Source organism: Carettochelys insculpta, chromosome 1 (genome assembly GCF_033958435.1).
Source record: "Carettochelys insculpta isolate YL-2023 chromosome 1, ASM3395843v1, whole genome shotgun sequence".
Lineage (NCBI taxonomy): Eukaryota > Metazoa > Chordata > Testudines > Carettochelyidae > Carettochelys > Carettochelys insculpta.
The window spans coordinates 3076798-3148497 of record NC_134137.1 but is presented as its reverse complement, the minus strand read 5'-3'; the positions used below and the strand labels follow the sequence as shown (position 1 = coordinate 3148497).

Here is a 71700-nt window from a genome sequence, read left to right as displayed (position 1 = left end):
CCAGAGAAGGAGAACAGAAGACAATGATCAAGTGATTTATCTCCTGCCATCCATCTCCTGCCCTTGTTATGAAGGCTAGGGCACCATACTTTATCCCTGGCTAATAGCCATTTATGGACCTAACCTGCAAAAATGTATCAAGCTCTTTTTTAAACCCTAATAGAGTCCTGGCCTTCACAGCCTCCTCGGGCAAGGAGTTCCACAGGTTGACTGTGCGCTGTGTGAAGAAAAATTTCCTTTTATTAGTTTTGAACCTACTACCCATCAATTTCATTTGGTGTCCCCTAGTTCTTGTATTATGGGAAAAGGTAAATAATTTTTCTATATTCACTTTCTCCACACCATTCATGATTTTATATACCTCTATCATATCGCCCCTCAATCGCCTTTTTTCCAAACTGAAAAGTCCCAGTCTCTCTAGCCTCTCCCCATATGGGACCCTTTCCAAGCCCCTAATCATCTTAGTCGCCCTTTTCTGAACCTTTTCTAATGCCAATATATCTTTTTTGAGGTGAGGAGACCACATCTGCACGCAGTACTCAAGATGTGGGCGTACCATAGTTTTATATAGGGGAAGTATGATATCTTTTGTCTTATTATCGATCCCTTTTTTAATAATTCCTAACATCCTATTTGCCTTACTAACTGCCGCTGCACACTGCGTGGATGTCTTCAGAGAACTATCCACTATAACTCCAAGATCCCTTTCCTGATCTGTCGTAGCTAAATTTGACCCCATCATGTAGTACGTGTAATTTGGGTTATTTTTTCCAACATGCATTACCTTACACTTACCCACATTAAATTTCATTTGCCATTTTGCTGCCCAATCACTCAGTTTGCTGAGATCTTTTTGTAGTTCTTCACAATCCCTTTTGCTTTTGACTGTCCTGAACAACTTGGTGTCATCTGCAAACTTTGCCACCTCACTGCTTACCTCATTTTCTAGATCATTGATGAACAAGTTGAACAGGATCGGTCCCAGGACTGAGCCCTGGGGAACACCACTAGTTACCCCCCTCCATTGTGAAAATTTACCATTTATTCCAACCCTTTGTTTTCTGTCTTTTAACCAATTCCCGATCCATGAAAGGACCTTTCCTCCTATCCCATGACCACCTAATTTACATAAAAGCCTTTGGTGTGGGACCGTGTCAAAGGCTTTCTGGAAATCTAGGTATATTATGTCCACTGGGTGCCCCTTGTCCGCATGTTTATTAACCCCTTCAAAGAATTCTAATAGATTGGACAGACACGACTTCCCTCTGCAGAAACCATGCTGACTTTTGCCCAACAATTCGTGCTCTTCTATGTGCCTTGCAATTTTACTCTTTACTAGTGTTTCTACTAATTTGCCTGGTACTGATGTTAAACTTATCGGTCTATAATTGCCAGGATCTCCTCTAGAGCCTTTTTTAAATATTGGTGTTATATTGGCCGTCTTCCAGTCATTTGGTACCAAAGTGGATTTAAAGGATAGGTTACAAACCACTGTTAATAACTCCGCAATTTCACATTTGAGTTCTTTCAGAACCCTTGGGTGAATGTCGTCTGGTCCTGGCGACTTGTTACTATTCAGCTTATCAATTAATTCCAAAACCTCCTCTAATGTCACTTCAATCTGAGTGAGTTCCTCAGATTTGTTGCCTAAAAAGGCTGGCTCAGATTTAGGAACCTCTGTAACATCTTCAGCCGTGAAGACTGAAGCAAAGAAATCATTTAATCGCTCCGCAATGGCACTGTCTTCCTTGATCGCTCCTTTTATATCTTTATCATCCAAGGGCCCCACTGCTTTTTTAGCAGGCTTCCTGCTTCTAATGTATTTAAAAAACATTTTACTATTTTTTTTTGAATTTTTGGCTAGCTGTTCCTCAAACTCTTTTTTGGCTTTTCTTACTACATTATGACAGTTAATTTGGGAGTGTTTATGTTCCTTTCTATTTTCCTCACTAGGATTTGACTTCCACTTTTTAAAAGCTGCCCTTTTCTCTCTCACTGCCTTTTTAACATGGCTGTTTAGCCATGGTGGTTCTTTGTTAGGTCTCTTACTGTGTTTTTTTATTTGGGGTATACATTTAAGTTGGGCCTCTAGTATGGTGTCTCTAAACAGTTTCCATGCAGCTTCCAGGGATTTTAGTTTAATTACTCTACCTTTTAGTTTCTGTTTAACTAGCTTCCTCATTTTAGTGTAATTCCCCTTTTTGAAATTAAATGCCAGAGAGTTTGACCGCTGCGGTGTTCTTCCCAACACAGGAATATTAAAAGTTATTATATTGTGGTCACTATTTCCAAGCGGTCCAGTAACAGTTACCTCTTGGACCAGATCCTGCGTTCCAGTCAAGACTAGATCGAGAATGGACTCTCCCCTTGTGGGTTCCTGTACTAGCTGCTCCAAGAAGCAGTCATTTAAGGCATCAAGAAATTTAATCTCTGAATCCCGTCCTGAGGTGACATGCACCCAATCAATATGGGGATAATTGAAATCTCCTATTATTACTCTGTTTTTTATTTTGATATCCTCTCTAATCTCCCTCATCATTTCAGCACCACTATCACTGTCCTGGTTAGGTGGTCGGTAATATATTCCTAATGCCATATTCATATTAGAGGAATGAATTGTTATCCATAATGATTCTATGGAACATTTTGATTCCTTTAGGATTTTTACTTCATTTGATTCTATATTATCCTTCACATATAGTACCACTCCGCCACCCGCACGACCTGTTTTGTCTTTCCGATATAATTTATATCCCGGTATGATAGTGTCCCACTGATTTTCCTCATTCCACCATGTTTCTGAGATGCCTATTATGTCAACTTCCTCCTTTGATATGAGGTACTCCAGTTCACCCATCTTATTAGACAGACTCCTAGCATTAGTGTAAAAGCATGTTAGAAAACTACCACTATTTATATGTCCTCCTTTCACAGACGCGTTGGATTTTTTTATGCACGATTGTTTCACATCTGATCTTGCCCATATATTATTTCCCACGTTCCCTATCTGACTAACTTCTAGGGAATCCCTGTCTATGGAGCCTCGTGTAAGAGAAGTCTCCGTCCGATCCAGGTGCTCCCCCGCACCAATCGGCTTTCCCCCACCTCTTAGTTTAAAAACTGCTCTATGACCTTTTTAATGTTTAATGCCAGCAGTCTGGATCCACCTTGATTTAGGTGGAGCCCATCATTCCTGTATAGGCTCCCCCTACCCCAAAAGTGTCCCCAGTTCCTAATAAATCTAAACCCCTCTTCCCTACACCATCGTCTCATCCACGCATTGAGACTCTGAAGTTATGCCTGTCTATCTGGCCCTGCGCGTGGAACTGGAAGCATTTCAGAGAATGCCACCAAAGATGTTCTGGATTTCAGTCTCTTTCCTAGTAACCTAAATTTGGCCTCCAGAACATCTCTTCTACCCTTCCCTATGTCATTGGTACCAACATGTACCACGACGACCGGCTCCTCCCCAGCACTGCCCATAAGTCTGTCTAGATGCCTCGAGAGATCCGCAACCTTCGCACCAGGCAGGCAAGTCACCATACGGTTCTCCCGGTCATCACAAACCCAACTATCTATATTTCTAATGATCGAATCCCCCACTACTAAAACCTGCTTCTTCCTAACAGCTGGCGCTCCCTCCCCCGGAGAAGTATTGTCTACTTCTTATATGCTAGCAGGGTACAGGTTTTAACAGGTTACGTTGCAGTTCAATACCACGATGTCTTAATGCAACAGCATCTATCTATAGAGCTCTATTTCTTTAACTGTGCGCACAAAAAGGAGCCCTTAATGTGGGTACATCTTACTCTCCTTAATATGGGTATATCTTACTCTCCTTGCGTCTCTCGATACCAGCGTAGCCAAACCAGGATCGGTCACTCAATTCCGCGGAAAGACGAATATGAGGTTGGGCGTCCCCAGTTGCGGACCTCGGGAGGCAATCGCCTGACCTGACCAGCAGCTAGTTGGTGAAGATGCACTCAGAGTCAGAGTGCTGCTGGGCCCATCTTTATACCTCTTAGGTCACGTATCCTCTTTCTTATCTGTGGTGCCAGATCATACTGGTCTGTCTTTTGTGACGCCAGTTTTTACAAGGGCAATTCTTACTTAATTTGCACTTGTAAGACAGGAGATAAAGAATTTGGGAGTACAGGACATTCTTCTGCAAGGGCGGAGATTTCTCTTCTGTGATGGCTGTGTGGGCACATCACTCCATTAATGCCAGCCAAGGGCAGTTCTCTGAGGCCCTTCATTAACAGTTAGCCTGCTAGCCCTCTATCTGTGTTTTCAGTTCCTCAGGGTCACGATGAGCCAGCACATCTGGGCCCCTTAGGAAGGCATCAAAGACTGTGCTGTTTAACTGCTGTTCAGTGCCCTGTGTGCTCTGAGGCACCTTAGAGGGGAGGCAAAAGCTGGTCTGTAGTGGGGAGATTTTGTCTGGCTACAGTAATTAAAGAAATTATCTGCAAGCACTTGGAAGGTGGTAAGGTAATAGGAAACAGCCAGCATGGATTTGTGAAGAATAAATCTTGCCAAACTAATCCGATAGCTTTCTTTGATAGGATAATGAGCCTTGTGGATAGGGGAGAAGCAGCAGATGTGGTCTGCCTTGACTTTAGTAAAGCATTTGACACGGTCTCTCATGATATTCTTATCAAAAACCTAGGCAAATACAATTTAGATGAGGCTACTGTAAGGTGGGTGCATAACTGGCTGGATAACCGTACCCAGAGAGTAGTTCTTAATGGTTCTCAATCCTGCTGGAAAAGTATAAAAAATGTCATTCCACAGGGGTCTATGTTAGGACCAGTTCTGTTCAATGTCTTCATCAATGATTTAGATATTGGCATAGAAAGTACGCTTATTAAGTTTGCAGATGATACCAAGTTTCTCTTCTCTGGGTGTTAAGATCTCCCCATTAGACCCTGATAATGGCTCATATCCCCCATCTGATCTGACTTGTTTTTTCTCTTTTGATACCCACTATTTATAATGGGTCATTTCCACCTTGCTGAATAGACCTTGTCAGCTCCGGCCCTCCCTTTTCCTGGGACCCCACTCTTTAAATACCCCTCTGAAACTCACCCCCCACTCATGCATCTGATGATGTGGGTCTTTGCCCACAAAAGCTCATGCTCCAAATTATCTGTTTGTCTATAAGGTGCTACAAGACTTCTTGTTGTTCTCGAAGCTGCAGATTAACCCAGCTCCCTCTCTGGTATTTTTAGTTATTGTTTACTCCCAAAGCTGAATAAAGTGCACAGAAACATGGACAAGCTCGTCTCCAACTTGTTCCATTCAAATGCTGCTTCTCCCCTAAAGGCTGTACAAACCCCACTGGGACCGCACAGAGCTCTATTATAAAGAGCACACTGCCCTGTCTCAGCTTTTGCTGCAGTGAGTTCCTGAAGATGCTGGGATGCAAGAGAGGTGTGGGACACAGCAGCCTGCCTGGGATTCCCAGAGAAGACACTTGCCTCGGGATTCACAGGTACCCATCTCTTGCTGAGCATCTCGCTGGCCTCACAAACCCAGAGCAGTGTGGGCATGATAGGCTAGACAATAAGTCTCTTGTGCTTTCTGTTTGTCATAATGATTAAACGTCCAGGGCCCTTCCCACAGGCCGTGAGTTTAGTTTTCTCCAGTACCACAAAAATGCCTCTCTTTTCTGTTCCTCCCTGCCTGGCTGCAACTGAGCACTCCAGCCCCGAGGTGCTGCTTTTCAGTGGCAAGGCCAGCTTCTAAGGCTCTGCTGCATATCATGCTCAGTCCCTCTGCAGCAAAACTCGCCTTGGAGGAAGAAGTGAACAAAGAGCAGCTGTATGTGTGCCCAGAGACTGCCACCTCCTCCCGCAGCATCTCGGGGTTCTCGCCACAAAGCAGGAGTGAGGAGGTGGCTGTTGACTGGATTTAGGGTGCGAAATATAAGTGTCTGGGCTACGTTTTATCAGGAGGCTCAGATGGTTAATGTGAGAAGTTTGGAATCTCCACTTTGACCCTGAAATCCTCTTCAGGCTCCCTGCACCCCATAGCAGAGGGCCCTAGTCTGTAGGTTTTCCCACATTCTCTGTCCCTAGCAGGTAGCTTTCTATTTCTCTTTATTAAAACATTTTTCCCTTTTGCCCTGGTAAACCATGGGTTTTCCAGCCCTGGCCGGCTCACTGGCACCCCTCTGCCAGTCTATGGGTCAGCCACTAATTTTATCTGTGGTGAATGTCTATTTCTTTCCAGATTCTTGATGCAAATAATGAATAGCATGAGGCTTAGAACTGAACCCTGAAAAACCGTACTGAAATATCCCTTTGGCTGACGATTGCTCATTGACAATGGCTTTCTGGCCAGTTTTTAATCCGTTTTACATGTACTCTGTTGGAATTGTACAGTGCTTATTTTTATCTGAGTATTTTCCCCTCAAAGACAAATGCACCCATGAAATGGAAGTCTTATGCCTCTGACAAACATAGAGTGCCATTAAAAGACAAAATCAAGTTATTTTTCCATAAATCATGTTGTTGACTGGAAAGAAATATATTTCAACGCATTTTTTAGCTACTCCTTTACCAGATTTTCCATTCTTTCCTAACCCTCTCATATGTTTTCAAGTTTCACCTATTTTTTCACCTTTTACATTTAACCCCCTACTACCCTGAATTTACCTTTTCTGTGCACTTGTTTGTTTTGCCTCTTCTCCTGAGCGACTGATTGCATCTGGTTCTGAGTTGATATGCATCTGTTCCGTCCATTCAAAACTCTTGGTTCTTACGATTTTAAACATCTACTGTGGATGCTCTTAAGCATCCCTCTAGAGTGCTACTTGATTGGAAAACATGCCAATGCCTCAGATGATATCTGTAAATCATCCTGCTTCTTTCCAGATACAGCAAAATATTCCTTAAAAACATTTTACTTTCTCACGCTAGAAATTTGCCTAAATCTTCTCTAGGATTTTGTTGTTGCTGCTGTTCTCTATGTAATTGATAATCTCTATTGTTTGTCATTCTTAACACTGACAAGAATAGAAATTTCCGTGATGACTTTAATATTATTTAGCAGTTTTCATTATTTCTAATTTATGTGATTTTTTATCCGTGATTTTTCCTTCTCTTCGTTTGCTTTATATTGTTTTTCTTCCTAATAGCTGCCTGCACTTTGCCACTTAACTGTGTTTTTGCTCAAAATTTTCCCTGATCTTACATGTGGACTTTTGGCTCTTTAGTTATCTAATAATCTCTTCTCAGGAAACTCCCAGTTTTCATTCCCATTTTAAAGTCTCTGTATTTTTCCTTCCCATCATTTTTTCTGATACTCCACCTCAACTTTGGGTAATTAGCCATTTTGAAGCATCTAATTACAGTTCTAGCTGGGAACTGCTCTCTGTTTATTTAATATTATAGAGTCATAGACTCATAGAATCTAAGGAGTAAAAGGGAACCTCAGGAAGTCATGGAGTCCAACCCCATGCCTAAAGCAGGACTAACCCCAACTAAATCATCCAGGCCAGGATTTTGTCAAGACAGGACTTAAAAACCTCTAGGGATAGAGATTCTGCCACCAATATGTTCAATCCCATTTCATATTTTACTGTACTCTGCCACATGCCCCCTTCCTTGTATCTAATACCTTTCAATGATTTGTTGGGTAATCTGTGCCCTGTTTCATTATTGTTTCCAACAGATGTCAAAATAGTTGAAGTCTCCCATGGTCACCAAGCCTGTGCCTTGCATGATTTTGTTAGTTGTTGAAGAAAAGACTCATCCACTGCTTTTTGGTAAGTTGGGTTTAATATACCCCACCACAACATCTTCCTTGTTCTTTACCCATTTTAACCTTACCAGAGACTCTCCTATTGTCCATCTCAATATCAGTGCAACCCTATATCTACACTACAAGGCTTTTTCAACAAAGCAGGGCTTTTGTCAATAAAATGTGCAGCACGTCCACGCTAAAAATGAGTTCTGTTGATGTATTTTTGACAGATCTTGGCATTTTTGTGAACAGCCTTCCGTCTCTTCCCCACAAGGCAGAATGCCTTCCTCTACAGAGTTGGTTGACAAAAGGGCCATGTAGTTGGCTGTGCTTCTGGTCAGCTGTTCTGTGGAGAGAGGGCTCGGCAATCCAGCCACTCCCTGTCTGCAGAGTGTATCACTTTTTAATTTCCGCTTTTGTGTGTGGATATGATCTGTCAAAAGAGCTTTTGTCAGAAGATTTCTCCCAACAATAACTTCTGCTGACAGATCACAGTAGTGTATCTGTAGCCCAAGTGTATATCTTTTAATATATAAGGCAACAGCTCCTCCCTTTTTCCCTGCCTAATCTTTCCAAGCAAGTTGTACTCTTTTATGCCAGTATCTCAATCATGTGTATTAGCCACCAACTCTGTGTAATAAAACAATGTCACAGTTGTATTTGTTTACTAGCATGTCAATCAGTTCCTGTATATGCCCCCCTCCCCTCAGTTTTCCATTGTTTCTCCTTCATAACTTTTATTGGAACCCACGATCCCATCCCCACCTCCACCCCACAAGTTTCCCGTTCATTGTTCTCTCTTAGATTTGGACACTTTCTCCTGCACTTCATGTCAGATTACAATACAACTGATTTCACCAACCCCTCCACCTTCCTCTTGCTGGGCATTCCTGGCCTGGAAGCAGAACAAGTCTGGATCTCCATCCCCTTCTGCACCATGTACACCCTAACCATCTTGGGAAACATCACCCTGCTGTTCATTGTGAAGACAGAGCCAAGTCTTCATGAGCCCATGTACTATTTCCTTTGCATGCTGGCTGCCAGTGACCTGGCACTGTCCACATCTATCCTGCCCAAACTGCTCAGCATCTTTTGGTTCAAATTCCAGGGAGATTGGTTTCAGTGCCTGCCTCACCCAGCTGTACTTCGTTCTCTCCTTCTCAGTGGTGGAGTCTGGGATCTTTGTGGCCATGGCTTTTGATCGCTATGTGGCCATCTGCCATCCCCTGAGACATTCCACCACCCTGACAAACCCCATTGTGGTCAGGATTGCCCTCGCTGTGGTGCTGCGTGCCGGCATACTCATACTGCCCTTTCCCTCCCTGTTGAGTCAATGGCCATATTGCAGAGGTAATGTTATCCCTGAGCCATTTTGCTCTAACATAGCCCTGGTGAAGCTGGCCTGTGCTGACACTCGTGCAAGTAATTTCTATGGCCTTTTTATGCTATTCTGTGTAAATGGTCTGGATGTGATTTTTATTGCCTTTTCCTATACCCAGATCCTAAGGGTCATCTTCAGACTGCCCACAAAGGATGCCCAGCTCAAGACTTTTGGGACTTGCATCTCCCATCTCTGTTCTATCTTGGCCTTTTATAGCCCAGGCCTCTTCTCCTCCCTCATGAACCGTTTTGGCCAGAATGTACCTCTGTATTTCCACGTTCTCTTTTCCAACATGTGCCTTTTGACACCACCCATTTTGAACCCCATTATCTTTGGGGTGAGGACCAAACAGATCCGGGAAAGGCTCCTCTGGTTTCTTAATCATAAAGGGACTTAAATTTGGTCCTTATGCTCTGAGGTGACGTGGGTCGTAAGTGTTGGTCTGGACAATCAAAAAACACAAAGAATTGATAGAGATGTTGTAGAGGTAGCTAGAGATACCATGTTTGGCCTTCTGACTTCAATCTCTTTTTTGGAGAATCAAAGTGGACCCATTCCTGTACAGTATCTGCATGACAGCCTGGGGAATCAGTTTGCATACAACTCACAAGTGCACAACTTTCCAATGGCTTTCATCTAGACCTGGACGCCCCACCTTTTGCCCTCCCTATTCCCCCCAGCCTCTTCCCTGTAGCCCCTATCGTCCACTGTCACTCAACCCCCTTCTCCAGTTTTTCCATCTTTGCCCTGCCCTTGTGTGATATTACTAGGGTGTGATATGACCATATAGCTCATTGTTGCAAACACAATTCTACTTTTCCACAAACCTTGTATCAATGCTGTCACAAGAGCTATCATTAGCAAAGGTGTGAGTTCCTGGTTATGTTTATGCCACTTGTGTGCAGGGATGATCCTCATACTTAAAGGTTTGAACAGGAGCTGTGTTTCTGAGTTTCCAACAGCAGCTTCTGGAGTAACGCCTACAGAGTAGCTAGCCATCATGTCTGGGAGAGGCTGTTCAGGTTGATGAGCTCATCAAGAAACATTGAAAAGACAGTAAGGCATGGGAGCACCAACTACACTGAACAGTTTTTTGCAGTCATTGGCTGCGTCTACACGTGCACGCTACTTCGAAGTAGCGGCACCAACTTCGAAATAGCGCCCGTCACGTCTACACGCGTCGGGCGCTGTTTCGAAGTTAACTTCGACGTTAGGCGGCGAGACGTTGAAGTCGCTAACCTCATGAGGAGATAGGAATAGCGCCCTACTTCGACGTTCAACGTCGAAGTAGGGACAGTGTAGACGATCCGCGTCCCGCAACGTCGAAATTGCCGGGTCCTCCATGGCAGCCATCAGCTGGGGGGTTGAGAGATGCTCTCTCTCCAGCCCCTGTGGGGCTCTATGGTCACTGTGGGCAGGAGCCCTTACCCCAGGGCTTCTGGCTGCTTCTGCGGCAGCTGGGGATCCATGCTGCAGGCACAGGGTCTGCAACCAGTTGTCAGCTCTGTGTATCTTGTGTTGTTTAGTGCAACTGTGTCTGGGAGGGGCCCTTTAAGGGAGCGGCTTGCTGTTGAGTCCGCCCTGTGACCCTGTCTGCAGCTGTGCCTGGCACCCTTATTTCGATGTGTGCTACTTTGGCGTGTAGACGTATCCTCGCAGCACCTATTTCGATGTGGTGCCGCGCAACGTCGAAGTTGAACATCGACGTTGCCAGCCCTGGAGGACGTGTAGACGTTATTCATCGAAATAGTCTATTTCGATGTTGCTACATCGAAATAAGCTATTTCTATGTTGGCTTCACGTGTAGACGTAGCCATTCAGTCTGGTCTGTGGGCCGTGACATTCACCTGCAAAGAGCTAAGACTTGCAGAGACAGCTGACCTACCCATGAGACAAACTCCATCTTACAGCTTTAATTTCCTACAGCAAGAATAGTGAAATTCCCTCCAACTGACCAAAGAAATAAAGAGTCCTGGGAACTCCATTTTGTTTTCGATCCTGCTGCTTATCTCTGAACTGAAGCTCTAAACAAATGACTGAAAAAACCATCCCAGCTGTGGATGTGCTCAGAGATTCTGAATTTGTTACAAACCTGCACCAAGAAATTGACTATTGTTCTACGCATTTGATTTTGTTAATCATTTAAAATTCTTCCTTCCTTTCTTTGTTCCCTAATAAAGGCTGCTATTTCGAAATAATTTTGCCCATCCACTTGCGACATCCAGAACCCCTACCTGTGGATAGCTCTGTGAGCCACCTGACTGCATGGAGCACTATGGAAAGGAATGGCTATGCACGGTCCTCATGCCACCCATGAGGGGACACCCTGTGTCTGGGCAAATCCCCCACTCACCAAGTCATCCCCTGGAGTAGATAGGGGCATCGGCCTGACTGATGCACTGTCTCCCCCTACCTGACCATCCATACCACCCGAGGGCTTGGGGGGATGCACCCACCACACCACTGGAGGGATCACTGCCCTCCCAACCCCGTGAAAGCCCAGGGTGCCTCCTGTGAAAGGTCCCCCCATTTGCCCCCTTCTCCATCCCCGTCCCACACTGCCCCTGTGCATAGGTGGGAGAGAATGTCTCAGCCCGACCATGGTGCACCTGCTTCAGAAACTTTGTTCATTTCATACCACAGCCATCTAAGCCACCTACAGTACTCAGTGCCCCAAAAGGGCCATCACAGCAATATAAGTAAACCCGGCTGAAGGAGCCAGCATCCTCATGGCCCCCATGCCTGGGAGGGGCTGGCTGAGGGGAGAATGGGCTGGGAGGCAGGGTGGGGCCAAAGTACTGCCGCACCTGGTGGCCATAAGGATCTGGCCCCATGTGCCCAGGGACCACTCTTGGGACCTTGTGAATGAACTTCAGCCAGTGGGTATCTTGAATGTGGAGTGCCGTGAAGTTATCCTTGGTCCCAGGGGCCACCTCGGGCTCCTTATAGCTGGGTACAGCCTCATCCAACCAGGCCTGGGGGAAGGGCTGTCCCTGACTTCAGTGAGGGTGCGCAGGATGCAGCAGGCCAACAGGGCCTCCCCTCACACCCGCAGTGCAGCCACAAAGGGTCGTCCTGCTGGGCCAGTCCCTGGGAAAGAAACAGACTCTGCGTTGAAAAGCCAAATACGAAAGCAGGCCTTGCCCCTGGAAGTAGGGGACTGTCACTGTCACAGCCACCAGCTCAGTCTATCTGTGTGGCCCTCACCCCTGCATACACACAGGACACTGCATCTTCTCCAGCGTTTCCTGTCACTGCCCAGCGCACAGCATGGCCCCTCCCTGTGTCCCTCATCCTGGGACCAGCACAGCTATAGATGCCGTGCAAACAACCCTGACCTGGCTGAAAGTTAACACAAGGTAAGGGGAGAGATATGTGGCCGCGAGCAGCCCGTGGTGGGGCTGCCCCAGGACTGGGCTCAGCTCAGCGGGGCAGGAAGAGACACGACAGCTCGGGACACCAGGGGGCTGTGAGGTGGTTTGCCGAAGGTAGGGGAGGGGCAGCAGTGTGACCCAGGGGTGCTCAGAACAAGACCTGGGGCTTTCTCCGCCTGCGGCGGGGGGGTGTGAACCTCCGAGGGCCGGAGCAGAGGTCTGTCAATTCCATGGGAGGATGGTCAGCGCTTCCCCCGCAGTGAGGCTCCCATAACGGCCACAGCCCAGGCGCAGCAGCAGGACCAGGTGGGCTGGTGACACCAGCTTTGTCTCCCTGTTGTCTGGAGGAGATTTGATTTCCTGCAGGAGTCCCAGGGCCTGTGCGCCTCCGCTGACAGGTACAGAGATACCCTCTGGGCCAGGGAGATGCAGCCCTGCAGCTGGGACTGTGAGCAAGGCCCTGCCAGCAAAGTTCCTCCTTTGACCTTGGGGAAGTGTGCCCAGCTGCACAGTCAGTGCCTGGAGCCTGGGCCAGCTGCCAGCCTCGGGCGAGACTTCCTCCCGTCCAGGAGAAGGGGCAGGAGACTCACAGGCATGACGGGAGCTCAGCAGCCAGTGCAGTGACTTAGTGGAACCCCTGGCAGAGGGGCTGAGTGACCTTCTCCCTTGGGTGCCCCACTCCCTTACAGTCCCCTCCCCAGCTCCACCCTCTGGGGCTTGAGGGCCACACATGTGGATGGACCCAGCTCCTGCCAGGCTGTGTCTCCTTAACAAGAGCTGTTCAGTGTGGACGGTTGGCCAGTTGTCCCACTCACCGCACTGATAGGGACGGGTTGTGTCATCTCCATCGGCTGTCCCCTAGCCAGGGGCTGCAGGACTCTCGCTGGGTCATTCTGTGGGTGTGTCTCAGGAAAAGGGTGGGAGGTGCTTCTGCCCACCCAGGCCTCCTCACGTTGGGGTGTCTCTCTCTCTCCCGTTCACAGCTCTGTCCCATTCCACCAGATCTGGCATGAATCGTAGACTTGACAGCAGTGTCCTAAGCCAATGAGATGCCAGAGAGAAGCTCCTCAATATTCACCCCGTGATGTCAATGGCTGAGCAGGCCCTGAAGGCAGGGCAATACTCCCAGGACATGTGGGGAGGAAGACTAGCAGTATGGGGCATCTCCACATGAACTCTTCCACGGCGTCATGGGCAGCTCACTGCTCTGTGGGGGCTGCACCTCTGTCAGCCTGACATCCCCCGCAGAAAGCCCCCCAACCCTCCCCTTTGCGAAACAAGGAAATGCCACAGACTGAGTTTATTAGCAGAGACAGAGCGCACAAGGCAGTGCCCCTTTTCTCAGTGCTGGTTAAGCCTCAGATGAAGTATCATGTCTGCTTTTGTTCACCAGAAGATGTGGAGATACTGAAAATGATCCAGAGGTGAGAGATGGGGATGATGAAGGGATGGAATGTACGGTGGAAGGATCTGGGTGTGTTTTACCGGAAAAGAGGAGATTAACAAGGGACAGGAGAGATGTCTTCTAACACTAGAAAAGCTACCATAAAAATGGGCTGGAGTCTTCCAAAGGAGGCAGGAGAGTCACTTGTGTTGAATGGGTTCGACACAGCAAATCCTGCATCTTTTCAGGGGGTTAGGCTTTCAGACTCTTGTAACCACTTCTAACTATGTTGCTCTGTGACTCTGTCTGCTTCTCATGACCATCACCTTCCCTCAGTCAAAAGACACCTTCCTTTGTAGGCTCCCCTTTTCCTAAACCTTTGCCTAGTTTCTAATAACTCTAAACCCTTTCTCGCTACTCAATTGATTCAACCAAAAACTGAAACCCCGTATCTCTGTCTAACTGGCTCTACACATAAAACGAGAAGCATTTCAAAGAACGCATGGACTGGAACAAACAGGTTCTCCCTAGCATGGCACATACGTCCACCTAGTCTAATAAATTATTTTTCTGAGTCTTTAAAGTGACACATGACTGCTTTTTTGTTTTGATGGAATACATTCTAACACAGCTATCTCCCTGTCACAAGCCAGCCTAGATGTCTCTTTAGATTTCCTGCTGTCATACCCAGCAGTCAATTCACCATGCGTTACTCCAAGTCAGGACAAACTCAGCTATCACTATTTCCCATGATCTACTTCCCCGTACAATAACTGTTTAATAAGTTTTGTCAAAGCAGAACCTGTCTGCCACACTGAGGAGTGGCATGTCTGCAATCTTGCTTGCTGTTTTCCTTCTGCAAGCACTTGGAAGGTAGTAAAGTGATAGGGAACAGCCAGCATGGTTTTGTAAAAAACAAATCACGTCAAACCAACCTGATAGCTTTTTTTGACACAATAATGAGACTTGTAGATAAGGGAGAAGCAGTGGATGTGGTATACCTAGACTTTAGTAAAGCATTTGATACTGTCTCGCATAATATTCTTATCGACAAACTAGGCAAGTCCAACTTAAATGGGGCTGCAATAATGTGGGTGCATAACTGGCTGGCTAATCGTACCCAGAGAGGGGTTGTTAATGGTGCTCAATCCATCTGGAAAAGCATAACAAATGGGGTTCCGCAGGGGCCTGTTTTGGGACCAGTTCTGTTCAATATCTTCATTAATGATTTGGATATTGGCATAGAAAGTACGCTTATTAAGTTTGCAGATGATACCAAGCTGGGAGGGGTTGCAACTACCTTGGAGGATAGGGTCATAATTCAGAATGATCTAGATAAACTGGAGAAATGGTCTGAAGTAAACAGGATGAAGTTTAATAAAGATAAATGTAAGGTGCTGCACTTAGGAAGGAATAGTCTGTTTCACACATACAAAATGGGAAAAGACTGTCTAGGAAGGAGTACAGCAGAAAGGGACCTAGGGGTTCTAGTAGATCACAAGTTAAATATGAGTCAACAGTGTGATGCTGTTGCAAAACAAGCAAACATGATTCTGGGATGCATTAGCAGGTGTGTTGTGAACAAGACACGAGAAATCATTCTTCCGCTCTACTCTGCGCTGGTTAGGCCTCAGCTGGAATATTGTGTCCAGTTCTGGGCACCCCAATTCAAGAAAGATGTGGAGAAATTAGAGAAGGTCCAGAGAAGAGCAACTAGAATGATAAAAGGTCTGGAGAACATGACTTATGAAGAAAGGCTGAAAGAATTGGGCTTGTTTAGCTTGGAAAAAAGAAGATTGAGTGGGGACATGATAGCGGTTTTCAGATATCTTAAAGGGCGTCATAAGGAGGAGGGAGAAAACTTGTTCTTCTTGGCCTCTGAGGAGAGAACAAGAGGCAATGGACTTAAGCGGCAGCAAGGGAAGTTTAGGTTGGACATTAGGAAAAAGTTTCTAACTGTCAGGGTGGTCAAGTACTGGAATAAGTTGCCAAGGGAGGTTGTGGAATCTCCCTCGCTGGAGATATTTAAGAACAGATTAGATAGATGTCTATCAGGGATGGTGTAGATAGTGGTTGGTCCTGCCATCGAGGCAGGGGACTGGACTCGATGTCCTCTCAAGGCCCCTTCCGGTCCTAGTGTTCTATGATTCTATGATTCTGATTTTGGCTTTAGTTTCTTCTCGTGCGTTCCTGTACCATGCATGGACCGGCTACTGACATTGTTAGCATTGCATCTGATGGTCCCTCGAGGTCCCTTCCAGTTCTAGTGTTTGATGAGGAATGTACAGAACAAGGGATCTCTACTCCATATCCCACTCAGGCTTCCCTTTTCTAAGCTAAGCAAGCCCAATTCTTTCAGTCTCCTCTCATAGCTCATGTTCTCTAGACTTTTAATCGTTTTAGTTGCTCTTCTCTGGACTCTCTCAAATTTCTTCACAACTTTCTTGAAATTTGGTGGCCAGAACTGGACACATTGCTCCACTTGTGCAATGAATAGTGGAATATATGTAAGAGATATGGTTGTGTGGGACCTACTGTGTCCATGTAATTTCTTCATATTGCTTTTGTCTTACAACAAATTGTTGGAGTGATGGATGTCGGAGATGCACAGAGAAGAACACCAATGAGCCATCCACCAGTGAAGATGTGGGCACTGTGAGATCTAAAGGAAGTGGTTTACATCTCACATTAGTTCTTAGACACCAAAGTTATCTGGCCAGATGCCTTCTTTGGGAATGAAGGGAAGACGGAGCCCACCTGGAGTCCATTGTGATATGCTTAACATCACATAAAACTGACGATCCTGAATGGATCAGAAACCATGGTGAAGAGTGTTTTATATCCCTACATTAAACTAGACATTGCTCAGATTCATTTCTTCTGGAAGAAATGGAATATTCTCTCACGGATCTGTTTGGTTTTCACCCCATACACAATAGGGTTTAACATAGGGGGAACCACCAGATAGAGATTGGCCACTATGATGTGGACATGTTGAGGGACACTGTGGCCAAAGCGGTGGTTTAGGAAGGTGAAGAGGGCGGGGATGTAAAATGCCAGGATGATGCACAAGTGACATGCACAGGTGCTGAAGGCCTTGAGACGGGCGTCTGTGGACGGGAGCCTCAGTACAGCTTGCAGGATCATAGCGTAGGACACAGAAATGATAAGCACATCAAACCCCACCACCATAAAAGCCACAAACAGGCCATAAATGACACTGACTGTAGTGTCCCCACACACCAGCTTCACCATGGCCATGTGCTCGCAGTATGAGTGGGAGATGGCACAGTGTTGGCAGAAGGGCAGCCTGTGCACAATAATGGAGAAGGGGCTCATCATAAGCACCCCACGCGCCAGCACCAGGCTGCCCATGGTCACTATGGCTGGGACAGACAGGATGCTGGAGTGTCGGAGGGGGTAGCAGATGGCCACGTAGCGATCCAAGGCCATGGCCATGAGCACACCTGACTCCACCGAGGAGAAGGCATGGACGAAGAACATCTGGGTAAGGCAGGCATGGAACCCGATCTCCCTGGAGCCCAGCCAGAAGATACTCAACATTTTGGGAATGGTGGACGTGCACAGGACCAGGTCGGTGATGGCCAGCATGGCCAGGAAAAAGTACATGGGCTCATGCAGGCTTGGCTCTGTCTTTATAATGAAGAGAACAATGGCATTTCCCACCACGGCAATGACATACATGATGAAGAAAGGGAAGGCGATCCAAAACTGGGCCTCCTCCAGTCCTGGGATGCCAATCAGCAGGAAGGCAGCAGGCTGGTAGTGGGTGCTGGAGTTTTTACATGACATGACTTGCTGTTTTTCTCTGACCTGCGCAGGGAGAGCTGCCTCCCTGAAAACAAGTAGCAAAGAACCCATGAGGGATATTCATTTTCCGGAAAACCCAGTTGAGAATCATTAAATAGTGGACCAAAGGTCTGTATTGCAAGCTCAGCCCCAGTCCTAGGTCAGGCAAATACACAGAGTCACTGGGGTTAGATACCGTAGCAGTACGGTCTGTCTCTTTCCCCTTTGAGATTCGATTCCCTGTCCAGGTCTGGGTTTGTCTGTTCAGCATGAGTGAGAAGAATGTGGTGTGGTGGGGAGTTGTATATCCTTCTTTGAGAATCAGCACAGCCTTCGTCCTCTCCCTTTTGGCCTGTCCCTAAAAACAGGTAAAGGAAACAAGAAATAGGCAAATGCATAAACAGGGCTGCATTAACAGGAGTATCATGCGCAAGACACGAGAGGTCTTTCTTCTGCTCTGCTCTGTGCTGGTTAGTCCTCAGTTGGAGTACGGTGTCCATTTCTGCGCACCACATTTCAAGAAAGATGTGGAGTAATTGCAGAGGGTCCAGAAAAGAGCAACAAGAATGATCAAAGGTCTCGAGAATATGAGCTATAAGGGAAGACTGAAAGAACTGGGCTTGTTTAGTTTAGATAAGAGAAGACTTAGAGGGGACCTGATAGTGGTTTTCAAGTACCTTAAAGAGGGTTACAAGGAGGAAGGGGGAAAAAATGTTCTCCTTGGCCTCTGAGGATAGCGCAAGAGGCAATGGGCTCAAAGTGCAGCAAGGGAGGTTTAGGTTGGATATTAGGAAAAATTTGCTAACTGTCAAGCAGGTCAAACACTGGAATACGTTACCGGGGAAGGTTGTGGATTCTCCATCATGGGAGAGATTTAAGAGCAAGTTAGATGGACACCTATCGGGGGGTGGTCTAGACCATGCTTGGTCCTGCTGAGAGAGCAGGGAGTTGGACTCAATGACATCTTGAGGTCCCTTCCAGTTCTAGTGTTCTATGATTCTACAGAGAGGGGGATAATGTTATTACAGCTGCTGGGCTAATGGCTGAATTAACCCATTAGCCAAACCCTCCTGGAGACAAACATGCAGCTAAAGGAAAAAAAGGATGACAGCCCAAGTAGCCTTGGGAGAAGAAGGCTAATTAGAAAATGCTGGTGAGTCTCACATCAGTGTGGGCCACGGTCTTTGTGCTGTGGTTTATTATAACAGCAGCAGGTGCATTTTTCTCTACAAGATGACTCATATTTTTGCGCTGTTATGCCTACATGCCAACCCTGGCACTGGGAGCCCATTGTGCTGAGGCAATGTCAAGGTGCAGATTGAGAATCAGTCCCAGACCCAGAGATTTCTATTTAAATAGCAGACACAAGGGAGGAGAAGAAACAGAGGCACCGAGAGCTGAGTTTCCCAAGGTCACAGAAAAGGTCAACTAAAGAGCTAGGAACCGAGCGTGGCTCTCTAGCCCCCTGCCCTAATCACAATACCATGCTGCATCTCAGCCCTTGAACTTCTTTGCTGTGACAACAAGCTCTGCATTCAAAGAGGCTATTAGCACAAGTAGCAGCAGCAGCAAATGTTGCATTCTGATCAAGGAGAGAGCCAGGCACAGACTAAAGAATAACATTGGACATGCCTGGAAAAGCACAGTGCAAAGTCTGGTACAAGCCAGAGTAAAAGAGGTCAAGACAATGGGTTTGAGGAAGTCAGTTATACAGAGATGAATCATCAATATGCTGCAAAAAATAGGCAGGTTAAATGTTCACCAGCCTGTTGGAAATGGAGTTCAGGGACAGATTTCACTCAAATACCAACAACACAAAATTTGTCTTTTAAAAACCCTCCTCCAGAGCTGAGCTACCTTAGATAACCAAGTCAGCTACCCATGTTAATACCTCCGAAGGGAAATAAAACATGTACCTAGGGAAGCATTAGGACTTTCATGCATCTTTTAGACTCAGGTTCTTGTCAAACTATAAAAACCTACAGAACAAAAGATGATAATCGCTGCTTGAGACGTTATGAGCATTCGCTTTGACTCCTCACTTAGTATGTTTTGACAATTTGTATTTTCATGGTTATAAAACTTCAGCTTCTTTAATCTCAGCCTCTGCCATCATTGCATATTTATTGTCGGACACACACAGTGATTTCCTGCAACTTGTAATCTTTGGACAAAATTAAAGAAATCATCCCATAATTGTGAAAAATGCAGAAATCTAGTTTAATAAAGAAATTGCAAATGCTTAAAAATGGAGAGAGTCTCCTTCAAAATAATATTACAAATGCACATTGCTTTCTGCCAGCGCTGCCCACAGACCCTTTGACACCTCCTGTTCTGTAATGCCTAAGCCGGTCAAAGTGTGGGAGACTTCGGAGTGGGGGACAGAGTTATGGGAAGAGCACAAGCTTCCCCAACACGTGCATATTAACACCCTGCATAGCCAGGAAAGTGGTGTGACCAGCACCCAACAGAGAGGCTATGTCTAGACTAGAAGGTTCTGTTGACAAAATCTGGGGAGCGTCTGGATTACCATGGTGTTTTGCTGACAGCATATGGGTGGAATGCAGCACTTTTGTCTTCAGCCTTATCCCACTCCCCATGAGGAATAACACCTCTGTCGACAGAAAGAGAGGCCTGTCTGGAAGTTCCAGGGGACCTTCTGCTGACAGACAGTGTTTCCAGGACCTTAGACAGCCATCTGCTGTGCTCCTGGTTGGACATTTTGTCAGGAGAGTGGCCGGACTGCCTTGTCAACAGAGCATACACCTGTGAGCCAGCTGAGTCCAATGCGTAAGGGCTGAAGAGACTCAGCCATAAGGAACTCAGTTTCCCCAAGACTCACCGGCAATCCTCCTTGCAGTGAGACAATGCAAAGTCCAATCCTCCACTCATGAGGATGAATCTGGCTCCAAGAGCAGGAGACCTCCTTCTGCTGGCACTAAATAATGGGAATAGCTTTATCCACGGCTGACGGGTGTCCCCATGGAGGTTTCTCGACAGCTGTGGACTGGTCTCTATGGGCCACTGCTGCAGCTGAGGAAGTCTGAAAATACACACAGAAGTGAATGGTGTCAGGAGAATGTGATCATTTCTTGTCTGATAATGAGACACCACCTCAGCTGCTTCCAAGTACCTGCTATACAAATAATATTTGTTAATATTGGTCTTAGCCATTGACACAGAAAGTATCCCAGAAGCACAGGAATCCCCTGATAAGGTTTTGGACTCTGCTCTGTTCTGGTGAAAGCTCTGTGAAAACGAGTTTCTGGATTCATAGATTCCCAGGTCAGAAAGGACTGTGGTAGTCATCTAGTCCAACAAAGTTCTCCCAAAAATGTTTTTGGCAGCAGATCTTTAAGGGAAACCTCCAAACTGGAATTGAAGAAAAAAAAAAAAAAGTTGATGGCGAATCCAACACAGCCTTCCGGCGATAGTTGCCGTGTTTAATGAGCCTCTCGTTAAAAAGGTGTACTTTATTTCCTGCCTAAATTTGTCTGACCCAAACTTCCAGCCCTAATCATTTTTTATCAAGTCACACCTTATCTTCCTGTGTTTTCAGCTAAGAAGATAGAGCTCCTTGAGTCTGTCACAGCAGGGCCAACAGCCACCGCGGACCCCGGGGTAAGTTGGAGTTGGGCACTTGGTTCTGCATCCCCAGAAAGGGTGAGGTCAACAGTAGAAGGGGTGGAACTTAGGCCAATCAGCCCTTATCACTTCTCAGATCGTAGTGCTGCAACCCCTTTATACCCAGAGCCACACAGAGGAGCAGAGCAACGCTGCTCCGTCATTTGAAGGGCCCTGGAATTCTGGCAGCCACCATTGCCACAGGAGCAGCTCCACTGCCCGGAGGTCTGAGCCTCATTGAAAGGCCAGGCCCAGAGCAAATGCTCCCTTTACCCAATCCTGTTGGTGGGCCTGTGTCCAAGTCATCTCCAATCCAGAGCCATAGTGGAGAGCTCAGCATAAACCATTGACAACGACAGTTTGTTTCTCAGAAGGCAGCAAAGCAAATTCTGCAGATGGCAGCTGGAGAACCAGAAGAAGAAGAGGCAGAGATTGCAAACTGAGCAGAGAAAGTCATTGCAACTCATGAACACCCAGACAACCAAGTGCTTATACGTTAAAGTCATGTGCTTCAGAGACACGTACCAGAGAGGTACATATCGAACATTAATGATAGAAGAGACAGAACATCGGAGCTGGGTTGTCCTTTCCAGCTGATGTTATGATATCCTCCTGCACCAAGGCCCTGAATAGAATCATAGAATCATAGAACACTAGGACTGGAAGGGACCTCGAGAGGCCATCGAGTCCAGCCCCCTGCCCCAATGGCAGGACCAAGTACTATCTAAACCATCCCTGACAGACATCTATCTAACCTGTTCTTAAATATCTCCAGCGATGGAGATTCCACAACCTCCCTTGGCAATTTATTCCACAAAGGCCAGTATCCCAGGAGCTAGGTGGGTGAAACTCACCATCACCTGCAGGTCCCTGGGAAAGAATTAGGGCTGAAGGTAATTCAGAGATTGAGACAAACACCACAAGATATAAAGCCTGTGTGAAGCACAAGACTGCACATTTTAGGCCATACCCTTGGGGTGGGTAAGGGCCTGTGTGGGGCATAGGCACGTGTGATTTGAAGTGTGCAGAGCCTGGCCTGTGTCTGAGTGTGCTGGGTCCATAGAACTGCATGTTTTGCGGTGTGTAGTGCTGCGGGGAGGTCAGTGTGTTGGGGAGGAGGGCACAAGGAAGAACACTTTTTGAGGTGTGTAGGGATGGGGTGTGTCAGTGTATGGGAGTTGTCAAAGGACTATATTTTTGAGGTATGCAATGGCAGTGGTGGTGCGTGTGTGTGGGGGCAGAGGGTGTGGGGGCCCAGAATTGTGTGTTTTGAGGTGTCTAAGATTTGGCACAGTCAGTATGTGTGCAGGAGGTATGTCTGCACGTTCTGAGGCATATAAGGACTCCTGGGACTGGGTATGGTAGTAAACACTGTTTCAAGGTGTTTCAGTGCGAGTGTGGACAGTTCATAGGCATGGCAGACTTGGATTTCCTTGGGAATCAGTTTAATGGTCATGCCAATTTGTATTTTGAAGTATTGCTTCAGTTAGTATCAATTTGCATTTCCATAGTTGTAAAAATGGGGAGGGATTTGAGAATTTTTAATTGACGTTTGTCATTATTTTTGCGGTTGCAGAAAACTGTGAAGGGGGCAGAAAAGAGTGTGTGTGTCCACAGCATCCTGCCTCCAAACGGTGAGAAGTTCACAAGAAGCCCGTTTCAAACGGTGCTGAGCTATTTCGATTATTATGTTAGAAATATTGTCTGTTGGATTGTCGATGGCAGTGACATTTCCTGACACTTACCTGTAAAATTTGAAGTCTTCTGAGTCTCGTTGTGTGGCCATGAAGACAGGGTTTGGGGTGGGAGAGGGATATGGTGTTTTGGGCTTCTGAAGGGATGAGTCTCAGGTTGCAGCTTTCTTCTTGTACACAGAACTATTTCAGCCCTGAGGCCAGAGGCCAGGGGAGCCCTGCTCTGCGGGCCGTGAGTGCTGCCCCCTTGTGTCTGTGCTGCAATAGAGATGGACCCATTGAGTCTAACTACCCCTCAGAGCACTGAGAGGCAGCCCAGCATCCATAGGCGCCGTCAGGTATTTGCTTGATGGAAGCAGCATTTGAGGGCCTGGACGCGAGTGATGCAGGGCAGGGCGGGATGAGGGATGTATGGCTCCTAGGCCAACCAGAATTTCACCAGCCCGGAGAGCTGGCTGAGTGTGCTGCACGCACGGGAGAGTTGGGGTAAATGGGTGGTAGCTGAGACTGGACCCCGTGTCCTGGATCAGCATCGGCCTGCTCCTTGCCGCACCAGATGCTACTCAAGAGTTCGCACTGTGTGGGAGCCACTGCAGTCAGGGCCTGTCTGAGGCAGACTTCCCAAGCCCTACAGCCAGGGATGGGCAAAGCTACCAGACACAATTCTGATCTCCTGCACTGCCCCCCTACCCCCTGCCCCACAGATCAAGATTAATTCCATTGATGCCAAAGAGCAGTTGGGGGTGGAAACCCGAGCAGCCCTGCGACAGTCCCTAGCCACAGAGAATGCAGCTCCATGACATTACACTGGCTTGGAGTGAGGGTCATCTGGGCCTATGGAGAGCTCCCTCCATCACACACACCTGGGGATTTAGCACACTGACCTCCTAGCCTGACTGCCCGCCAGGCACCGGTCCCTGCTTGGCTCGCCTGGTGGAATTGTCATGGCCAAAGACCCATTTCTGGACATGGCTGAGTAGCAAACAGGGCCACCCCCCAAGTCACCCACTTGTGCGAATTTGGGGGGTGAGGTCAGGGATGACTTCACTCCTGTGCAGCTGTCAGGCTCTCCACTGCTGCCCGAGACTGAAATTCTCTTCCTGTGGATGGGTGCAGAGGAAGAGCTAAGAGCACCCACCATGTGCGTAGCATTTGGCTCTAGGCCCCTGCCATTACAGAGATGGGAGCCCTGACAATATAGTGAGAGCCCTTTGGCCATTTTTTTTCTGGCCTGCCATAAAAACTAGTTCGAGTTAAAAGTGTCTAAAGCTCTTGGGTTTTTGTTTTGTTTTTGTTTTTCCTCCAGTCAGTTCCCCTCCCAGGGGTGCAATGCTGCACATGAATCCAATTAGCATTAGCAAGCTGGATGGTAAACATAGCAGAAGGCCACAGTAGGACTGATTAACACTGGCCCAGGAAGCTTGAAGCAGGGCCTGGACCCATGTGGCCAATCAACAAGATAGCAAGATGTCATAACAGTTGTCGGTTTCACGGGGAGATTTTGCATCAATTTGTACCGAGCAAAAAAAAAACAAAAAAACCAACATGTATAGAGCTAAGTGCTTCCCTGGGGCCCTGTACTCTGCCCAGATGGACACCTCCAGTATATCTTTGTATGCCTATAATGAATGAGGCCTGGGAGCCTGGATGCTGTGGACAATGACAGACAAGATGTCAGTGGGGTTTCCATGGAATCTTAGATGATGAAGGTTAGAAAAGACCTCAGCAGTTTATCTAGTCCAGCTCCCAGGTCAAAGTAGAGAGAACCCCAAGTGAATCATCCCAACCTGTGCTTTGTCAAGCTGGGCTGGGAAGTTTTCTAAGAGTCTGGTTCTCATGCTTATGCCCAATGTCCCAGGCACCGGCACATTTTCTCACCCTTCTCCAGGATCAGAGGGGTAGCCGAGTTGTCTGTATCTTCGGAAACAACAAGAAATCCCATGATATCTTATAGACTAACTGATATTTTGAAGCATGAGCTTTTGTGGGCAAACACCTGATTGTCCCTGTTCCTTGCTGCTTCCTGTCTCCCGTCCCCCAGCCCGTGTGTTTTCATAATTAATCTCTTCCCCAGGCCCTCTGCTTTGTCCCTGCTTCTGCAGTCAGCCCCATTGACTTTATACCTCCAACGTTTCCCATAAATCTTTGCACCAACTGCAGCTGAGGCCTCCAATCAGTCACTGTGATAGTCAGTGCAAATGATTCTGGGACATATGAACAATGGATCTGATCTTGCATGCTTGTGAGTGGCCCATGGAGGACACTTGGACATGCATGTGGTTGATTCAGAGATGTAATACCTCAGGAGATAATGTCACTGCATCAAACAAGAGAAGAAATTAAAAACATAAGAACTCAAGAGCTTGTGAACAGGGCATTTGCTAAAGGAGGGAGTTTTGAGAGGAGAGTTTAGAGGGTGCACTTAGAGGGCACCAGTTACTTCTGACCACCTTTAGATGTAAAATGTTATAAATCTATATCCCAAATATTTAAATAAAAGCCCAATATATAATGAAATTTATTCTTAGGAGGAAATGTAGGCAGAAACCAGCAGCAGAGTGGGGACTAACATGCATGATTATTTGTCCTGTGGGCGGTTGTTGTGTGTGTGCAGCTGGTGCAAGGAGCTCCTGACCCTCAGGCTCTGGAGTCCAGGCTGGCTGAGGTGACGGAGCCAAGGGAGGCAGAGAGATTTGTTTATGAGGCTTTCTGGGACAGTGAAATCCTGTCCCACCTCCACTCTGACAGCCTCAGTGCTGTTAAGGAGGATGAAATTCTCAGGGGAAGAGAGCAGTCAAGGGAAACAGAGGATAATACTACCAACAGATGTTAGGGTATTCTCGCACACTGAAGAAACCACTCTGGGGGAGGGAACACCAGTTGTTAGGAAGATGCAGGTGTTATTAGTGGGTGATTGGATCATTAGAGACATAGATAGTTGGGTTTGTGATGACTGGGAAAACCATATGGTGACTTGCCTGCCTGGAGTGAAGGTTGCAGATCTCTCAAATCATCTAGATATACTTATGTGTAGTGCTGGGGAACAGCCTGTGGTTGTGAGACACGGAGGTACCAATGACATAGGGAAGAGTAGGAGACATGTCCTGGAGGCTAAATTTAGCTTGCTAGGAAAGAGACTGAAATCCACGACCTCTACGGTGGCATTCTCAGAAATGCTTCCTGTTCCATGTGCAGGGCCAGGTAGGCAGGAAGAACCTCAGAGTCTCAATGTGTGGATAAGATGATGGTGCAGGGAGGAAGAATTTAGATTTATTAGGAACTGGAGAAACGTTTGGGATAGGGGGAGCCTGTACAGGAAGGGTGGGCTCCACTTAAACTCAAGTGGAACCAGACTGCTGGCACTTACCATTTAAAAGGTCGTAGAGCAGTTTTCAAATGAAGTAATGGGGAAAAGCCGATTGGTGCACAGGAGCATGTGGACTGGACAGAGACTTCTCTTAGAGGAGAGCCCATTGATAGAAATTTTCTAGGTTTTAGTCAGGAGGAGAGGGTGCAAGAGGATAAAGCCGGAGCTGGATCAAAAGAGAAACAGTCTCATAAAAAAGAATCAGGAAAGGGCAGACAAATAATTAGTGACAAGCTTTTAAAGTGCTTATACACAAATTCTTGTAGTCTAAATAACAGGATGGGTGAACTACAGTGCCTTTTATTAGAGGAGGTATTGACATAACAGGCATCAGAGAGACCTGGTAGAATGAGGACAATCAGTGGGACACAATCATGCTGGAGTATAAAATATATCAGAAGGGCAGAACAGGTTGTGCAGATGTGGGAGTGGCCCTGTAGGTGAAAGAAAATGTAGAATCAAATGAAGGAAAAACCTTAAATAAACCAAAAGGTTCCACAGAATCTCCCTGGATAGAAATTCCATGCTTTAATAAAAAAATATAGCAGTAGGGATATACCTTCAACCACCTGAACAGGAGCATGATAGTGACTATGAAATGGCAAGGGAAATTAGAGAGGCACTCAAAATTAAAAAAAAAAAAAAAAAGAATAATACTAGGGGATTTCAATTATCCCCATATTGACTGGGTACTTGTCACCTCAGGATTAGATGCAGAGAGAAAATTTCTTGACACCTTAAATGATTGCTAGGACAGGAACCCCCCAAGGGAGATGCAATTCTTGATTTACTTCTGAGTGGAGTTCAGGAGCTGGTCAAACAGGTAACTGTAACAAAAGAGTTTGGAAAGAGTGACCATAACGTTAGAAAGTGGAAAGAACTATGCAAAAATGAGAAGGTTAGGTGAAACGGAAATGAAAAGGTACAGTACCTATACTAAAATAAAATTCCTTCAAGCTTCATTGAAACTTTTCAAAGATACAACAAAGAACCAATGTAGCTTAACAACCACTGGTAGGAGCTCGATGGCATCGAGGGCTGCGTCAACCAGAACATTCTCGCGTGAGTACAGCTCGGAGTAGTGCTCAACCCAGCGCTCCATCTGTTTGGCTTTGTCAGCAATTGGCTTTGTCAGCGATGACTTCACCAGATTTGGATTTCAGAGGTGCCATCTTGTTCTGGGTGGGTCCTAATGCCTTCCTCATACCCTCGTTCATTCCTCTGAGATTACCAAAGTCGGCACAGGTCTGGATGCTGCTGCATAACTGGAGCCAGTGGTTGTTGGCACAGCACCTGGCTGTCTTCTGTACTGTTCTTCTGGCCTCTCTAAGTGCTTGCTGGGTACTCTGGCTCGGTGAGCGTTTGTACTCCAGGAGTGCAGCGCGCTTCTTTTCGATGACTGGAATCATCTCATCAGAGTTAGCTTCGAACTAAGACAGAGAGCAGCAGGAATTCCTGTCAGCATAGGGAATCCACCTCCCGGAGAGGTGACAGCTGAGTCAGTGGAAGACTTAGTCCTGTTTGTTTCTACGTGTGGGTTAGGGTGAAAGAGCGACATCAACATAACATAACAAAAGAAACCACCTGACAGTTCTTGGTGACCTTCTCCGTCACTTGGCAGTAAACATGACAGTTGGTCTGACAGGGCCATAACATCCTGACAACCTCAGACACCACACAATATAACAGTGCCTTCTACTAGCTAAACTAATGCCTGGCAATACAGATGCACTCCTCCTTATCCATCTCTGTCTGGAAAATTTGAGATGCCCACCCCTACCTACCTAGAGTTAATGTCTTACAGAGTATGACCCCCTTAGCCTTCTTGCATTACTGTTAAAATGGTATAAAACATTGAAAGGTAGAAGTAAATAGCAGATATAAACAAATTATATAACATTAATCTACCAAAACAAGATATATGTGTGTAAATATATATATATATATATATACATAGAGAGAGAGAGAGAGAGAGAGAGAGAGATAGGTATAGGTATAGATAGGCTTAATCTACAAAATATGAAAATATATATAGGCTTAATCTACAAAAACAAGATATATAATGTAGGCTGACATAGCCTTATAGACTATTGTTTGGAGAAGCTGCTGGAGACAGTAAGCACTAAAAACATCAACCTGGAGTTCCTTTAGTGTCTCCCTTCACCACCGTTACCCCTCTCATGTCCTGGACCTGAGGTAACCATTGTTCTACACATGTACAGATTTGCCCTGACATTCCCACAACGTCTTCAGAATGGAACACAGCAGCTCCTGCCACTGTACAAGCACCCACAATTTTTGAGCAGCCACCATCCCTGTCTACAGAGTGGACACCTGCCCAGAAAAATCTCCAGACAGGTTTCTAGTCAACATGGTGCTGCTGGCAGCTGCAGGTTTCTTCATAGTAATGTCCAGGGATTTCATTTGACCTCTTTCAGTAACCAGATGAATGTTCACCACTTCCTGCCCAGCCAGAGCAGCGCCCAGATGTAGCCATTCAGAGAGTTACACCTGCTATTGCCACTGAAGACAATGGAACAACGGCTGCTTGTGTGTTTGTAACAAGCACCTAGGGTGGGATGCACGGTTGAAGTGGCAGAGAGAAGGAGGTATGTGCGGGAAGGGTTGTGTTAGAAAGGGAAGGGAAAGATGGACTTCAGTGGACTGGAGGATAGAGAGAGAGAGAGAGAGAGATCATGTTTGGGAGCATCTTCATAACAAGGGACAAACCGTCCCCTGACCCCAAACCAGCACGGCCTGGTTCAGGAAACATTTCATCCAGGGGAACCAGCCTGCCCCAGTCCTCTAACCAGAACACTCAGAGAAACTCCAAGGGGAAGGAGGCCCATTTGGGAGAGGACGGCATCCTCCGGAGACCTCCTCATCCAGCCCCACTCCCCTTCCACTCACAGGCCCCTCGTATCCGTGAGGCTGGTGCCGGTTTGCTGTCAAAGCCCCACTTGTGCACTTGCGGCTGCGTTTGGGTCCCATTCACTAGACCCGTGTGCTTGTGAGTTGGAGGTCAGTTCAGGCCCTGTCTCTGGCTCGGCGTTTCCAGGCTTCTGTTGCAGTGCTGCTCTCTGGCACGGGATACCTCGACGCAGTCTCTGAAGACACTGAGCTCATGCTGGTGGGGGAGTGGCACGAAATGAAAGCAAAGCATAGATGCAAACGAAGTAAAAAGCCTACACAAACCAAAATGTACTACAGAATCTTCAGCGATAATAATTCTGTGCTCTAATAAAAGGAATATAACAGGAGAGCTACACCACTAACCACTGGACCAGAATGGTGATACTGGTTGAACTTACCTCACGACCTGACTGGTGCTGGACAAGAGAATTTGCAGGAGCACAGGAGGTCAATATTGTCTAGCACATTACCAACAATTCCAGTGCTTACTGGGTTCTTAGAAGACACTTAGGGATAAATTAGAGCTAAATAACAGCACAGAACACTGTGAGCCAGGACTGGTGTCTGGAAACAAACTTGATGGGATGTCAGGAAACTTGGCCACAGCCATGATAAGTGATCGTCTGGCTAACTAAAATCATGCTGAATTATGGATGTTTCCAGATGAGAGAGTGCCAGGTTAGAGATTTTTCAGCTTGTAATTACAATGCCCAAGGAGAATAGAGAAGCTATAAATAGGAATAACAATGGTGGATTTCAAGTCTGGAATGTAGAGGTGAAGTTTCTTGGCATCTTAAATGAATGCATCCTGGAGCAGCTGATCCTGGAACTCACAAGTTGAATTGAAAATTTTAATTTCATCTGAAGTGGAGCTTAGGGTCTGGTCCAGAACGGGAATGTAGATGAACTGCTTTGTAACAGTGACCATAATGTACTAGAGATGAAAACTAAAAGTAAATATAAAACTAAACAAAAAACATAGCCAGAGAACCAAAAAGTGTCACAGTAGCTGAACAAGAAAGTAACGAAACAGCAGTGAGAGGCAAAAGAGCACCTCATAAAGAGCAGCAATTCAATCCCATTGAGGAAAACAGAAAGGAGCGTTAACTCCAGCAGATGCAGTGTGAAAATGGATTTAGAAAAGCCAAGAGCGGAATCTGAGGGACAGTCAAAGCCTCAAAAAGTAAAAGCAAAATAAAAGGCATCACAGGAAGGAGCCTGAAGGATTAAGTGCCCTGGGCCCTCTGAGAAGAATGGTGTGCTGAGAAGAGTACTGGCTTGTGTGTCATCCTTCCAGTTGATCTTTGTGTGACCTGAGCTTCTTTTATCATCTGAACAAAGGGGACATGTTCCTAGTAATGCATGTGTCCTGGGCACATGCAGGATATCAGGGCTTCAGGAGACCTAGGCATTATCCCTAGTTTTCTTACTAATCAACTATAATTGTTAAACATACACAAATACACAGAGCTGCCAGTTCCTCTCTCTCCCAGCACAGAGTCCAAGACTTCTCATCTCCTTTGGGACAGTCCCTTAATTGCTGGTGACTCTTAAACCTGCATAAATAGCTCAGAAGCACGGATAGACTCATCTCCAGTCTGTTTGCATCCAGATGCTACTTCAGTGCTTGATATTGAGCAAATGCCAGTGGGACTGCACAGAGTTACACAATGCACATAGCTGTCTTGGCTGTCAGCATAGGATACTGCTGCAGATGCTGGAGTCAGAGAGATGTGGACACAGCTGCCTGAAGGAACTCAAGAGAAGACAATTAATTTGTAATTTTCACCAGTCAGAGTAAGTTTGTTGCACTTTCTGCTTTGCTTAGCTGTTAAACATGAAGGGCACCTGCCTCACAGGATGAGTTTGCTCCAATGCCAGTGGAAGTGGCCAAAATGTTACGTCTTCTCTGCAGAGTTGTTTATTCGTTACAGAATCACAGAATCCTAGCGCTGGAAGAGACCTCAGGAAGTCATCAAGTCCAACCTTCTGCTGAAAGCAGGACCAATCCCAACTAAATCATCCCAGTCAGTGCTTTGTCAAACCCAGACTTTAAAACTTCTAAGGATGGAGAGTCCACCACCTCCTTAGGTAACCTATTCTTTTGCTTCCCCACCCTCCTAGTGAAATAGTTTTTTCCTAATATCCAACCCAGATCTCCTCCACTGCAACTTGAAATCATTGCTCCTCATTCTGTCATTTGTCACCACTGAAAACAGGCTGTCTGCATCCTCTTTGGAACATCCTTTCAGGTAGTTGAAGGCTGCTATCAAATTCCACCTCACTAATCTCTTCTGCCGACTAAATAAACCGAAATCCCTCAGTGTCTCCTTATAAGACATGCTTGAGCCCTCCTCTGGACTCTCTCTAAAGCGTCCACATCCTTTTTGTTATGGGAGGGCCAGAATTGGACACAATTTCCAGATGTGGCCTCCACAGTGATGAAGAAGGGGAATAGTCTTTTGCCAAGTGGCCATGCGCTAAATCTATGGGAAATGCTCTTACTAATGCAGCCCATTATTCTGTTAGCCTTCTTGGCTGCATGAGCACACTGTTGACTCATGTCCAGCTTCTCATTCACTGTAATACCAGATCTTTCCTCTGAGGATCTGCTGCTTAGCCACTCAGTCACCAACCTGTAGCAGTGTTTGTGATTCTTATGTTGTAAGTGCAGGACTCTGCACTTGTCCTTCTTAAACCTCATCAGATTTATTTTGGCCCAATCCTCCAATTTATGTAGGTCACTCTTGACCCTATCCCTAACCTCCAGCATATCTACCTCTCCACCTAGCTCAGTGTCATCTTTGAACTTGCTGAGGGTGCAATCCATCCCTTTGTCCAGGTCATTAATGAAGATGTTGAACAAAACCAGCCACATGACCAGCCCTTTGGGAATCCGCTTGATACCGATCACCAACCAGGCATAGATCCATTGATCACAACCTGTTGAACCCAATGATCCAACCAGCTTCCTATCCACCTTACAATCCATTTATCCAATCCACACTTATTTGACTTTCTGGCAGGAATACTGTGAGGAATCACATCAAAAGCTTTGCTAAAGTCCAGGTATTTCACATCTGCCACCTTTCCCATATGCACAGAGCTAATTACTTCATCACAGAAGGCAGGCAGATTGGTCAGGAGTGACTTGCGCCTGGTGAATCCATGTTGACTATTCCTGATCACTTTCTTCTCTTTCAAGTGCTTCAAAATGGATTCCTTGAGGATCCCCTCCATGGTTTTTCCAGGTACATCCAAGGGGTGCCTCAGCCCTTTTGGTCACACCATGATACTGGGAATTCAAACCTTTTCAGGATGTGATGATGTATGGAATTTTGGTGAGATTTTACAATACTACGACTATCAAGATTACAAAGTAGCAATGAGGAGTGTTACTTAGGCCGTGTAATGCATCTTCAAAATGTATTCACTTTGTATTTTGGATGCGTATATGTATGCATGTCTGTGTTTCAAAACTTGTGCTATGTGATGCACCTAGATATTTTAACATCAGAACTTCCTAGCCTGTTTGATGGGCTGTTAAGGACCATCAGATATTCAACTGGCCCATTGAAAGATGACAGGAGACAAACCTTATGATTCATCAAGGCAAGTAGGGGCATTCTTATGGATAGGACTCTAAGGCTTCCATGCCATGTGCTGGACAGCCTGTGCATGGAACAAAGAAAGCAGCAGCCGCATGGCAAAAGACTATAAAATGCAGCCACATCTTCTCCATTTGGTCTTCATCTTGTCTTCATTCCAGCTTCTTACCTCTAGAAGAACCATTTTACACAGGAAGCTCTGAACACAGAGCGGAAAGACTCATATAAGCTGTGCATGAGTTCCAGAGGGACTTGCAAACCATCATTTTCACCAGTACTGCTAAAAACCTGATCCTTGGGCTCTGAACCTGGCATGTGTGTGACACTTCTCTCCTTATTCTTTTCCTTCTTTACCATATACCTTTTGGTTTAGACACTAATGGATTAACAAGCAGCACAATACCTGTGGTAAGGACCAAACCTATACAGACCAGGGAATGTGGCTGACCCTTTGGGGTCGGAAACAACTTTTTGTGCATGTGAGAAGGGTTTTAAAATAAGTTTTATTGTACTGGATCTAGGTGGAACTTTGGAGCCAGAGGCGTGGGATGCTATAAGGGGCCTGCGATTTCTTGTTGTTGTTGTGGTTGTCCTCTTTATTTTCCTTCTGTCTGGGGACCCAGAAGCACAGATTGTGCCTTGTTGGAGAGTATATTCAGTGCTACCCACCAGCGTTGGGAGTAGCTGGTCTCCCTTTTGTAGCCTTCCCTCATCTAGGCTTTGCCAGTGAGGGATGCCTCATGCACCGTGGTCACACAGGTGCCCAGCAATCCATAATACAGTGCCCTCATCTATGTGTTGGACCTGCAATCCCTGTTCCAAGAAGCTAACTTTGCATGTGCTGTATTGAAACATCTTGTTTGCATGGGCCCAGCTCACCACATGATCCAGACAATCAGTGTGCCAACCCTGGCTCCCTTATTGCAACCACACTGCTAAACTTTGGATTGAGTGCAAATTTCATTTGCAGTAATTTCCTATTGGCTTCCAAACCATTGATGAAAATAATGAGCAGCCTCAGGCCTAGATCTGATCCCTGCAGAACCCCAGAAGAAACAGACCCTTTAACTGACAATGATCCACTGACAGTAGTTTTTTGGGATATGTCTATTAACAGCTTCTACTCCAGCTTACCTGTGCAGTACTGATATTGCAGAGTGCTCCCTGCTACATGTGAGTGTTTTCCTACTAATGCAAGTGCCACACTGAATTAGACAATTGTTAATCTGCACATTTCTCTCTATCAACCCATTTTGCATTCTTATTAAAGGGTAAAATCTGGTTTATTTCACAGGACCAATTTTCCATTCCTGATGTGGATTAGCATGAGCTATATTCTTAGATGTATTTTTGATTTGATCCCATGCCAGATTTTCCATTCCGTGTCTCCTAACCTTTTCAAATCTTGTTTTCAAACTTTCTTGTCTTTAATATGTTATGCTGAACACAGAACTGCCCTGTATTTGGTTCTTATTTTGGCTCCCCTGCTGCCTGATTCAGACTTTTGGTTCGGAATTAGATGTGTGGTTGATTTGTCAATTCATAACTCAGGTTCTGAGTTCTTGTGGGTAAAGCCCACTTCGTCGGATGGGCTGGAGGGGAAACACAGAATCCAGGGTTAATACAACAGGGAGTGAGGCACGAGAACAGGAGAAACTTGTTACTCTGCTATCACTAGTAGGACCAGTTAATTAAGCTGGATGTGTCTCATTCTTGCATATGTCAAAAATGGAGAAATTGCCCTTAAATGCATATCAGTTAAGATCTCATTTCAGGCCACAATTAAAGGTGGTTTTGTTTTGTTTTAGTTGTTTGGGTGTAAAAATGTTTGGTTTTTTTGCAACAGTGACACACTGCTGACTTCTACATATCTTGGGTCCTTTATGTAGTTTATTTTGTTGTCCATTATGACCCCTAGACCTATATCTGCCTTATTCCCTCCTACATGAGCCTAGGTGATTCACATTTTGTATACGTGAAACTGATCGTTCCTTCCCATATGGAGTACATTTCATCCTATTTATCTCAGACCATTTGCCCCATTTGCCCTGATCATTTTGAATTATGATCCTATCCTCTAAAGCACTTGCAACCCATCCCAACATTGTATTACCTGCAACCTTTATAAGCATACTCTTTATGCCATTATCTAAACCATTGATGACGATATTGAGTAGAATGGTCCCAGAACTGATCCTTGCAGAATTCCACTTGTGATGTCCTTCCGGTATGACTGTAAACCCTGGATAAGAATTCTCTGGGAACAGTTGTGTAAGTAGTTATGCACCAACCCTCCAGTAACTTTATTTAAGTAGTATTTCCCTAATTTATTAATGAGAAGGTCAGGTGAGACTATAACAAATGTTTACGAAGTTCTCGGTATTCCACGTTTACCTCTTTCCCATTATCCACAAGGCTTGTTGCCCTGTCAAGGCAAGCTATAGGGTTAGTTTGACGTGATTTTTTTTAACAAATCCATGCTGTTATTTATAACCTTATTATCCTCTACGTATTCACAACTGGATGCCTTAATCATTTGTTCCATTATCTTTCTTGATACAGAAGTTAGGCTGACTGCCCTAGAGTTTTCTGGGTTGTCCTCATGATGCTGCTCCCAAAGACACCCAAGTCTGTCCCTGGTGGTATGTTTTAGCTGGGATGTTCCCCTGGCATTTTTCTTGTCCAATGTTTGTTTGTTTTTTTCCCACTGTATGATTTTGAACAAGTGCGTGAATGTGGCACTCCCTACAGCATGGACTCTGTAACCTAAGTTTAATTGCATTAAGGCTTGATGAAGGATTAACAGTTCCTATGCTCTTGTTTCCCACTGGTGATGATTGAGGTGTTCCAGACCATGGTCTGTAGCATGTCATAAAACATGGAACCGGCATTTTTAGGATCAGTTTTTCATTATCTTTTTCTCAGAATCATGAAAACGTAATTTTTCAGTGTGAGAAGAACAACCAACATGCTTCAGACATGAGAACAGCCCCCAGCAATACATAATATCTCAGATTTGTATTGTCTTTCCAGCCAGGCATTTGCACTGTGATGATGACCCTAGATCCTGGGCACATGAAGGAAATGAGATGAACATATGGTAAATGTAAGAGAAAAGGTTCCACCTCAGAGTTCAATAATTACTTCTCTACTCCATGTTGAATTCCAGTACAACTAATTTCATCAGCCCCTCCACCTTCATTCTGCTGGGCATTCCTGGCCTGGAGACAGTACATGTCTGGATCTCTCTCCCCTTCTGTGCGATGTATGTAATAGCCATCTTGGGGAACTTCACCATCCTGTTCATCGTGAGGACAGAGCCAAGCCTCCATGAACCCATGTACTATTTCCTCTGCATGCTGGGAGTCAGTGACCTGGTCCTCTCCACGTCCATCCTGCCTAAAATGATGAGCATCTTCTGGTTCAAATATAGGGAGATATCTTTTAGTGCCTGCCTCACCCAAATGTACTTCCTTCACTTTTCCTCATTGATGGGGTCTGGGATATTTGTGGCCATGGCTTTTGATCGCTACGTGGCCATATGCAATCCTCTGAGACATTCCACTGTCCTGACAAACCATGTTGTAGCCGTGATCGGCCTAGCCATGATGCTGCGTGGGGGCATCCTGTCACTGCCCTTTCCCTTCCTGGCAAGGCAGTGGCCATATTGCAGAACCAACATCATCCCGCACACGTACTGTGAACACATAGCTGTGGTGAAGCTGGCTTGTGCTGACATCCGCGTGGGTGATTACTATGGTCTCTTTCTGACACTCTTTGTGCTTGGTCTTGATATATTTTTTATTGCTATGTCCTATGTCCAGATCCTCAGGGCCATCTTCAGCCTCCCCACCAAGGACGCCCGGATCAAGACTTTTGGGACTTGTGGCTCCCACCTCTGTGTCATTTTAGTCGCCTACATCCCAGTTCTGTTCTCTGTCTTCACACACCGATTTGGACATAATGTGCCTCTGCATGTCCATATTCTCATTGCTAATGTGTACCTCCTGGTGCCCCCCATGCTGCACCCAATTGTCTATGGGGTGAGGACCAAACAGATCCGCAGCAGGCTGCTCCAGCTTGTTCCTCAGAAAGGGCTGTGAAGTTTTAAGATTGAGCTCTGTGCAGAGCTGCTGGTGGCACGGTGCCACACCCTCTTTCTCTAATTACTTACCAGAAACTCAGAGACTCATTAAATCCTTTTCAGATTGTACTCTGCTGTGTCTGTATGACAAACTGGGTACTTGGGCTATGGAAGTAGGTTATTGTTTTTACCTTTCTAAATGCTGATTGCCAGAGCCTCCCACGTCTCCTTCCCTTAACCCTCCTGTTTTGCCAGCCTCGGTCTCTCTTCCTCTTATCACCAAGCCCCTGCACTTTGCTACTTACTTTTGTTTCCACTTCCCCTCTCCCTCACTGGGGAAGGGAGAACCTGCGCCCTTGGGATGTGGCCATACCCTTCTTGTCCCCTCCCTCCTGGTGCTCCAGGACCCTCCTCCCCATGGGGCTGTGTGAGTGTGGGATGGTACAAACCCTGGGCATAGGGCTTGCCCTCCACCCCCCAACCCCACTTCCTGAGGGTCCCCCTTTTGTGGGATGCCTGCCCTAGCAGGGACTGCAGCTCAAGAGTGCATTACTTCCATGAGGAAGGCCTCAACAGTGGACTTCTCCACGCCAAACTGGTTGCCCACTGACTGGTAGCTATCGAGGGTGGTGAGACTCCAGAGGGTGATTGTGGCTGCTTCTCCTTGTGGGTGGAGGGCTGCAGCTGTGTGTCACCTCTCTGGAGGGCAGGGGGAGCCAGGCACAGAGCTGCATAAAGGCAGCCTTTTGCATGCAAAAGTTCTGTAGCCAGTGCTCGTCATCCCACTGCTCCATGACCATCTGGTCCCACCTGTCTCAACTGGCATGGTGTCTCCAGAGCCACCTGTCCACCACGGGGTGTGGTTGCAAAGGTGTAGCTCCCAATGCCAGGAAATGAGCTCAGGGTTGATCTTGCTGAGGGACAAGAAGTCAGCTGCCAGGAAGTGCAGCACAAGCTGCAGAATGTTCAAGTGGGGCCATAGCAATCCCATAGGCAGCTCCATCTGCATGGCACCTAGGGACCATCTGGGTCACCTGGAAATTCAAGGCAAGCACAGCAGGCACTGCAAGAGCTTTGGTGCCCCTCAGAGGGGTAGACAAGCCCACAGTAGGGGCAGGGAATGGTTGTCTGTAGGGGTCCCTTTCGGCACGCGTCTCCGCAGGTCACCAGCACCAGCTCTTGGAAAGAAATGGTGATCTGCAACCTGGCTGACATGGTTCCATGTGACCATTTTGCTGAGAGAGTGTCCCATCTGTCTGGCCACTCTCTGTCAAGAGAGCAGATTGCTTTTCAAAGAGCTTTGGTGTCTGGGTGTGCTCTCTCAACAGAAGTTTTGTTGAAAGATATCTTCCAATAAAAACTTCTCTCGACAGAAGCCTGCAGTCTAGACATAGCCTCAGATTTTTATTCCTTTTGGCAATCTACTATAAATTTTGAAGAATTTGTCTGTCTTTTTGATGAAGAACTCCTGCTAAATGGTAAGAGCCAGGACAACTAAATCTGGTATACAGCTCCTCTTACCGCACCTTAAAACAAAATAAAGCTTTGGGTGTGTGTCAGAAGCACTGGACGTTCCTGGAATGAGATTACTTCTCATAAAATAAAACAGAAAAGAGACAATCACCAAATCAAATGAAGTCCTCAAAGTTGATGTAATTGAACAGATGTTGAAAGAGACTGACCCAGGATGAGCCAGACAAATAGGCTGAATCTGGAATAGGATTGTTTCTTAATAACACAGAGAAATATAGTAACAGAGAGAAAGCCGTGCTAGTCTATATGCTATCATAACAAAAAAGCAGTAAAGTAGCACTTTAAAGACTAACAAAATAATTTATTAGGCGAGCTTTCATGGGACAGACCCACTTCTTCTGAGCTCACCTGAAAAATTATTTTGTTAGTCTTTAAAGTGCTACTCGACTGCTTTTTTGTTTTGACAGAGAAATATGGGGTAGTGCTCTGTGTTTGACTTGAGGTTGAAAACCGGAAACCAAATGTTACTAGAAACCAAATTGACTATAGCCCCTTTTTGTTAAAACATAGTGGATGATAAAAGTTTCCAAGGATGAAGGGGAAAAAATAGAATTGATGGAATTCCTATTTCAAACATTTACTGAAAATAATTTAAAGAAAAATATTAACCCCATTTTTAAGAAATCTAAAATAAAAATTAACTCCATAAAATAACGCTGGTGTTTTTGAAAAATACAATCCTTTAAATAAAGGCATTTATTTTTCCTTTTATTTAAAAAAGCATTCACTGAGTTAAACTTTTCACAGTACTGCAGCTAGGTGATGACTGGGAGCCATAGACCTGAATGCAATGAGGGGGCCATGTGAGTCCTTTCTGTTCACTTCCTGATAATCAGAGTGGGAAATAGAGGCACAGTTGGTGCCTGGATAGGAACGTTCACATTGGTGTTACTTTGAAGAATGGTGGGTATCTGCTCTTCCTTCTGCAGGCTGCCCTGCTACTGGCACTGCCAATTAAGAATGTCCCAGGTGCCCCTCCAGTCACAGTTTGTACACCCTGATTTGCAGAACCAGCTGCATGATGAGCCGGAAAGGTGCAGTGTCAAGGTAACCATGCATTATTACACTAGCAGAATACTTAAAAGGCCAGGCCAGCATTTGAGACTTTGATTAGAATGGTTCCCCACTGCTGTGGGGGAATCTAGAATTTGGCCCTGTGGCTCGTGATCATAATTTCACTATTCCAAAGAGCAGTGGTTTTCTTTAACTGCCTAATTAAATGGTGAAACTGGAACACAATTTGGCAATTACATGCCCCCTGGCAATGATGCAGTGGTTACTGTGACAATGACTTGTGCTCCCCAAAAGAAATCTATTGAAATTTCCACCCTTCCATTGAATGATGGCTGTTTGTTAGTTGCTAGCCTTGGTGTGCTGTGTCTGGGGTGCCAACAGTAGTACCATGTGCTTGCTCTTAACGGAAAGTCTTGAGTTTTTGTTGTATCACAACTCCTGTGAATGCAGAACAAGCCCAAAGCCCATTAACATGTTGAAATCACTGCTAACAGCAGGACTAAGTTAATTGCTGGAACTAACTAAAGGCCTTGAAACCATTACAGAACTAACAGACCAGCAGGGTAGAATGGGCCCTGCAGCAGACCCTGCTAGGATGGGGGAAAAGGCCACTCAGGCCAGCAGCCTGAGCTAGGGGAGCAGCTAGTGGTGCAACACAGGTGAGAGCAATCTGCAATCAGCTAACCAGAGCAAGCAGAAAGCAGCCAGTCAAGCCTGGACTAGGGGAGACTGAGAGAGGAGGTCAAGGAGTCTGGAGAACCATTGTGAAGGAGATCAGGAGAAAGCAACACAAATAAGGAGTGGAGGGACTGCTCACAAGGGCACTGGGGAGGGAAGAGGGCATAGGTTCCACTCCCCCAGGAAGGCTGAGAGCCCTGGCTGTGTCTAGAGGAGGGAAGGAGACTGGCTAACCAGCCAGAGCTACAGAGGTAGCCTCAGCCTAAACCCAACAGTCAGGGGAAGAGGCAGGGGGACCAGAAGCAGACAAAGGGGCACCTTGCCACAGCCCGCAGTATGGCAGTGTCGGTTGGCTGAAGACACTTGCCTGGGGACTGCAGGCTGTGGCTGATGCTTTGAGATTAGAAAGTGTCTTTTGCGGTAAGATTGTTCTTTTCTGTCACTGCTCATCATGACTTCCAGTGTCCAAATGGTGAGCCAAGGGCTGAGATGCCTCAGGAGATTTTATTATTGGCTTCCAGTGTGGTAAGACAGAGGTTTGCATTTCTTCAAGGCTTGGTACAACCTACTGATAAAACCTCCACGAGGCAGGTTGAGTTATCCTATTTCTCAGCAGTTTGTGCTGAATTTGGCACCCTGTTTGCATCCTATTGACACACAATGACACATGGACACCATTGTCAAGTCTTACATGGACTATTGCTAACCACTCCAGTACATTATATCCCTCTTACGGATGGAGAAACTCTTGTAGCAAAAATGTCCTGAGTCGGAAAGCTGGCCCATGAGTCCCTAGCTGCTGAAAGTTTGCTTAGCTTCTCTCAGACCTCACTCGTACAGTCCATGCAGCAGCACAGAGGTCTGGTGCTGTCTCTCCCTCGTGTTCTCTAGTGAGGCCATGTCCCTTGATTTCAGTGGGGCTGCTCCACTCACACCAGCTGAGGGATGGGCCCAAGGCACGTCACTAGAGATGAAGTGTCAGCAGTGTCCAGTGAGCTGGGAGGGAAGAGATGCAGCTCTACTGTGCAGGCACTGGGTGACCTGGGCACAACATATTCATGCATTCAGTGGTGATGATTGTTTATCAGATCTAGTGTGCTGCTACTGAAATGCCCTGGTCGGGCTGTTGACTCACAGGCTGCAAGGATTTGGTTCCTTGCAGAACAACGTTGAGTTCTATGCACTGGGTGGAATTCCAGACTATGTGCAGACCCTGGTAACTAAGCAAGATATGGCTGAAGAAAGGGCTGTGTGGGCACCTCTGTTGTGGCTGTAGTTTTTAGCACTCTATCTAATAAGTCTTTACCCCCTCCCCCATTTAAAAAGGCTGAAACTCCACGAATCACAAAACACACCTAGTCTTGCTGCATCTAATACAAGCCAGAAGAGCAATGACAGTTCATGGCCAGGGCAATAGTGCTGATGGGATGGGACCAGGACGTCCAGTTCCTATTCTCTGCTCTACAACCAGGTCATTGCATGGCTTTGGGTAAACCACTCTACCTCTGTGGCATTCCTTCATCCGAGACATGGGATCACGCTGCCTAGCAGCCTGACTAAAGAGCTTCTGGAAGTAGTGACCAAAGGCATCACAAATTGCATAATAGAGCCAGGTTCACTGTTCAACATCATCCCCTGGGCAAGGGGCACAAGGGAAAAGAGGCCATTTCTCTCATTCCCTTTGAGCTTTTGCAGCAATCTGTTCTCTGAGCGGCATCCCATACTCCTGTGTAACACAGGGCCTTATCCTTCCAGCTCTTCCAGCTGCTGTCCACCTACATTCAAAGCTGATACAGTCCACAGGAACAGACTTCCTTGCCTGCCTCACAGCTCTAGTCTGGAGTCTATAAGAATAAATGTATATGATGTATACACTGTAAGCTTATATTCAAGCATCTTCAAACTTTCACTACGGGCCTGCAGGGCTTACGCTCTGTAAGATGTTGGCATTAACACTTGTTTATATGTGTGCAGATAAGTGTGAGTATGTAGAAATTTCCAGAATTTTAGCTTCTTTAGTTTAACCCCAATGGGACAGAAGGAAACCAGTAGGCTGACCGATTATGTGGTGTTAAGATATCTTGTGGGATATCTGAAAAAAGGACCAGTGTGTTGACGTGCACTGTGATATTTATCTTGTGCAGTACCCGAAGGTGCCAAAATACAATGGCTCTGTTAGACTGGCCGTCCTGTTTCCCATAGAATAGACAGAGTGACCAATGTTCATCAGCTGGCACCTCTTGGCATTTTGATGACAGATGCACATTTTAAGAGTTTGCCCACAGGGCTGTGAAATGGCATCTCCTGATTATTCAAAGGAGTGTCTTTGTTTAACACCCAATCTGATGTGCGTACCTTCAGAATCGTATGACGCAGAAGTCTGCTTTTAGATTAGGGAGGCTGGGCTGTAGTGATGCACATAAACTTACAAAAACCCATGGCCAACACAGTGGGAAAGGATTTTCTAATGGATTTTCTACAGATTTCTTCTCTCTACTAGTGCTAACCTTTCCTGAAATTGTTAAAGTTTCCTCCCCTGTAATATTGTCTCCACCAACATAGTGAGGCTAACCCTTCAATTCCTCACATCCTTGGGAGGCAGCAAGAGAACGGTGCTATGCTTGGCATTTGCAAATTTATACTCAGGCTGTGTTTATGGGAGCTATTTAACCGGCCGGGGCAATCACATCTGTGTGTAATCATTACCTTAGACATCTCATTGTGCAAGTTTCTGCTACTAATTGTAATAAAATTGTGCTGCTCTTATATTACTCACAGTGGACGTGTGATGGCTACAAGTCCTGAGACCTACCTCCAGACATGGACCTTTTTATCTATTATTATCAGTAGTCCGGGGGGAGGGGGAACATGGAGATTCTTAGGTTAGACTGGCCAGCTGTTACCCCGTAACCAGCCAGGCTTGCGTTCCCCAGAAACGAGGCTGCACCCAGAAGGCGAGTGCTATATTTGGTTTATTGAAAGCGCGTGACACCCGCACCGGGAGCCCCGGAGATGCCTCAGTCACCCATGGGGGAAGATACAACGCACCAGAGCTTCGCTCGGGGAGAGGCTCCGTAACAGGCCTCCTAACACTAGCTGATAAAGCTGAACTCATTAACATAAGATTGCCTAAAATTGCCTATGCATTTCTTATCACTATCTCTTGTGGCCTACTGCTAGCGTAGCCTTGAAGTCTTTGCAAGCAAGCCTTGTTTGCAGTTGTTGCCATGGCAGGGTTAGTTGTTTTGCAGCTTTTCACCTAGCACAGACTGGCCTGTTTGGAATTCTCCGGAGGATTCACAGAGGGGTTGGACTGCACTCTAGACCGTTACAAAGTCTTCTCGCACCCTACATACCCCAAACTGTAGTCCTACCCAGCTTCCCAACTGCAGTCAAAAGCTCCCAATCCTCTACAGGGTTCATGTGGCTCCTGGGCTTCTCCCTCCGTTCCTGACTCTACTGATAACAGCACTGCTGTGTCCTTGCTGCCTTCACTCAGGCTTCTTGGCAAGTTACAGCAGCTCCCAGCCCCACACCAAAGGGATATGAGGAGCTGGTGGAGGGGGATAGAGATAATCCAGTGAGTGACAGGGAAGGAGCTGAGAGGAGCAGAACAAAGTTGGGGCCTGGGCCTTAGCAGAATAGTTGAACAAGTAGGCAGGGCCTTGAGGGAAAAGGCAGATCCAGGGGTGGGACCACAGGGTCTAGTTACTAGCAGTACAAATGTGACAACCTTGTGTGTTAATGAGATGTACACAGAATAATTCCCCAGCTTGTCACACTGAGCCTGCCCAGCCAGGTGAAGAAAGGGTTGAAATGTGCCTCTGACTATCCAATAAAAGCCTGTGTGAGAAGGGCCAAGTTATCCATGTCCCCAGCCAGCTCTGCACTGGGCTGGGTCTGACAGCCAGAGACCTAGGAGAAAACTTCAGGATCTTTTATGAGTAAACAGCCAGAGCAGCCTGCCCCGGATTTGCTTTGTCCTCACCCCGTAGATGATGGGGTTTAGCATGGGGGGCACTAGCAGGTAAATGTTGGCAGTGAGAATGTGGAAATGCAGAGGCACATTTTTGCCAAAGCGGTGAATGAGGGAGGTGAAGATCATTGGGATGTAAAAGGCTAAGATAGCACAGAAGTGGGAGCTACAGGTCCCAAAAGTCTTGAGCCGGGCATCCTTTGTGGGGAGGCTGAAAATAGCCCTAAGGATCTGGGCATAGGAAATGGCAATAAAAATCACATCCAGGCCATGTACAGAGAGTAACACAAATAGCCCATAGTAACTACTGATGCTGATGTCCGTGCAGGCCAACTTCACCACAGCCATGTGTTCACAGTATGTGTGGGGGATGATGTTGGTTCTGCAATATGGCCGCTGCCTTGCCAGGATGGGATAGGGCATTACGAGGATGCTGCCACGCAGAGCTGCGACCAGACCAATCTTTGCCACCTTATGCTTTGTAAGGAAAATAGAATGTCTCAGGGGATCACAGATGGCCACATAGCGATCAAAAGCCATGGCCACAAAGACCCCAGACTCCATTACTATGTAACAGGAAATGAAGTACAACTGGGTGAGGCAGGCACTGAAATCGATCTCCCTGGAACTGAACCAGAAGATGCTCAACATTTTGGGAAGCGTGGTTGTAGACAGGACCAGGTCGGTGACAGCCAGCATGCAGAGGAAATAGAACATGGGCTCATGGAGGCTTGGCTCTGTCTTCACAATGAACAGGATGGCAAAGTTCCCAAAGAGGGCTATAGCATAAATGATAGAGAATGGGATGGAGATCCATACATGTGCTGCCTCCAGGCCTGGAATCCCTAGTAGGATGAAAGTGGAGGGGTTGGTGAAGATAGTTTCGTTGGAATGTGACATGGAGTTGCTGAGACAGATCAATGTCTACTTCATGTATTGTATCACTTCCTGTGTGAGCCCAGAGTCTCGGGTGATGATCCCAGCTGAAATACCTGAATGGAAAGACAATGTTAATAGGAGACACTACATCCTGTTGTCATGGACAAAGAGTTTCGTTCACTCCTGGAAGTCTTAAAACTGACATTTTAATTATTTGGAAAAAAATTATTTGTGAAAGACCGACCCGACAGATTTCTTATTAGACAGTGTTTCTGGAGGCAATAATTCCAACATTTCATAGTGGGAGAGAAATTAATAGGCACCATCAGGAAAAAAAAATAATGTGGATCCTGGTTATGCCTCATTGTTCCACCCCCTAGAGAGTTTCCCATTCACTTAGTTGCTTGAAATTAGAGGCAGTGTCTACATTACAGCAATCTTTTGAAAGCAGTTGTTCCAGAAGATCTCTTCTGAAAAAATCTTTTCTCCAAACAACTGTGTCCACACAAAAAAAAACCTCTTCTGTTAGACAGCATTCACACAGCCTCAGCTCTCTCTCGAAAGAACAGGCCAGAGGTTGGAAAATCTGGTGCCATGAGGACTGTTCTTTCTAAAAGAGGGGCCTGGGGCATCTTCACATCTTTTAGTCTGAAAGAATCCTTTGGCAAAAAGTGTACTTCCTCTTCTGAGAGATGAAGAGTGCCTCCTATGCAAAGGGCTGCATTCTTTCAGTTTCAGAATGAAAGATCATATCTTGTGTATAGAGGCTCCACAAAATCTTTTGGAACAAAAAGCAGTCAAGTAGCACTTTAAAGACTAGCAAAATAGTTTATTAGGTGAGCTTTCGTGGGACAGACACACTTCTTCAGACCATAGCCAGACCAGAACAGACTTAATATTTAAGGCGCAGAGAACCAAAAACAGTAAAGCAAGGAGGACAAATAAGAAAAAGATAATCAAGGTGAGCAAATCAGAGAGTGGAGGGGTGGGGGGGAAAGATCAAGAATTAGATTGAGTTAAGTATGCAGACGAGCCCCTATAGTGACTCAGAAAGTTCCCATCACAATTTAAACCATGTGTTAATGTTCCGAATTTGAATATAAATATCAATTTGTCCGTTTCCCTTTCTACAAAGGAGTGATAATTTCTTTTCAGTAACACACATACCTTGAGGTCTTTGACAGAATGGCCCATTCCATTAAAATGTTGACTAACTGGTTTGTGGATCTGGAGTGTTTTAATGTCTGTTTTGTGACCGTTGACCCTTTGTCTAAGGGAGTTAGAAGTCTCTCCAATATACAAAGCATCTGGGCATTGTTGACACATGATGGCATACATGATGTTAGTAGAGGAGCATGAGAAAGTGCCCGTGATTCTGTGAGTAACCTGGTTAGGTCCAGTGATGGGATTTCCAGAGAAGATATGTGGACAAAGCTGGCAGCAGGCTTTGTTGCAGGGAAAGGTTCCAGGACTGGTGTTCCTGGGGTATAAACTGTGGCTGTTAGTAAGGATCCTCATGAGGTTGGGAGTTTGTCTGTAGGAGAGAACAGGCATGTCACCCAGGGCCTTCTGGAGTGTAGCATCCTGATTAAGGATAGGTTGTAGGTCTTTAATAATCTGTTGCAGTGGCCTGAGTTGGGGGCTGTAAGTGATGACCAGTGGTGTTCTGTTCTTGGCTTTTTTGGGCTTATCTTGGAGTAGCTGGTTTCTGGGTACGCGTCTGGCCCTGTCCATTTGTTTTTTTACTTCTCCTGGTGGGTAATTCAGGTTTATGAATATTTGGTAAAGTTCTTTTAGTTTTGGGTCTCTGTCAGTTGGATCAGAGCAAATGCGATTATACCTAAGAGCTTGACTGTAAACAATGGATCTAGTCATGTGTGCAGGATGGAAACTAGAAGGGTGTAGATAAGTATAGCGATCAGTAGGTTTTTGGTACAGTGTGGTACTGATCAGGCCATCCATAAATTCTTTTGGAAAAGGCCTGTTTTATTTTATTTTCCTACTTTATTTTCAAAAGGACTTGCTAGTGTAGACACAGACAGAGTGAGAAAATACCCCACAGCTTTTCCATGTGATGTGCCGGGGACAACATCCCACCTCCAATAGACCTCAGAGAAAAGACCTGGGCATCAGTGACTGCAGCTCCAGGAGAATACCTGATCATTATCGTTCCTGGTGAAAACCTAAGGACTGGGTAGGAGAATAACCTGCTCTAGACATATGCTCACTTCACCCAATCTGCATAAAGAGTATAGGAAACATAAAGGAGAGCTGGGAGACAGACTATGACAAGAGGGAGTCTCCCATAGGTGGACAGACTGCAAAATCAGAGACTGTTTAAAGCAGAGACAAATAAGGGGCTTGTGATAGAGGAGAGAGAGAGGAAGAATGAAGCTTATTACATATTAGTTGTCAAAGAGCAAACGCTTCCTAGCTCCTGATATGTAAAGAGACTTAATGCTTCATAAATGATCTGGGAGGAAAGAAAATCACTGAAGATAAAATCTGTGGATGACCCAAAGGGCTGGCAAGGTTCATATTTATTCTCTTAACACAGGGAAAGCAGGGACTATGACGCGATATTGTGGAACAGAAGGACACTGGTAAAGGTTTAGCAGTCACCAGAAACATCCAACGGATTGTGAATTCCCAGGGCGACACTGTAGCCAAAAGGGCTGATGTGATCCTTGGATGCACACCTGACTACTGACAGATGGAAGCGAACCTGGGACTGCTGGATTTTAGTGCGTGGGCCTCGACCTCTTGAGCCAAAAGGCATCTGGCTGTCGGCTAAGGGAGCAGAGGAGACTCGTTCTTTCTCTCTGTAAGTGTTCTGAGTGCCACTACGTGGGACTGTGAACCACGCCCAGTAGGCATGTGGGTTTCCTGCTTCCTCTAGCTGAGGAAGACCATCCTGAGATTCAGAGATGCAACTGAAATCCCAGCTGAGCCTCTTTTTTAACTGCTGACATCTGGGACCTTATTTGGGACCTCTGGAACTTAGTGCATGAACTTCTACTGCTTGAGCTAAAAGCAAGCTGCCTCTCCGCTGAGTCCAGAGCAGCGACTCTCTCTTTCTCTCTGCAAGTGGTCTAAGTCCCTCTGCCTGGGACAGACAACCACACCTGGAAGGTGTGTGTGTTACACATAAAGAAGGGAGCGGTGAGATGAAGCAGAAGAAAGATTTTATCTCTGCACATACCACTGGTGACATCAATTGTATCCAGTCTCAGGCTCCACTTTTCAACAAGGATGTTGTAAAATTGGAGATGGTGCAGAAAAAGTCCAGGGGGAAGAAAAAAGGAAGCTGAAGACAGCATGTGAAGGAGAAAGACATTTAAAGAATAGGAGAAATAAAAATGGGTGGCAACATGGGCTGCAGTGATCACGAGATGGTAGATTTCAGGATCCTTACAAAAGGAAGAAAGGTGAGCAGTAGTATACAGACCCTTCATTTCAAAAGAACAGACATCGACTCCCTGAGAGAGCTGATAGGCAGGATCCCTTGGGAAATGAAGATGAAGGGGGAAAAGAGTTCAGGAGAACTGGCGGTATTTTAAAGACATCTTACTGAAGGCACAGGAACAAATCATCCTGCTGCATAGTAAGAAGCACAAATATGGTAGGCAACCAGCTTGGCTTAACAGGGAAACTCTTGGTCAAATTTAACTCAAAAAAGGATGTATATAAGAAGTGGAAACTTGGACAGATGACTAAGGAGGAGTATAAATATATGGGTGGAAAATGCCTGGCAGTAATCAGGACAGCAAAGGCACTTTTGGAAAGGCACAACTTCCCCATGATGGTCCTAGACGATGCAGTATGGGAAGGTGGAGAGCAGCCATCTGTGGGGAAGGAACAAGTTCTGAGCTATCTAGAAAAACTAGATGTGCATATGTCCATGGCTCTGGATTTAATGCACCCAAGGGTACTGAGGGAATTGGCAGAGGTCACTGCTGAACCTTTGGCCGTTATTCTTGAAGACTCTTGGAGATCTGGGGAGATACCGGATGACTGGAAGAAGGCAAACGTAGTACCCATCTTTAAGAAAGGAAAGAAGGACAATCCAGCAAACTATAGACCCATCAGCCTTACCTCAATCCCTGGGAAAATAATGGAGGGAATTCTCAAGGAATCTGTTTTGGAGCACTTGGAAGAGGGGACAGTGATCAAAAGTAGCCAACATGTATTCACCAGGGGCAAGTCCTGCCTGACTAATCTGATTAGCTTCTATGACGAGGTAACAAGCTCTGTGGACATGGGGAAGTCAGTGGATGTGATACACCTTGAGTTCAGCAAGGCTTTTGATATGGTCTCCCATAACATTCTTGTCCATAAGTTAAGGAAATATGGATTGGATCCTCGGACTATAAGATGGATAGAAAGCTGGCTTGATGGTCAGGCCCACCTGGTAGTGGTCAATGGCTCAATATTTAGATGACGGTCTGTTGCAAGCAGAGTGCCGCAAGGCTCGGTTCTGGGGCCTGTGTTATTGACCATCTTCATTAATGACCTGGATGAGGGACTGGATTGCACCCTCAGAAAGTTTGTGGGTTACTGAATCAAAAGTTTTATTGAAGTCAAGGTATATCACATCCACTGACTTCCCCATGTCCACAGAGTCTGTTATCTCATCATAGACGCCACTCAGACTGATCAGGCATGACTTGCCCTTGGTGAATCTATGTTGACTACTTGACTTTCCTTTCTTCCACGTATTCCAAAATGGATTCCTTGAGGATTCCCTCCATTATTTTCCCGGGTACTGAGATAACACTGACCGGTCTATAGTTCCCTGGATTGCCCCTCTTTCCTTTCATAGAATCATAGAACAATATTGCTGGAAGAGACCTAAAAAAAAGCCATCATGTCCAGCCCCCTGCTCTAAGCAGGACCAAACCCATCAGATCAGCCCCGCCAGGGCTTTGTCAAGGCAAGATTTAAACAACTCCAGGGATGGAGACTCCACTATTTCCCTGGGGAGACCATTCCAATGCTTCACCACCCTCCTAGTGAAAAAGTTTTTCCTAATGTTCAACCTGGACCTTCCCAACAGCAACTTGAGACCATTGTTCTGTGTTCTGCCATCTGTGACCACTGTGAACAGCTTCTCTCCAGCCTATTTGCAACCTCCCTTCAGTAAGTTGAAGGCTGTTATCAAGTCTCCCCTCAATCTTCTCTTCTGCAGACTAAACAGTCCCAATTCATTCAACCTTTCTTCATAGCTCACATGCTCCAGCCCCCTAATTATTTTGGTCGCTCTCTTCTGGACCCTCTCCAGTGTATCCACATCCTTCCTACAATTGGGGGCCCCGAACTGGACACAGTAGTCCAGATGTGGCCTCACCAAAGCCAAATAAAGAGGAATAATCACTTCTCTGGATCTACTGGCAACGCTCCTCTTGATACAACCTAATGTGCCACTAGCGTTCTCGGCTACAACAACACCTTTCTTGGATACAACGGCACATAAGAACATAAGAACGACCATACTGGGTCAGACCAAAGGTCCCTCCAGCCCAGTATCCTGTCTGCCAACAGTGGCCAGTGCCAGGTGCCCCAGAGGAGGTGAACCGAAGACAATGTTCAAGCGATTTGTCTCCTGCCATCTGTCTCCAGCCTTTGACTAAAGGCTAGGGGCACCATACTTTACCCTTGGCTAATAGCCATTTATGGATCTAACCTCCAAAATTTATCAAGCTCTATTTTAAACTCTGTTAGAGTGCTGGCCTTCGCAGCCTCCTCCAGCAAGGAGTTCCACAGGTTGACTGTGCGCTGTGTGAAGAAAAATTTTCTTTTATTAGTTTTGAACCTACTACCCATTAATTTCATTTGGTGTCCTCTAGTTCTTATATTATGGGAACAAGTAAATAACTTTTCAATATTCACTTTCTCCACACCATTCATGATTTTATATACCTCTATCATTATCGCCCCTCAATCTTCTCTTTTCTAGACTGAAAAGTCCCAGTCTCTCTAGCCTCTCCTCATATGGGACCCTTTCCAAACCTTTAATCATTTAGTTGTCCTTTTCTGAACTTTTTCTAATACCAGTATATCTTTTTTGAGGTGAGGAGACCACATCTGCACACAGTACTCAAAATGTGGGCGTACCATAGTTTTATATAGGGGAAGTATGATATTCTTCATCTTATTTTCTATCCCTTTTTAAATTATTCCTAACATCCTATTTGCTTTACTGACTGCCGCTGCACACCGCGTGGACATTTTTAGAGAACTGTCCACTATAATTCCAAGATTCCTTTCCTGATCTGTTGTAAATAAATTTGCCCCCATCACATTGTATGTATAACTGGGGTTATTTTTCCCAATCTGCATTACCTTACACTTACCCACATTAAATTTCATTTGCCATTTTGCTGCCCAATCACTCAGTTTGCTGAGATCTTTTTGACGTTCTTGACAATCTAGTTTGGTTTTGACTGTCCTGAACAGCTTGGTATCATCTGCAAACTTTGCCACCTCACTGCTTACCCCTTTCTCTAGATCATTGATGAACAAGTTGAACAGGATTGGTCCCAGGACTGACCCTTGGGGAACACTATTAGTTGTCCCCTTCCATTGTGAAAATTTACCATTTATTCCAACCCTTTGTTTCCTGTCTTTTAACCAGTTTCCAATCCATGAAAGGATCTTTCCTCCTATCCCATGACCACCAAAGGCTCTTATGTAAATTAGGTGTAAAATTTTTAAAGATGTGCGCTACATTAGCCTTTTTCCAATCATCTGCAATCTCTCCCAATCTCCAAGTGTCTTCAAAGATAATGGCCAAAGGCTCAGCAATGACATCTGCCAATTCCCTCAGTACCCTGGGCTGCATTAAATCCATACCCATGAACCTGTGTACATCTGGTTTTTCCTAAGTAGCTCTTAACTCCTCCTTCCCATACTGAACTGTCTAGCACCTTAGTGGGGGAGCTGTCCTTGCCCATGAAGACTGATGCAAACAAGCATTGAGTACTTCAGCTTTTCTTACATTACTTGTCACTGTTACCTCTCTCATCCAATAACAGCCCCATACCTTCCCTGATAACCCCCTATTCTTACCCTTCACATCCCTTGCCAGCTGCATTTCACAGAATCACAGAATCACAGGGCTGGAAGGGACCTCAGGAGGTCATCTACTCCAGCCCCCTGCTTCAAGCAGGATCAACCCCCCTATGTCATCCCAGCCAGGACCTTGTCCAGTTGGGACTTAAAAACCTCAAGGGATGGAGAATCCACCACCTCTCTAGGCAACGCATCCCAGTGCTTCACCACCCGCCTGGTGAAGTAGTTTTTCCTAATATCCAACCTACACCTCTCCCTCTTAAGCTTCTGACCATTACTCCTTGTTCTGCCATCTGACACCATGGAGAACAGTTTCTCACCCTCCTTTTAGAGCTCCCCTTCAGGAAGTTGAAGGCTGCTATTGAATCCCCTCATAAGTTAAGGAAGTGTGGTTTGGATACATGGGCTATAAGATGAATAGAAAGCTGGCTTGATGGTCAGGCCCAACAGGTAGTGGTCAATTGCTCAATATCTGGATCATATTCATTTTCAAGCAGAGTGCCCCAAGGCTTGTTTCTGTTGCTGGTGTGCTCCAGCATCTTTATTAATGACCTGGATAAGGGACTGGATTGATCCCTCAGCAAGTATGCAGATGACACCAAGCTGGCAGAGAGGTAGATACTTTTGGAGGGTTAAGACAGGATGCATAGTGACCTGGATAAATTGGAGGACTGGTTCAAAAGAAATCTGAAATCTGATGCAGTTCAACAAGGACAAGTGTAGAGTCCTGCACTTAGAACAGAAGAATTCAAAACATTTTTATAGGCTGTGGACCAACGTGCGAAGCAGTAGTACAGCGGAAAGGGACCTAGAGATAATGGTGGATGAAAGGCTGGATATGAGCAAACGCTGTGCCTTGTAGCCAAAAAGACTAATGCCATATTGGGGTGCATTAGGAGGAGCATTTCGAGCAGATCTAGAGAAGTTGTTGTTCCCCTCTATTCAGCACTGGTGAGGCCACATCTGGAATATTGTGTCCAGTTTTGGGCCCCCCAGTATAAAAAGGATGTGGATGTGCTGGAGCAAATTTAGCAGAAGATGACAAAAAAATGATTAAGGGGCTGGAGCACGTGGCCTATGAGAAGAGGCTGAGGGATTTAGTCTTATTTGTGGAAGAGAAGACTGAGGGGTGATTTAATAGCAGCCTTCACCTTCCTAAAGGGGAGCTCTAAAGAGAATGGAGATAAACTGTTCTCAGCTGTTACAGATGGCACTCAAATCCTGAGGTCTTTAGTCAGATCTTATTCCAAGGGGGTCTTTGCCTCAGGGGAGCCTGAGCAAACTGTGGGCCATGGTGTCTAATTTCCACCTTGTATTGTACATTTACTAATGGTTGTCATCCAGGTAGATCCACTTAGCCACTGACATGCAGCCACCTCTGTGCTCGAGGCCATCAGCTAGGGTAGGAGGTGATGCACAGAAAAGAGCGATATTTAGGTTAGTTATACATGACATATCACCTGTGGCAAATGCCCTGGGATGTTTAATGGCTGAGCAGAGTAGAAAGGAGCACAGACTTACTCTTCAAGCTATCCTGCCTCTGACTGGATGGCCAAGCTGGTGAGCTTCACGGTAAGAGATGTGTACCTGTGAGCTGTGAGCTGGAAGCATCCTTCCTGGTGATCCCCTTGGTGAAGCCTTGTCCCACACCTCTCTCTACCCAGAGTCTGCCCCCGGATCACAAGTGAGAGCTGATACAAAAGCATGTCCTTTTTATAATATGCCTCTGTGCAATCCCTGTGGGGTTTGCTTAGCATCTGGAGCAGCAGCAGTATATGGATACAAACAGGCGTAGCCAACTTTGCCTGTGCTTGTGTGCCCTTTATCCAGCTTTAAGAGTAAACAGTAATTAAGGAACCTTCCAAAGGGATATGAGAACTCTTGGTCTCACTCCTGAATCAGAGAGGAATTGGCTGCTCTGAGCATTTGTGTGTACCTACTAATTATATTTGATTAGTAAGAAAATTAAGGACAATGCCTAGGTCTCCACAGGGTCTGATACCATGTGAATGCCCATGATGGCTAGGTAGATAGCAGAGCAAGAGATCTGGAGATAGATGAATGAGAGAAGTTAGGAACACTTCCTTTAGGTACACGTGTCACTCGGGGCCCAAGCAGTGGTAATTCCCATAAGCTGCTTTCTTCATATTGTGCTGTACGTTTCATGGAAGGATCTCCAAGACCCGTCTCAAGTTTCTATGAATGTGTCCCTATGATGCACAGAGGTAACCTGGGGCATGAGGACACTTGAGTTGACCAACATCACACAGAGGCCATGTCTACACTAGCCCCAAACTTCGAAATGGCCATGCAAATGGCCATTTTGAAGTTTACTAATGAAGTGCTGAAATACATATTCAGTGCCTCATTAACATGCGGGCGGCCGTGGCGCTCCGAAATTGACGCACCTCGCCGCTGCGCAGCTCGTTCAGATGGGGTTCCTTTTCGAAAGGACCCTGCCTACTTCGAAGTCCCCTTATTCCCATCTGCTCATAGGAATAAGGGGACTTCGAAGTAGGCAGGGTCCTTTTGAAAAGGAGCCCCGTCTAGATGAGCTGTGCGGCGGCGAGCCGCATCAATTTCGAAGCGCTGTGGCCACTTGCATGCTAATGAGGCACTGAATATGTATTTCAGCGCTTCATTAGTAAACTTCGAAATGTCCATTTGCATGGCCATTTCGAAGTTTGGGGCTAGTGTAGACAAAGCCAGAGAATGATTGACACATGCCAAAACCCAGGAGTTATCACACCCAGCTCTAAAAATCAGTTACCTGTCTTTCATAATTGCTTTTCTTCAAGGTAAGGTGAGCAGGTTGATTTTACTCTATGGCTAAGTCTACACTAGAAATTACTGTTGGAAGAGATCCTCTGACAAAACTTCTGTCCACAGATCATGTCTTCATGTAAAAGCAGATCAATCTTTTGATCTGCTCTGTCGACAACGCATTTTGTGTGCGAATGCTCCGCACATTTTGTGGACAAAGCCACAGTTTGGTTGACAAAACTCTCTCATGTGGGCATAGCCTGTACGTGTGAGTTATCAGAGATTAGATTTTTTTTTGTTTTTGTGTTTTTTTCGCATTACTACTCATATCAGTTCCAGCACAGGGGACTGAGAAGCAGTGTTCCTAGAGCAAGACTCAGAGTTCATGGCTATGTTTGCAACACTGCTCTACTAAAGCCTGCATCGCCCTAGGCCTCTCAGGTAAGCCTGTAATAAAATATAAATATACAGCTACACATCTATGTAGTATCCCTGCCAATATGTTGACTAGGCAGTCAGGCTGGGAGAGCAACCGCTGTGCCTTGTGTCCATCCTGAGTGGATGCATAGGGTCCCTGGCTTAGGCAGTCTGCTGGCTCAGAGCAGTAATGGATTCAGGCTGTGATGCAAGATGAAATTCTCTCAGCAGACACTGGGGATTTGTCTACACTTGCAAGTACATTTTGAAAATCCAGCCGTCTTTCGAAAGAGCACATGGAGAATCTACACACAAATGTGCTCTTTTAATCGCAAATCGATGGAACGTGGTGTTGTTTTCGAACGTGTTCCTCCGACCCAATAATAGGAAAAGCACGCCCTTTCAATAGTCTTTCAAAAGGAAACATATGTGGATGCGCCATGGGCTGCTCTTCTGAGAGACACACTGGCTGGCAGCAGTGGGGCTCTATGGTGGCTGCATCCAGCCACGTTTAAAGCTGCATGGACCCAGAAACCCCATGGCAGGAAGCTGAGTCCATGCTAGGTGCAGCCAACTCACAAGCTCCTGTAAAACGCCCTCAGTGCAGCCATAGAGCAGCAACTGTGACTAACGGCCAGCAGCCAGACACCCCTGAAGCCCCAGCTCCCCTCAAGCCCTCAAGAAGCTCCATGGACTCTGGGCAACCCCACCGCCCCCACATCCAAAAAAAAGAAGGTGCCCTCATGGATGGCACCCGAGCTTCGAGACCTGCTTGGGCTCTAGAAAGAGGAGGTATGGAAGGAGATGGGTGTGAAGTGGTGTAATAAGGCTGTGTTCGCCTACCTGTCCAAGGGGCTGTCCTCTGAGGACACCCTGCCAGCACCCCTGAGCAAGTAAGCAGCAAGGTGAAGGATCTGCGGCAGGGATATGCCCAGGCCTGGGATTCTGCTAGCCACTCAGGGGCAGGTCCTACAACCTGCCCCCACTAGAGGAAGCTCCACTGCGTCCTAGGGCCCAGGGACAGCTCCTCCCACCATGCCTCCAAGACACTGCGGCAGATGAGGGGACAAGGAGAAGCCCAGACCCAAAGAATGCCCCATGCACCCAGAGACAGAAGCCGCCACTGAGGTCTATGAGTGATAAGGGGACCTCATGATCATGCTGCCATTCTGGTCACCAGACATTGGTGAGGGACCCTCTGGTAAATACCCCACAGGGCACAAGTCCTGGCCTGTGGGGCAAGAGCACCACTGCTCTCAGTGAGCACCCACAGCACAGGTGGCCAAAATGGCTGCCAGCAACATCAAGCACCTGCCCTTCTGAACAGGGCCTTGAGCTGCATGCCTGGGGCGTGGGGACAGGGACAACACCACATAGGCAGTGATCCCTGCAGCAACTGTGATTCCCCATGGCCACCTACCACTGGACAGGGCCGCTGCCCATGGGGTGACTGAGCATGTCTTCCTCTCCCTCTCTGCAGCAGGAGGGCTGGGAATGCCCAGACAGCCTGGCAGAGAACAACCACTCAACATCCCCAGCCACACCACAAGGGGCCGGGAGCAGGGGGGCAAGACAGTGGGCTGGTGAGGATGATGGCACACCTCGTCCGGCAGAGCTGGTGGAGCAGTGCCTCTGTATGGACAGAGCACACCATGCATGGCAAGGGCCACATAGCCCAACTGCAGGAGGTGACTACACTCCTGTAGGAACACTCACAGCACCTGGTCCACCTACTACCCCCACCCCCACCAGACCTCTCCCTGGCTCTACTTCCCACTGATTTACTCCCTTTCCCAGCAACCCCAGATTAGAGGTAGGGCAGATGGTGCTCACAGACACATCCACCCCCACACTGGTGTAGCACTCACCCCAGGTTGACATCTCTCCAAGATTGATGTCCTCCCCTGCAGTCAAGTATTACTAGCTGGTTGCACTTCCTCCCACTTGGCCAGCTGCCCTCTCATACATGGTTTGCTCCTGCTCTCCACTGTAGGTAGATTTGTGTGGCTGTTCTTACACACATCACATTTTTTTTTTGTGTACATAATGGAGACACACATCTCCTAGAGCTAGGAAGAACCTCTGGAGGTCATCTAGTCCAAACCCCTCCCTACTTGGCAGGACGAAGCACCATCCCTGATATCCATTTACCTCACTCCCTAAACGGCCTCCTCAAGGACTGAGCTCACAACTCTGGGTTTCACAGGCCAATGCTCAAACCACTGAGCTATCCCTCCCCACTCCACCCTAAGAGTAGGTAATAGTTATTGTTAAGGGGCTTATTTTTTTTCACCACCCCTGCGTCCCAGGTTCTTGTTGGAGGAATGGTGAGAGGGCTGGATGTGGGGGGCATGGGAGAGATGGTGAGGGGTATATGTGTGGGGGGCCTACATGGGGTGCTGTGGGTGGGGTCACTGTGGCCCTTGTGCAAAGGCCTCCTGAAGGGCCTCCCTAATATTGATCCCATCACGGTAGGCCTGGTGGTTGGGGTGGGGGACAGCTGTTTGTAGATGGGGATAGACTCATTGTAGAGGACGCAGTAGGCTCCCACCATCTGTGGGATGTTCTGCAAGCCAACCTTCAGCCACTAAAGGAGGCACCACCACTGGCCTTTCAGGTGCTCTAAGTGCTCCACCACATGGTGAGCCTGGTTCAGTCACGCATTGAACAGCTCCTGGGTGCGGTCAGAGTGGCTGGCACAGGGTTTTATTAACCAGAGCTTCAGGGGGTAGGTGGCCTACGCCACCATTCATAGGGTATGGCGATGTCCCAAACTGGTGATCCCATGGTGGGACATATGTCCTGGCCGCCATTTGTTTTCAGAGGCTGGAATTCCAGAACACCCAGACATCATGGCCGTTTCTACACAGGCCACTTTCTTTGAAAGTGGCATGGTAATACATGGCCCAAAATATGCTAAAGAGGCATGGATGCAAATTGCCTGTGCCTCATTAGCTTACGGTCACATCATTTGGAGTCTGGAAGACCCTTCTTCCAGACTCCAAAACGCCGTTTCGAAGCGCACTGCGATGTGAAGCCCGGAAGAAGGGTCTTCTGGACTCCAAATGACATGACCATATGCTAATGAGATGTGGGGAATTTGCATCCGTGCCTCATTAGCATATTTTGGGCCATGTATTACCATGCCACTTTCAAAGAAAGTGGCCTGTGTAGAAACAGCCCATTTGTCTAGACCACCCAGACTACATAAATGTCCCAGAAGCATCCCCTCAGGTCCACCAGTGCCAGGAGCACTAGTGAGTGGGAGCCCTTGCTATTTATGTAGGTCCCAGTGCTGTGTTTCAGGGTGCGGAGGGAGATGTATGTCCTTTCCAAGGCACCAAAGCAATTCGGGAAGCTAAGCACTGTGAATCCCATAACCACTGCATCCACATGCCCCGCACAGGCCACCCTGTGCACCAGCATGGCAATGATGGCATGCGTGATCGGCATGGGTGGTCTTGTGAGAGCCCCCTCTCCCAAGCCCCTCCCTGGTCTCCATTCTCCATGCTCCCTCCCTGGCACCCTCCCTGATAGCCCTCCCTGGGCCCTGTCCGAGACCTCTCCCTGGGACATGTCCACCATGCTCCCAGCCGCCAAGGGGGCGGCCCCCTCCCTCCGCCCTGTGACGGTTTTGTGCACTGCGCATGCCTTAACTCCATGGTGAAATCCTTCACGGTTGCTTTGCTGACCCCAATTGGTGCCCCAATGACCAGTAACTGACTAGGGTGGCCAGTTTCCAGACAGCACTGGCAACTTGTTTGTCAAAGGGGAGGGACAGTCACATGGAGGTGTCCCAGTATATCAGGGTGGGGACGAAACAGTAGTAGAGCTCTTCAAGGGCCTGCTTGCTCATGCAGCAGTTCTGCACCCACCTGGCATCCTCCCAGTCCTCAAGCCCCAGCCCCCATCAGTTCATTCTGTGGGGGTGGCTAATGGTGCAGCGGAACGCTCAGGAGGGGCGCCGGCAGGATCGTGTCTCAGGGGCTCCACAGCCCCAGCCAGAGAGATGCCCCCAGGAGGAGGTGGAGGGTGGTCGTAAGCACTGTGGCCAGCTGGATGAGCATGGAGTCGAGGATGGCCAGCTCAATGATGAAGAAGAGCTGCTTGTCTGTGTCCATGTCGACTGGCTTCCAGGCACCTTCAGGCTCTGTGGGGCTTGTGACGGCTTTGCAGGGTTCAGCATGTGCAGGGTGAGGGTGCTTGGGAGGGACCCTTTAAGGGAGAGGCTGGCTGTGGGGCCCGGTAGGACTTGTCCACCATGCAACCCCATCCACAGTGTTTCCTGGCTCATTCTTTCAACAGGGCTCCTGTAGTTCTGTGAACACTCTCTTCTGAAATAGCAGCCCAGTCTTTCAAAAGAGCGGATCTCAGTCTCAATCTGCATGTTGAGTGTGGATGTGCCCTTTCAAAAGGCAATCGTTTAAAGGGTGGCTTTTGAAAGATCACCTTTTGAAAACACTCAGTAGAGTAGATGTAGCCTGGGTGACCTTTCATCCTATCCATCACCAGCACAGCAAACAAATAAACATGCAAAACAGCTTAGACCCTCCACCTAGCCTCCTGGTGTCCAGGAGAAACCTTGTGCTCCTCTTCCAGAGTATGAGGCTGTGCAAAGAAGCTGGGTAAATATTTGTCCTCCTGACTGGGATGAAACTGAGAAACTCCCTGGAGCAGAAATACTGGGGACATCCACATTTGGAACTTGTCCCTACTAAATGCTGACCTGATGGATACCAATCAGGCACACTCCAGTGAGTCTGCACATGGGTGTGCACACACCTAGGCTGCGTCTACATAGCAAATTGCATAGTCAATTTTGAAATAGGCTATTTTGGCATGTGGTGGTATCTAAACAGTGCCACATGCTGAAATAAACTCTGTTTCCAAGCTAGCAGCAAGATGAAATGAGTGCAGTAAGCCAATAATCTAATAGGTTACACAAATGAATCCGCCCGTATTTAAATAACATTTATCTAACACATAGACACTACTTCGAACGGTTTAATTAAACAATCCATGCATGGGATTCCAATCATAAGTTCAAAGGAGCGGTGGTGATTCTTCCCACATAGGTATGATCCAGTGATGCATATGTCGGGATTTAAAGCAAAAAAACAGCAAAGGTAAATGGCAAGAGCACTGAGTTTGCTATACTTTGTTTATATCTCTGGGCTGACAACATTGGGAAATGTTTGGGTAGAGAGAGAGGATGTTTTCTTCTCATGAGAGACAGCCAAAATCTAGTTCTGAGACCTTGAAATGCAGCTGCTGCTGAAGTTGTTATTTTTTCAGAATCTAAGGCACCGTTTCTGTTTGTGGCTTTGTTGAGGCCTGTAATGTCTGATAAAGGGCAGAGACAGAAGATTTTCACTAACATTAACTGCCTATGAACTATGATACATGTTATGAGATAGTTGGGCCTCATGCAGGACCATGAAATTTAGGAATGATGACAAGGGTTCTTTACATAAACCATAACATGCATTGAAAAATTTTACCCTACAGGGCCCTCCGCTTGAAACCAACAGCCAGCCAGACATTGAGCCACTGATCATTACCCGTTGGGCCCAACCATCTAGCCAGCTTTCTATCCAACTTACAGTGAATTCATCCAATTCATACTTCCATAAATAATGGGCAAGAATATTGTGGGAACCTGTATCAAAAGATGTGCTAAAGTCAAGGTACACCACATCCACTGACTTCTCCATGTCCACAGAATTAGTTACGTCATCACTGAAGCTAATCAGATTGGTTAGTCATAACTTGTCCTTCATGAATCCATGTTGACTACTCTTGATCACTTTCCCCTCTTCCAAGTGCTTCAAAATGGATTCCTTATGGATCCCCTCCATGATTTTTCTGTGGATTGAGGTAAGGACTATTGTTCTTTGGACTGTCCTTCTTTCCTTTTTTTTTAAAGATGGACACTACATTTGAATTTTTCCACTCATCTGTGAACTCTCCCAGTCTCCACAAGTTTTCAAAGATAATGGCTAACATCTCTTCAATGACATTTGCTAATTCCCTCAATACTTTTGCATACATTAAATCCAGACCCATGGATTTGTGTATGTCTAGCTTTTCTAAAGAGCCCTTAACCTCCTTTTACCCAACCAAGAGCTGCCCAGCTAGTCATACTATATTACCTAGTGCTATAGTCTGGGAGCTAACTTTGACCATGAAAACAGAAGCAAAAAAAACATGGAGTACTTCAGCTTTTCCTATATCATCTGTCACAGCTTACATTCCTTGTCTAGTAATGGTCCCACGCCCTCCTTGATCAGCCTCTTATTGTAACGTGTCTGTAAAAGCCTTCCTTCTTACCTTTCACATCCCTTGCCAACTACAGTTTCAAATGTGCTCTCACCTTCCTGATTACTGCACAGCATTCTCCGGGCATATATTTATACTACTCTGTGGCCATCTATCCAAGTTTCTGCTTCCTATATGCATCCTTTTGAGTTTAAGTTCACCAAGCATTTCCCTAGCAAGCCAAGCTACCATGTTTGCTTTTCTTACTACGCATTGGGATGGTGTGTTTCTCTGCCTCCCATAAGAATTCTTTAAAATACTGCCAGTTTCCCTGACCTACTTTCCCCTTCATATTGGCTTCTGAGGGGATCCTGTTCATCAGTTTTCTGAGAGAGTCAAAGTCTGCTCTTCTGAAATCAATTTTACTGCTCACTTTTCTTCCTTTTGTCAGAATCCTGAAATCCACCACCTGACGGTCACTGCAGCCCATGTTGCCACCCACTTCTATTTCTCTTACTAGCAGGTCAAGCTAGGTATGGGTCGTGTTCGATTCCTTCAGCATTTTTACCAGGAAGTTATCCCCAACATTCTCCAAAAACTTCCTGGATTGTCTGTGTGCTGCTGAATTGGTTTCCCAGCAAATAACAGGGTGATAAAAGTCTCCCATGAGAACCAGAGCCCATGATTTGGAAGTTTCTGCTGGCTGCCTGGAGAAATGCTTATCCACCTAACCTACCTGATCTAGTTGTCTGTAGAAGACACCAATCACAACATCAACTCTGATGCTTCCACCTCTACGCTTAATGCAAAGACACTCAGCTGGCTTCCTCTGGAGCTCTGGGCAATCATACTGCTGTCTTACAGGCAGTACCACTCTTCCTCCTTTTCTCTCTTGCCAGTCCTTCCTAACAGTTTACACCCTTACATGACAGTGCTCCAGTTATGTGAATTATCCCACCAAGTCTCCTTTATTGCAATCATCTCATACTTCCTTGACTGTGCCAAGTACTCTAATTCTTCTAATTCTGAGTCTGTTCTGTCTGGCTGTGGTCTGAAGAAGTGGGTCTGTCCCATGAAAGCTCACCTAATAAATAATTGTGCTAGTCTTTAAAGTGCTACTTGACTGCTTTTTGTTTTGATAGTGTACAGACTAGCACAGCTTCCTCTCTGTTACTCTTCTAATTCTGTTTGTTTTCCAGGTTTCTTGCGTTTGTGTACAAACACATTAGCTAACTCCTGCTTTAGGCAGGGGGCTGGATTAGATCAATCCTGAGGTTCCTTCCAGCTCTAGAATTCTATGAGTCTATGATAGCTAGTTGATTGAACTACTTTCTCCTTTTGAATCAGGGTCCTCCTTTGTTGTATCCTCCTCCCTCCCCACTTACCTTATAGCTTGTGTTATGGTCCCCTGATGAACCTTGTTTAAAATCCTCCTCATGAGTTTTGCAATCCTGCCTGCAAAGATGCTCTTCCCTCTCCTTGATAGGTGCATCCCATCACTTCCTTGCAATCCTTGTTCCTGAACCAGACTCCTATGGTCAAAGAAACCAAAGCCCTCCCTCTGACACCACCTGCACAACCATGCATTTACTTCCACAATTTGACCTTACCTACCTGGACTCCTACCTACCAGGAATCCAGGGTGCAGTACTTGGATGCTGGAATAGTGTGCCTATTATCTCAAAAACTGTTTCAAGACAGTGGGCACGTTTCTTAGACCTGGACAGCTATGTCAGGATACTGCCATGTCCCTAAATAGCACCCGCTATGTAGAAATAGCCCTAGGCTGCAACTAACATGAGCAAGAACTAAAAGAAGAACAATTGTGACTCCATCACACAAAGGGGGAAAGGGACTTTCATGCTGGCACGGGCTGTTTATTGGGAGGAATTTAAAGGACAGGCTGGAAGGCAGCCTGAATTTTCACACTTCTTTGCAGGTTCATCTGAAGATTTTGGTGCAATCTGGAGTTTGAGGGCTCCCCATTCCATTGCCCGTTTCTGTGATATTACCATTGATGAGCTTTACATTATATGTATTTATTTTATATTAATTTGAATGCAGTTGTAGGAGCATAAAGTTATAACATTGATCAATGTTTAGAAAAATCTTATGTTAGACATGAATAGGAAAAGTGGTTTGCTTTGCTCATGTAAGTGTTGGAAACAGGAGATGATGATGTGACTCAGAAATAACCCAGTGTGCTCAGCTAATGGGAAAAAGCCGTATATTTCACCTATAAATCATTTATTTTTCTTCTTTTGTTATTGAATCTTTAGGTTTTACATACTTACAGATAGGATGAAGCACAATTGTTGTATAAGATTTGAGTTATCTATTGACCTGCCTAAGAAGCTGATGCCTTGACATTGGAAGGCATCTTTTGAGCTGACATAGTTTTTCAGGTACTGCTTCTCATGATGTCCAATCTAAGTGGTCACACAAGGGCTGGGATGCCTCGGGGAATTTGATTTGTGCCTCCACTTAGCCAGTGTGGGAAGAGAGAAGTTTACATCTGTTGCTGTAACAGATGATAAAACCACCCTGAGATTATGGTATATTGCCCTGTTTCGCAGCAGTTTGTCCTGAATTGTCCATCCTCTCTTGTGTCCTACTGAGGCACAATGATACACCATTGTCAAGTCTTACAGTGAATATTGCCAACCACCTCGAGAGTTAATAGCCCTTTTATGGAGGGAGAAATTCAGGCAGCAAGAATGGAAGTATCCTGAGTTCGAATGCTAGCTTATGAGACCCTAGCTGTTGAAATTTGCCTTTAGTTTCTCTCAGACCTCACTCGTACATTTCTTGGAGCAGGGGCAAGATTAGAAAGGTAAAGGCACAAAATGAGCTCAAATTAGCTATGGGCATAAAGGGAAACAAGAAAACTTTTTTATAAATACATTAAAAGCAAGAGGAAGACCAGGGACAGGGTAGACCCATTGCTCAGTGAGGAGGGAGAAACAGTAACAGGAAACTTGGACCTGGCAAAGATGTTTAATGACTTCTTTGTTTCAGTCTTCACTGAGAAGTCTGAAGAAGGAATGCCCAACATAGTGAATGCTAGGGGGAAAGGGGTAGGGTTAGAAGGTAAAATAAAAAAAAGAATAAGTTAAAAATCATTTAGGAAAGTTAGATGTCTGCAAGTCACCAGGGGCTGATGAAATTCATCCTAGAATATTCAAGGAGCTGATAGAGGAGTTATCTGAGCCATTAGCTATTGTCTTTGGAAAATCATGGGAGACGGGAGAGATTCCAGAAGACTGGAAAAAGGCAAATATAGTGCCCATCTATAAGAAGTGGAATAAAAACAACTCAGGAAACTACAGACAAGTCAGTTTAAGTTCTGTGCCAGGAAAGGTAATGGAACCAGTAAATACGGAAATCATCTGCAAATACTTGGAAGGTGGTAAGCTGATAGGGAACAGCTAGCATGGACTTGCAAAGAACAAATTGTGTCAAACCAATCTGATAGCTTTCTTTGATACGATAATGACCCTTGTGGATAAGGGAGAAGCGGTGGATGTGGTACACCTAGATTTTAGTAGGGCATTTGATATGGTCTCGCATGATATTGTTATCAATAGACTAGGCAAATAAAATTTAGATGAGGCTACTATAAGGTGGGTGCAAAACAGGCTGGATAATCGTACTCAGAGAATAGTTCTTAATGTTTCTCAATCCTGCTGGAAAGGTATAACAGGTGGGGTTCCGCAGGGGTCTGTATTAGGACTGGTTCTGTTCAATATCTTTGTCAGTGATTTAGATATTTGCATAGAAAGTACGCTTACTAAGTTTGCAGATGATATCAAGTTAGGAGGGGTTGCAACTGCTTTGGAGGATAGGGTCAAAATTCAAAATGATCTGGACAAATTGGAGAAATGGTCTGAAGTAAACAGGATGAAGTTTAATAAAGACAAATGCAAAGTGCTCCACTTAGGAAGGAACAATCAGTTTCACACATACAGAATGGGAAGTGGCTCTCTAGGAAGGAGCATGGCAGAAAGGGATCTAGGGGTTTTAGTGGACCACAAGCTAAATATAAGTCATCAGTGTGATGCTGTTGCAAAAAAAGCAAACATGAATCGAGGATGCATTAACAGGTGTGTTGTGAACAAGATATGAGAAGTCATTCTTCCACTCTACTATGCACTGGTTAGGCCTCAGTTTCAGTATTGTGTCCAGTTCTGGGTGCTGCATTTCAAGAAAGATGTAGAGAAATTGGAAAGGGTCCAGAAAAGAGCAACAAGAATGATCAAAGTTTTACAGAATATAACCTATGAAGAAAGGCTGAAAGAATTGGGCTTGTTTAGTTTGGAAAAAAGAAGATTGAGGGGGGAAATGACAGCGGTTTCCAGGTATCTAAAAGGTTGTCAAAAGGAGGAGGGAGAAAACTTGTTTTTCTTGGCCTCTGAGGCTAGAACAAGAAGCAATGGGCTTAACCTGCAGCATGGGAGGTTTAGGTTGGACAGGAGGAAAATGTTCCTAAGTGTCAGGGTGGTCAAACATTGGAATAAATTGTCTAGGAAGTTTGTGGAATCTCCATCTCTGGAGATATTTAAGAACAGGTTAGACAACTGTCTATCAGGGATGCTCTAGACAGTACTTGGTCCTGCCATGAAGGCAGGGGGCTGGACTCGATGACCTCTCAAGGTCCCTTCCTGTCCTAGCATTCTATGATTCTGTGATAAATATGAAAAAAGTAGTCATGTAGCACTTGAAATACTAACAAAATAATGTATTAGGTGATGAGCTTTTGTGGGACAGACCCACATCTTCAGATCATAGCCTTACCAGAAGAAGAACAGTAGTGACTGTGCCTATATATATGTGTGATTTATATCTTGTAAGCGTATGTTAAAGCCTTTTTAATCTTTCACTGTTTTATTCTATTTTAGCACTAATGCAATGGGCCTACAGGGATAAGTTTTTAACATTAACACTTGTTTCTATAGTAACAGTGAGAAAGCCGGGCTAGTCTACATATTATCAAAACATAAAATCGGTCAAGTAGCACATTAAAGACTAACAAAATGATTTATTAGGTGAGCTTACATGGGATGGACCCACTTCTGTTCTGTTACAGCTATGGTCTGAAGAAGTGGGTCTGTCCACGAAAGGTCACCTAATAAATCATTTTGTTAGTCTTCAAAGTGCTACTTCACTGATTTTTTGTTTTGACTTGTTTCTATGTATGTGTGTACCTACTTAAAGATAAGTGTGAGCATGTAGAAATTTCCAGAACTTTCAGCTCGTCTCATTTAACCACAATGGGACAAAAGGAACCAGTAGGCTGACCTAGAATGTGGCATTTGTCTTGTGGGATATCTGAAAAAGGCACCATTGTGTTCTCTGTGGTATTTACCTTGTGTGGTATCCGAAGGTACCAAAATACAATGGCTCTGTCAAACCAGTCATCCTGTTTCCTGTGAAGTAGAGGCATGGCTCAGCAAGGTTCATCAGGTGGCACTTGGTGTGTTGATGACAGATGTCCATTTTATGAGTTTGTCCACAAGGCTGTGAAATGACATCTCCTGCGTACTCAAAGGGGTGTCTTAGCTTAGTGCCTGAACTGATACGTGCACCTTCAAAATCGTATGATGCAGAAGTCTGATTTTTGTTTTGGAAGGCTGAGCTGAAGTGATGCAAAGAGACATATAACACCCCACAGCCAACAGAGTGGAAAGAGATTTTCTAAGGAATTTTCTACAAATGTCTTCTCTCTACCAGTTCTAATCTTTCTTTAAATTGCTAACATTTCCTCTGCTGTAATACTGTCTCACCTCTCAACAGCAATGGAGTAAGACTAGTCATAGAATTTCCAAACCTGAAGAAGTGGGTGTGTCCCAAAAATCTCATCACCTAATAAATCATTTTGTTAAAGTTCTACAAGACCACTCTTTTTTTGTGGAGTGAAGCTAGTCTTCAGTTCCTCAGGAGGGAGCCTGAGTATGGTACTGTGCTAGGCATTTGCCATTGGATACTTAAAGTGTGTTTATGTAACCTATGCAATAGACCAGGGCAATCAGATCCATGTGTGATCATTGCCCTAGACATCTCATTGTCTGAGATTCCACTACCAATTGTGATAAAATTGTGCTGCTCTTATATCACTCACAGAGGACATATGATTGCTGGGAGTCCTGAGACCTACCTCCAGACATGGACCTTTTTATCTATTATTTTCAGTAATCCAGGGTGGACGGGGAACCTGGAGATTCTTAGGTTAGACTGTCCTGCTGCCACCCCAAACTATAGCCCTACCCAAATTCTCAGCAGCAGTCAAAACCTCACAATCCTTTGCTGAATTCATGTGGCTCCCAGGCTTCTCCCTGCGTTCCTGACTGTCCTGATAACAGCACTGCTGTGTCCTTGCTGCCCTCACTCAGGCTTCTTGGCAAGTTACAGCAGCTCCCAGCCCCACACCAAAGGGATATGAGGAGCTGGTGGAGGGGGATAGAGATGGTCCAGTGAGTGACAGAGAAGGAGCTGAGAGGAGCAGAACAAAGTTGGGGCCTGGGCCTTAGCAGAATAGTTGAAGAAGTGGGCAGGGCCCTGAGGGAAAAGGCAGATCCAGGGGTGGGACCACAGGGTCTAGTTAATAGCAGTACAAATGTGACAACCTTGTGTGTTAATGAGATGTACACAGAATAATTCCCCAGCTTGTCACGCTGAGCCTGCCCAGCCAGGTGAAGAAAGGGTTGAAATGTGCCTCTGACTGTCCAGTAAAAGCCTGTGTGAGAAGGACCAAGTTATCCATGTCCCCAGCCAGCTCTGCACTGGGCTGGGTCTGACAGCCAGAGACTTAGGAGAAGACTTCAGGATCTTTTATGAGTAAACAGCCAGAGCAGCCTGCCCCGGATTTGCTTTGTCCTCACCCCGTAGATGATGGGGTTTAGCATGGGGGGCACTAGCAGGTAAATGTTGGCAGTGAGAATGTGGAAATGCAGAGGCACATTTTTGCCAAAGCGGTGAATGAGGGAGGTGAAGATCATTGGGATGTAAAAGGCTAAGATAGCACAGAAGTGGGAGCTACAGGTCCCAAAAGTCTTGAGCCGGGCATCCTTTGTGGGGAGGCTGAAAATAGCCCTAAGGATCTGGGCATAGGAAATGGCAATAAAAATCACATCCAGGCCATGTACAGAGAGTAACACAAATAGCCCATAGTAACTACTGATGCTGATGTCCGTGCAGGCCAACTTCACCACAGCCATGTGTTCACAGTATGTGTGGGGGATGATGTTGGTTCTGCAATATGGCCGCTGCCTTGCCAGGATGGGATAGGGCATTACGAGGATGCTGCCACGCAGAGCTGCGACCAGACCAATCTTTGCCACCATAGGGTTTGTCAGAGTGGTGGAATGTCTCAGGGGATCACAGATGGCCACATAGCGATCAAAAGCCATGGCCACAAAGATCCCAGACTCCATTACTACGTAGCAGTAAATGAAGTACAGCTGGGTGAGGCAGGCACTGAAATCAATCTCCCTGGAACTGAACCAGAAGATGCTCAGCATTTTGGGGAGTGTGGTCGTAGACAGGACCAAGTCAGTGACAGCCAGCATGCAGAGGAAATAGTACATGGGCCCATGGAGGCTCGGCTCCATCTTCACAATGAACAGGATGGCAAAGTTCCCAAAGAGGGCTATGGTATACATGGTGCAGAAGGGAACAGAGATCCATACATGTGCCACCTCAAGGCCAGGAATCCCCAGCAGGATGAAAGTGGAGGGGTTGGTGAAGACAGTTGTGTTGGAATGTGACATGAAGGAGGCGAGAATGTGTCCTGCTCTGAGACAAATTGATGTCTACTTCTTGTACTCACTTCCTGTGTGAGCCCCGTCTATTGTGACGGTTCAAGATGAAAAGCCTGAATGGAAAGACAATGTTAATCGGGGTTACTACATGCTGCTGTCATGGGTGAAGCAGTTTGTCCTCTCCTTGCACACTTAAAACAAACCTTTCAATGATTTAGAAAAAATGAATTGTGAAAAAGTTGCCTTACAACTTTCATATTTGATATGGCTCTGTGAGCCAATAATTCCTGCCTGCCTTAGTGTGGGAGAACTTATTGGGCACAACCAGTAAATAATTATTATGCATCCTGGTTTTGCCTCATTGTTCCATCCTGCAGAAAGTAACTCATTTACCTAGGACTTGTCTGCACTTACCCCCATCTTCGAAGGGGGCATGTTAATCAGGGAGACAGGAGATTACTCCTGAAGTGCTATGGTGATTACACAACACTTCATTATTATAATTCTCCCCTTCAGCAACTTTGAAGCAAGAAACTTCGAAGTGCTGGCATGCATGTAGTAAAGAGACTTTGAAGTGCTTGTGGCTACGTGCATGCCGGCGCTTTGAAGTTTGATGCTTCAAAGTTGCTGCAGGGGAGAATTATACTGATGAAGTGATGCGTATTCACTGCAGCACTTCATTAGTAATCCCCTGTTGCCCTGATTACCATGCCCCCTTCAAAGCTGGGGGTAAGTATAGACCCAGCCTTAGTTGCTTAAAGCCAGAGTGAGAAAATACCCCAAGTCATATGCCACTGAAAACATCCCACCTAGAATAGACCACAGAGAAATGATCTGGGCATCAGTGATAGCAGCTCCAGGTGAATACCTGATCATAAACATTACTGTTAAAAACAAAAGTGAGCTTTGGATGCTTAAGGAACAGGAAGGGGAATAATAGGCTCTGAACTTGTGCTCACTTCACCCAATCTGCATAAAGAGCACAGAGAATACGAAGGAGACAGACTGAAGAATCAGAGACTGTTTAGACAAGAGAAAGACAAGGGGGCTTATGATAGAAGGAGAGGCAAGGAAAGAATGAAGCTGATTACAGAACAATTGTCAAAGAGCAAACGCTTCCCAGCTGCTAATAGGAAAAGACACTTAATGCTTCATAAATGATCTTGAAGGAAAGAAAAACACTGCAGATAAAATCTGTGGATGACCCAAAGGGTTGGCAAGGTTCATATTTATTCTGTCGACACACGGAAAGTCAGTCCAGCCCTCAGACTACGGTTCTATATTATAGGTAAGAACATAAGAACGGCCATACTGGGTCAGACCAAAGGTCCATCTAGCCCAGTATCCTGTCTGCCGACAGTAGCCAATGCCACGTGCCCCAGAGGAGTTGAACCAAAGACAATGATCAAGCAATTTGTCTCCTGTCATCCATCTCCCGCCTTTGACAAAAGGCTAGGCACCATACCTTACCCGTTGCTAATAGCCATCTATGGAGCTAACCTCCAAATATTTATTGAGCTCTTTTTTAAACTGTGTTGGAGCCCTGGCCTTCACAGCGTCCTCTGGTAAGGAGTTCCACAGGTTGACTGTGCGCTGTGTGAAGAAAAACTTTCTTTTATTAGTTTTGAACCTGCTACCCATTAATTTCATTTAGTGTTCTCTAGTTCTTATATTATGGGAACAAGTAAATAACTTTTCTGTATTCACTTTCTCCACAGCATTCATGATTTTATATACCTTTATCATATCGCCCCTCAGTCTCCTCTTTTCTAGACTGAAAAGTCCCAGTCTCTCTAGCCTCTCCTCATATGGGAAGAACTAGTAGGAGAAATAGAAGTGGGTGGCAACTTGGGCTGCAGTGACCATGAGATGGTAGTTTAGAGCATCCTGACAAAGGGAAGAAAGTAGAGCAGCAAAATACAGACCCTTGATTTCAGAAGATCAGACTGACTTCCTCAGAGAACTGATGGGCAAGATTCCTTGGTAAAAAGATATTAAGCAGAATGAAGTTCAGGAGAACCGGCAGTATTTTAAAGAAGTCTTATGGAAGGCACAGGAACAAACCATCCTGATGTGCAGTAAGAAAAAGAAACAAGGAAAGCAAGCAGCTTGACGGACCAGGAAAATCCTTGGCGAGCTCAAATTCAAAAGGGATTTATTTAAGAAGTGGAAACTTGGACAGAGAACTAAGGAGAATTATAAATATATTGCTGGAGAATGCCAGGGAATAATCAGCGAAGTGAAAGCACAATTTGAATTGCAGCTGGCAAGAAATGTGAAGGGTAACAAGAAGGATTTCTACAGGTAACTAAACAGTAAAAGGGTGATCAGAGAGGGTGTGAGGCTGTTACTGGATGACGGAGGCA

The 71700-nt window shown here is 46.0% G+C and overlaps 4 protein-coding genes and 1 pseudogene across 4 annotated transcripts; 2 read left to right on the top strand and 3 right to left on the bottom strand.

Moving 5' to 3' along the window:
• Positions 1-8578: 8578 nt before the first annotated feature.
• On the top strand, positions 8579-9527 carry LOC142006821 (olfactory receptor 52R1-like; annotated as a pseudogene).
• A 7232-nt stretch (positions 9528-16759) lies between these two features.
• Positions 16760-17701, bottom strand: LOC142001996 (olfactory receptor 52R1-like). Its single transcript, XM_074977726.1, has one exon. The coding sequence runs from the start codon at positions 17699-17701 to the stop codon at positions 16760-16762; it is 942 nt and encodes a 313-aa protein (XP_074833827.1).
• Positions 17702-30042: 12341 nt separating this feature from the next.
• On the top strand, positions 30043-37007 carry LOC142001989 (olfactory receptor 52E4-like). The gene is made up of 2 exons (XM_074977713.1): positions 30043-30056; positions 36074-37007. Exons 1-2 carry the CDS (start codon positions 30043-30045, stop codon positions 37005-37007), a joined length of 948 nt encoding a protein of 315 aa, XP_074833814.1.
• A 7134-nt stretch (positions 37008-44141) lies between these two features.
• On the bottom strand, positions 44142-45089 carry LOC142001987 (olfactory receptor 52M1-like). Its single transcript, XM_074977698.1, has one exon. The coding sequence runs from the start codon at positions 45087-45089 to the stop codon at positions 44142-44144; it is 948 nt and encodes a 315-aa protein (XP_074833799.1).
• A 23306-nt stretch (positions 45090-68395) lies between these two features.
• Positions 68396-69343, bottom strand: LOC142001978 (olfactory receptor 52M1-like). Its single transcript, XM_074977685.1, has one exon. It carries the CDS (start codon positions 69341-69343, stop codon positions 68396-68398), a length of 948 nt encoding a protein of 315 aa, XP_074833786.1.
• Between the last annotated feature and the right edge of the window lie 2357 nt (positions 69344-71700).

Coding starts and splice junctions, on each gene's coding strand:
- LOC142001996 (XM_074977726.1), bottom strand. CDS start 17,701: ATGTCATGTAAAAACTCCAGCACCCACTACCAGCCTGCTGCCTTCCTG.
- LOC142001987 (XM_074977698.1), bottom strand. CDS start 45,089: ATGTCACATTCCAACGAAACTATCTTCACCAACCCCTCCACTTTCATC.
- LOC142001978 (XM_074977685.1), bottom strand. CDS start 69,343: ATGTCACATTCCAACACAACTGTCTTCACCAACCCCTCCACTTTCATC.